The sequence below is a fragment of the Lottia gigantea genome (genome assembly GCF_000327385.1).
Source record: "Lottia gigantea unplaced genomic scaffold LOTGIsca_53, whole genome shotgun sequence".
In the NCBI taxonomy this organism is placed as follows: Eukaryota; Metazoa; Mollusca; class Gastropoda; family Lottiidae; genus Lottia; species Lottia gigantea.
This window is the reverse complement of record NW_008709815.1, coordinates 982678-1054766: the sequence shown is the minus strand read 5'-3', so window position 1 is coordinate 1054766 and position 72089 is coordinate 982678. Positions and strand designations below refer to the sequence as shown.

The 72089-nt window shown below is 33.6% G+C and overlaps 8 protein-coding genes across 8 annotated transcripts; 4 read left to right on the top strand and 4 right to left on the bottom strand.

Annotated features, from left to right (window-relative positions):
* Nucleotides 1–394: 394 nt before the first annotated feature.
* Nucleotides 395–574, bottom strand: LOTGIDRAFT_80483 (hypothetical protein; the record flags this gene model as incomplete). Its single annotated transcript, XM_009062696.1, has 1 exon — nt 395–574. A coding segment is annotated over one exon (180 nt), but the record flags the coding sequence as incomplete, so codon positions are not given.
* Nucleotides 575–9206: 8632 nt separating this feature from the next.
* Nucleotides 9207–12735, bottom strand: LOTGIDRAFT_93771 (hypothetical protein; the record flags this gene model as incomplete). The annotated part of the gene is made up of 9 exons (XM_009062792.1): nt 9207–9368; nt 9559–9782; nt 10077–10153; nt 10402–10461; nt 10823–10894; nt 11004–11286; nt 11634–11714; nt 11943–12125; nt 12681–12735. Coding segments are annotated over 9 exons (1197 nt in total), but the record flags the coding sequence as incomplete, so codon positions are not given.
* A 4602-nt stretch (nt 12736–17337) lies between these two features.
* Nucleotides 17338–42225, top strand: LOTGIDRAFT_126447 (hypothetical protein; the record flags this gene model as incomplete). Its single annotated transcript, XM_009062791.1, has 9 exons — nt 17338–17449; nt 38762–39028; nt 39571–39853; nt 40189–40260; nt 40472–40531; nt 40745–40821; nt 41197–41310; nt 41749–41870; nt 42058–42225. Coding segments are annotated over 9 exons (1275 nt in total), but the record flags the coding sequence as incomplete, so codon positions are not given.
* A 641-nt stretch (nt 42226–42866) lies between these two features.
* Nucleotides 42867–47704, bottom strand: LOTGIDRAFT_234643 (hypothetical protein). The gene is made up of 8 exons (XM_009062790.1): nt 47545–47704; nt 46910–47024; nt 46483–46541; nt 46067–46265; nt 45250–45671; nt 44727–44802; nt 44217–44291; nt 42867–43754 (listed from the first exon to the last, which is right to left on the bottom strand). The coding sequence occupies exons 1-8, from the start codon at nt 47677–47679 to the stop codon at nt 43318–43320; spliced, it is 1518 nt and encodes a 505-aa protein (XP_009061038.1). The 5' UTR covers nt 47680–47704; the 3' UTR covers nt 42867–43317.
* Nucleotides 47705–47860: 156 nt separating this feature from the next.
* On the top strand, nt 47861–51824 carry LOTGIDRAFT_219426 (hypothetical protein; the record flags this gene model as incomplete). The annotated part of the gene is made up of 8 exons (XM_009062789.1): nt 47861–48079; nt 48481–48559; nt 48865–48980; nt 49185–49274; nt 49653–49743; nt 49966–50127; nt 50392–50515; nt 50930–51824. The coding sequence occupies 8 exons, from the start codon at nt 47861–47863 to the stop codon at nt 51147–51149; spliced, it is 1101 nt and encodes a 366-aa protein (XP_009061037.1). The 3' UTR covers nt 51150–51824.
* Nucleotides 51825–53373: 1549 nt separating this feature from the next.
* LOTGIDRAFT_76584 (hypothetical protein) lies at nt 53374–53829 on the bottom strand (the record flags this gene model as incomplete). The annotated part of the gene is made up of 1 exon (XM_009062694.1): nt 53374–53829. A coding segment is annotated over one exon (456 nt), but the record flags the coding sequence as incomplete, so codon positions are not given.
* Nucleotides 53830–54662: 833 nt separating this feature from the next.
* Nucleotides 54663–60113, top strand: LOTGIDRAFT_126234 (hypothetical protein; the record flags this gene model as incomplete). Its single annotated transcript, XM_009062788.1, has 12 exons — nt 54663–54752; nt 55240–55357; nt 55493–55607; nt 55802–55844; nt 56018–56126; nt 56493–56614; nt 56934–57058; nt 57304–57424; nt 57641–57742; nt 57926–58035; nt 59584–59686; nt 59967–60113. 12 exons carry the CDS (start codon nt 54663–54665, stop codon nt 60111–60113), a joined length of 1305 nt encoding a protein of 434 aa, XP_009061036.1.
* Nucleotides 60114–61000: 887 nt separating this feature from the next.
* LOTGIDRAFT_165765 (hypothetical protein) lies at nt 61001–62183 on the top strand (the record flags this gene model as incomplete). The annotated part of the gene is made up of 2 exons (XM_009062787.1): nt 61001–61041; nt 61748–62183. 2 exons carry the CDS (start codon nt 61001–61003, stop codon nt 62181–62183), a joined length of 477 nt encoding a protein of 158 aa, XP_009061035.1.
* Nucleotides 62184–72089: the final 9906 nt, after the last annotated feature.

Here is a 72089-nt window from a genome sequence, read left to right as displayed (position 1 = left end):
TTAGTCTGCATACATGTGACATTTATCATTTTGTTTGAATTACGTTAATTTTGTATGTCAATTCATAACTGTTACGTGTCGAAAATTGATTTCGTTTACTACTTACTGTTTAAAGCAGACGAAAAAGAAACTAAAATCTGGTTTTGATTATTTTATTCACTGAAAATAGAGCAATAACAAATTGTAACAATATCAATAACAAATAAAAAATAACAAAGACTAATCATAACAAAGAAACAGAAATAAAAAGTATAATCATCCACAAATTTGCAAGATGTCCGGGCGTGCCTGAATGGAAATCATCCATATGTCTTCGTCGGTTAGGAACATTGGAAGGATACACGAAATATCGTTGGTGCTTCGGTCTGGATTTATAACAGTCGGTTTGAGATATGGGAATGCAATGGAATAAGCCATCATAACAGCGGCATATATTACAATCTGATTCCATCCAGGCACCGTGCATAATTCTACCACAAGATCTATTTTGCGACAGATGCTGACAAAATGTACCATAAAAATCACTTGGACACTGACAGAAACTTCTGAGTAATAATTTTCCACCGTTTTTACATTCAATGTCTGCATATTCCGTCACATCGGCTTCAATTCTGTATAACTCTTCCAGAGGTAAATCAGTTAAGTCTGAAATAGTGCCCAAGCTACCAAGATGGCCGACGTCTCCAACCGAGTTCTCGGTGTCATCGTTTTCAGGAAATAATGGAATCGCATTATAAGTACCATGATGTTTTGCCTTAGCTGACTCTACAGAACTTCTAAACCATCTTGGAGGCTCGTGCTTAGTACAAGATACTGTTACAGCTGAAGCTAAGATGACAAATACAATTCTTCTACTATTGATAGGCATATTGAAAATAATTGGTTGTTGTGGTATAGATTGTGGAAATGATATGATCTTACAAATATGTGGCTCATATTTATATATCAAAATGAGGATTGGCATAAGAATGCTCAGTCGTGACATAATTGAGTCAATTGGCATGACTTGAAATGTGTCAAGTCGAGTCAAATATGACATTCTAATATAATTAAGTTGCTTGATCTCGTATTAATTAATTAATTACTTAATTAATCAAAATATTACTAATTAGGATTAAAATAAATCTTTCACCCTTTGGAAAATTTATCTGTAATTTTTAATTTAAACTCTATTATGTTCATTATTTATGTCATGTACTAATTTTGAAAATTGTATATTATTAAAAATTTATCTTATTTATCTATATTGTACAAATTACATCTATTGTAATGTATTCATATACCATATGGTTTCTGAATAAGATTTACTTACTGACTTGCCTTCTGAATTGTTTACAATCTCCTTATCAAGGTAGTTTGGTCGTGGATTCGTCCAATAAACCCAGAAAAATCATAAAGTTCTAATTTTCGGTACAGAAAACGGCCTCTATGAAGACTGTAACCCTTAAAGTATTGCGTTGTTTTAATATCAAAAGTATAATTTATGGTTAGTATCATTGAAGGTTTATTTTAAATCTTACTCTTGCAGCCGTTTGGCACCAATGAAATCTTCCATAAATCTTTTACGTTTTGGAATCTCGATTTTGCCTTTTCTCATTATAATGCTCATATTATTATTTGTGGTTTTATCACACCAAAGACAAAATCGCTATACGACTGAATGTAACGGAACAAAACTTCCGCTTGATATTTTTTTATGTGCCTTTATTATGTTATTGCGAATTGGCTCATTAATCTGTACATACGTTCTACACATGCTCGACGCTGGATATGATTATTGTAAGCAGGGCTGAAATGACGCGGAATATTTTTATACCATTAATTTGGTTTATCGTGTCTGAAGCTATCTAAAAAACGTTATCATGTAAGGGACAAGAGACACAAGTACAAACGCTTGAATTATCACAAGTATAGAAAGTAATATACCAAAGTACTCCCCTTCAAAGAACTTCATTCTCAATTGTAAACGTTATGAGTTATTGCCTGTTGTAAACAAATATCTAGCTTGACTTTACGAAACGAATACGACTTCAGAACTAAAAATGCTTCACGTAAAAAAAAACTTAAGCTACAGATTACGTCCGAAGTTGGACCAGACCTCTATACACGGTTGATTCATCTACATTATTAACTGAATTTGGAGTAGAAAAGTAAGATATGATAACTTCACCTGAAATAAATCCATTATGATATGATTTTAGTTTTCATTTTGACATTTCCTATAATGGATCTGACATGGGTCAACTATCAAAGTAAGATAATATACCTGAAGCCAGTTATAAACATAATGGGTTTTGTCAGGAAAGTTTTGTGTAGAAGATATGCCCTAGGTTATGATCACCTAAGCTGAATGATGTTTAAAGACTCAAACTATGACAGAAACCATTTGTCACCATATATTTCATATAGTTGTTCATCTGATATCTGGAGCAACTTATTGATCAGAAATAATAATACTCTATCATACTCTATGTTAGTCCTTTAGCAGCATCGTAAAAATGTTGATTGGAGAAATGGGGTCGTTAACCAATTTCAACCTCCTTTTGTGTAACCATGCCAAATGTTACACAATTGGAAACTTTTGACAACCCCATCTTGAGGTAATCTCAGGTTAACAGATTAAATGATTCACAGAATTTCATTTGTAAATGAATGTAAACAATGTAAAACTCGGTTAAAGTATCTTCTCATTCGGAGTTTGCAATAACACACTAAAGATTAACCTATTTCCAAGAATTAAACGCTATGAAGGAAAACAACCGATTTAATCTACATCCTAGGTTCCAGAACAGAAGTCAATCAAATTTTACAAGGTGATAAAACAGTCTAACCAAACCATGTTACGGCCATTTAATGTAACTGTTGAAAACTAGTCCAATAAAGTAAGTTTGCCTCTATAGATTTACGGTCGTTTTGTTAACTCAAGTGAAAAATGATAATATGGAAACACACCATAAAGTATATCTGTCCATACAAGTAAATTTTCTTACGAGTACCAATAAAATACCAGATGATGCTAGAACTCAATATTGTTTATTGTGTTTGGAAAGGGATACATTTTCAGATTTTATTGCTTTTGTTTATTGTTAATCTCGCTTAAAATTAAGAATTAATGGAGTCACAAAAAGAATAGTTAACAGCCCATAGAGTTGCTGAAAATTGCTAATTAGATGAACTGGAATGCCTAGCCTATATTTCACTCAGACAAAAATCTCTAGAAGGATCAATTATTGACAGATTTTGACGAAACTTGGTATGAATGTTTGTTATCACCCAAGGATGATCCCCATTGAAAATCAGAAAAATATTTAGTATGAGTTATTGTTTCTATTCACTGAAGGTTGAATATTGCATACTGGTAATTGTTACTGTACTACCAAATATTTCTATTTAAAATCAAAGATGACAGTGGGCGTATATTATCTTGCTTGGCAAGCTATCTTGTTTCTTCTACAATATATTGATTTCTTGGCACATATATTACATAATTTAAAATAATGAGATGCACATCTTGAAGGGGACAAAATAATATAAACATAAGCAAATCTTAAAATTAAAATGAGGCAATGTTTCTGGCTCCTCAAAGCATACTGGGCATGTATTGCTCTCTATTTTACCTATCTTTGTATACTTAAAATAATGAAAAAAGCGTGTTTGACTTAGCAAAAAAGAAATTTTAAAAAAAGCTTCGACAGGAAGTCGAACCCGGTATCTCAAAGCTGCAACGCAAGTGCGCATTTTTTTTTATCTTGTAAATATTTATTAAACATAAATAGTATACAATAAAATATATTTTCATATAATAGGATATATGAAATGTTAATATCACAGATTTCATATGAATAAAATCATAATATAAATGAATATCACAGAAATAGACTCCATAATGGAGTTAAACAATTAAAATATGAGAATAATTTATATAATACTTGTTTAATATACGAGAATAGAATTACATTGTTATTCAATACAGTGTAACTCAATTATGATACAAATAAAGATATAATACAATATATTGTAACTCTTCAGGTTGTATAAACAATAAAGCAGTATAGACTAGATGACGTAGTTTTGAAAAAAGACTTATAATGATTGAATAGCAAAATAGAAAAAAAAACTGAATAATAGAGGTTAAAACCACTGGGCCACCGAGACCTTGTGTTAAAGAAAAATATGAAAAATCAATTAGGGTTAGCTCAGGAAGGGCTTTAAGCTGGTTCCAAACTAAAGTTTCCGCATATCAAATGAAAGTGCACTTCGTTGCGCATCTTCTCAACACAAAATGGTCCGGAAAAAAGCATAACACAGGGGTTTAAATGGGCCCGAAGCAAGTTATACCCCAGTGGTTCCAAGGGGTTAATGTGTCTGATTTGGTTTTAGCTAGTTTTCAGCCATTCTAGAGTTCACAGACCTCTTTTGTATACTTACAATGATACAGCAGACGGTGTTCGACTTAGCAAAAAAAAAAAAAATTTTAAAAGGTTTCGATAGGGACTCGAACCTGGGACCTCAAAGTTGCCGGTCAAGTGCGCAAACCACCGGGCTATCGAGACCTGAGGTTAGTGAGGGTTAACCCTAGGGTTAAGGCTGGGCTAACCCTAGTTTTGAAAAACCAATTAGGGTTAGCTCAGGAAAGGGTTAAAGCTTGTTCCCAGCTATGGTTTCCGCATATGAAATGAAAGAGCACTTCGTTGCGCATCTTCTCAACACAAAATGGTCTGGAAAAAAGCATAACACAGGGGTTTAAATGGGCCCGAAACAAGTTATACCCCAGTGGTTCCGAAGGGGTTAATGTGTCCGATTTGGTTTCAGCTAGTTTTCAGCCATTCTAGAGTTCACAGACCTCTTTTGTATACTTGCAATGATACAGCAGACGGTGTTCGACTTAGCAAAAAATTTTTTTTTAAAAAGCTTCGATAGGGACTCGAACCTGGGACCTCAAAGTTGCCGGGCAAGTGCGCGAACCACCGGGCTATCGAGACCTAGGGTTAGCGAGGTTTAACCCTAGGGTTAAGGCATGGTTAACCCTAGTTTTGAAAAACCAATTAGGGTTAGCTCAGGAAAGGGTTAAAGCTTGTTCCCAGCTATGGTTTCCGCATATGAAATGAAAGAGCACTTCGTTGCGCATCTGCTCAACACAAAATGGTCTGGAAAAAAGCATAACACAGGGGTTTAAATGGGCCCGAAGCAAGTTATACCCCAGTGGCTCCAAGGGGTTAATATGTCCGATTTGGTTTCAGCTAGTTTTCAGCCATTCTAGAGTTCACAGACCTCTTTTGTATACTTACAATGATACAGCAGACAGTGTTTGACTTAGCAAAAAAAATATTTTTTTAAAAAGCTTCGATAGGGACTCGAACCTGGGACCTCAAAGTTAACGGGCAAGTGCGCGAACCACTGGACTATCGAGACCTGGGGTTAGTGAGGGTTAACCCTAGAGTTAAGGCTGGGCTAACCCTAGTTTTGAAAAACCAATTAGGGTTAGCTCAGGAAAGGGTTAAAGCTTGTTCCCAGCTATGGTTTCCGCATATTAAAAGAAAGAGTACTTCATTGCGCATCTTCTCAACACAAAATGGTCTGGAAAAAAGCATAACACAGGGGTTTAAATGGGCCCGAAACAAGTTATACCCCAGTGGTTCCGAAGGGGTTAATGTGTCCGATTTGGTTTCAGCTAGTTTTCAGCCATTCTAGAGTTCACAGACCTCTTTTGTATACTTACAATGATACAGCAGACGGTGTTCGACTTAGCAAAAAATTTTTTTTTAAAAAAAGCTTCGATAGGGACTCGAACCTGGGACCTCAAAGTTGCCGGGCAAGTGCGCGAACCACCGGGCTATCGAGACCTGGGGTTAGCGAGGGTTAACCCTAGGGTTAAGGCTGGGTTAACCCTAGTTTTGAAAAACCAATTAGGGTTAGCTCAGGAAAGGGTTAAAGCTTGTTCCCAGCTATGGTTTCCGCATATGAAATGAAAGAGCATTTCGTTGCGCATCTTCTCAACACAAAATGGTCCGGAAAAAAGCATAACACAGGGGTTTAAATGGGTCCGAAACAAGTTATACCCCAGTGGTTCCGAAGGGGTTAATGTGTCCTATTTGGTTTCAGCTAGTTTTTTGTAGAGTTCACTTACATATACTTACAATGATACAGGGACTCGAACCTGGGACCTCAAAGTTGCCGGGGAAGTGCGCTTTTTTTTTTATCTTTGGAAGATTTATTAACATAATTATAGTGATGTACACAATACAGTATTTATAGCAATTAAATACATTGAAATATACTTTTAAAAGATATTACATATTATTATATGTAGATTATTAAATGAAATATTATGTACAAATTTAAAAACTTGTATTTGTACAATGAAAGATAAAAAAAAAAAATAAAAGTAGTTATATTACGAAATGTATCTAAATACCAGAGCTTTAGATTTCGAAACCGAAATCAATCTAAAGTTTAGGTGAAGATACTTTCAAAACAAAATCTTTAACATGAAAATATGTAGTGCTCAGATAGAGCATTTTAACTTAGACATGTATATATATATATCTATAAATGTAATTAAAAATCTGAACTAATCGAACCATCTATTTCCAGTGGGATTAGACATGATGGTAACACAAAGTCTTTTATAAAATTTCTTTTTGTTTTTCCATAGAAATACTTAATGAAATTTAAACTTTGGCGTAACTTGTATTTATATAATTTTATCCACATTGGATCTGGGATTGTTTGTTACAATATGCCTTCTATGAAAAATTGTCTTACGGGCTACACTTAGAATTATGTTACATAGTCTAAATGGTTGACCCTTAATTCTTGTCTGTAAGCCTAGACAAATATATAATTGTAATTCATCGTCTGTTACAGTTCTAGATAGAATATCCGACAACAAAAGTTTCAAAAGATAAAGGAGGAGGGAGAGATCTAGACAGGAAAATAACAAATGATTTAGATCCTCTGATTCCTCATTACATATCTGACAGATATCATCATTAATTTTACCAATCATTAATAGTTTAGATCTTGTCCATATAATATTATGCAGGATTTTATAATCGAGGTCAATTTGTTTAGCATCTTTAAGAGATTCATGTGTATTTTTGCAGACTATTGGCCAATTAACACTCTTAAGAATAGTATTCCACTTTAAAAAACCAGTCGGTTCTGTGCACTTATTCTTAATCAGTATACCATGTAAGGTCTTAGATGTGAAATTGTCAAATTGAGTTCCTCACGATTGATTATACAGCAGGGCTCTGGAGCAGATTTGGCAGTATACTCTTCCGTTTCAATAATATGTAACCAATCATGAGGGATAGCAGATTTGATCATTTCCAGCATTTTTACAATATAATCGAGTGTACATTCCGATTCTATAAAATCGTCTACTATAACACCTATAGGTAAAAAGCCTGGGATAACATAATAAATAATGTCATAGTTTGTATTAATTCCATATTTACTAAAATATTTACACTTTGACTTCATGTCTTTTTAATGGATTATCAAACAAGGGCTGTAGTGATACATCATACATATTATCTGAGGGAGATCGGCTACCGTTCGATAACAAGTCCCAAGAATTGAACATAAGCTGGTAGAAGGGAGGGAACTCTTTTATAATGTTCTTACTAGCAATCGCTTTAAGTAGGTCTGTAGCTTTGATCGTAGCATGCTTTAGTGTAAAATAGTTCAATATTGACTTCCATATTGAATGAAACGACGAATCACAAACTTTCCTCAATATTTTCAAACCAAATTCACAGGATTTCATTTTGATGTCTGGTAATCATAAACCACTCCAGGTAAGTGCGCAGACCACTGGGTAGCCAAGACCAGACCACTGAAAGAGCACTTCGTTGCGCATCTTCTCAACACAAAATGGTCCGGATAAAAGAATAACACAGGGGTTTAAATGAGACCGTTACCAAAGTGGGCCCAAAGGGGTTAATAAAAGTGGACTATTTGGTTTTAGCTCTGGTCAGCTATCACAGACCACTTTGGTATACTCAAAATGGTAGAAGAGACGCTGTTAGACCCGGGAACCCAAAGTTGCCAGGCAAGTGCGCAGCCCACTGTACCACAATGATACAGCAGACAGTGTTTGATTGAGAATTTTTTTTTTAAAAAGCTTCGATAGGGACTCGAACCTGGAACCAAAAAGTTGCCGGGCAATAGAGTTTGAGAATAAATTTTATTAACATTTTATAAATATCATAGTTCTAGACCTATCATAAAAAATGAATAAAATAAGTAAGTGCAATGAAAGTGCTCATTAACGTTATATTTTTACAGAATACATGACATGTAATTTTTGTGATATAATATATACCACAGTCTCTTCTCTCTCTTTCTAACAAAAAGTACATATTAATAAACTATATTAGAAATATTAAAATCATGCTCAAAATTAAAAATATATGGCTCTATAATTGAGCACTATATTAACAGTCTTGATATTTTATTATTAAATAAATAAATTAAAATGCATGAAATAATAACAAAGCCTCAATAAAAATCACTTAAAGCAAACCACACTCTTTGTACATTCTCATTGGTTTTTCAAAATGTGGCATCAGAATATGCCTGAATATCTCAGATATTCCATTTACTTCTGGAATTACCAGTAGACAGAACTTGATTACAGCTACCCGGATTACTTTCAGAATCAAAGTGTTTGATAAATTTCCAGAATGTTATCACCACTCTAATACCGATATTATGTTGTCATTCATTGGATTATAATGTGTTGTCCAAATTAAGTTCTAATTGACGGATTGTAAGGTAAATACATTCTTTTATATTTACATAGCAGAACAAGTTTTCTCAGGAGCAAGCCTAATTTCGTCATTTCCACGAAATGATCGTTTTCGGAGCTTGGGACTAGATTTTGTTGAAGACGTGGATGAAACAATGCTTTCACCATCCGTATCAACAAGCGTCAAATTGTTCTGCTGTTTGGAGAGAGACTCAGACTCTGCGCTTTTACTCTTAGAATTTTCCCTTCCATGATGATGGGGGCTTTCTAACGGATGGACTACATTCTTAGTTATCAGACGAGATTTTCTATAGAGGCACAAACAGGACGTATCGTCCACTAAAACTTCATCTTTTGTGTTTCTCTTGGCCTTTGGACGATCTGACGCTATCTTGTTGTGGACTGACGCCTTCAACTCTTCTAAATTATAACCTGGTGGTAAACACATGTGTTCTGAGACGTCTGCTCCTAAAAGTTCATCCTCGACATCTACTCGGAGACCAATAACGAAATCCAGCAGTTTAAGATTGATATATGAGATAATAGCTGACCAGCCTATGATTGAAGCAATTGCTAAGCACTGAATTCCCAACAGCTCAAACCCACCGCCCTGAAAGAGATCAATCAAAAATATCAATATTGATATCAGAAAACAATACCTAGTAAAAAGTCCTGAAGCTTCATATGTTTTCTGGACAGACTTTGTTCCCGACAACGCAGGAATGATGCATTGTAGAGCCATTAATGATGAACTATTCTGGGCACCACTGAAAAGTTTCTTTACCCCAAAAATAACTTACCAGAAATAAACCCGTGTAAGCTGAGAACATTTGAATATTGTCAAATCTGGCAAATAGACCACAACATAGAAGTCCCCAGATGGAACAGAAGAAGTGAACTGATGTAGCACCGACTGGATCGTCAATTTTCAATTTGACGAGGAGAGCCTCCCCACTGGCTTCCACGATAGCCCCTATTGATCCAATTATGATTGCTGACCAACAGTAAGTTACAGCACAAATACCTAAAATAGATTCCACATGGAGTATTAAAAGGAATCGCGGTCAAACAAGCTCGATCATTTGCTTCACTTACTGTAGATGAGGTTCTTAATTCATTGAGAATCTGACAATGCTATTGAAGCAGATACTCTCAATTAACAATTAATTGAAACTTTCAGGTTACCATTGCGCTGGCCCTACACATTTCATCATTGTGCCAAAACGTTGCTCTCATTCTTAAACATAATTTTGTAACACCTTCTTATCTGATTTTTATTTGGAATGGGTGTAGCCATGATATGTTCTATTTATCATACCTGTGATAGACACCAGAGATCCCAAAATTCCATTTGTTATGATCCTAACATTAACTTTCTTGTTATGGAACAAATAGCTGAAATATATCATCAAAGAACATTGATCCAGTAAACAGCAACAGGTAAAACAGGAGTTCAGGTTAAAAATTTATGTCCATATCGCCATGTCCGAACTGCTTCAATCAGGCCAAAAGAGGCATATGGTCTAGACACACCGGAATTAGATACTGGCGGGTCCAATGATGTCTCCATCTATTTCATTGGTAAAGAAACATTTCTTTCAAGCATGCAACTATCAACAGAGAAACATGGAATTATCTCTCACCTGATAATGAATGATGTTATTCCTCCACCACATGATGCCATGATTGTTGTTGCTGCTGCCCTGTTCAATAGAGTCAAAAAGGTTAAACCAAGCTGCAGTGCTGTATAGAGTTATAACATAAACAACCAGTTTCGTGACATGGAAGGAAATCTTGCAGTACAACGCCAATAATTTGCCTACTTTTTCTAGATTTTCAGTTATCGAGGATCTTTGATATGCTTATAGTCTGTAGCATACGGACAGTAGCCTGGTAAAAGCATATGATTTCATCGAAAGAAGAACACTAAATGGGAAAGAAAAAATGCTCACAAATGTATGGCTAGCTAAATTTATCTTTGTATGAAAGTTGATTTCAGGATGATTTGGAAATATTCCTATATATATATAGAACATTTAGGTTATTTATAGCGATATAACTTACTTAGCTGCCAATTTCCATTTGCCACCAGAAATACCAAATGTACTACCACAGTTAAATCCTAACCATCCCCACCTTAAATAAAGAAAATTATGAAGAAATAGAAAGAACCCATGCAAATGAAAATTGTGTTACTCCGTTATCTTTTTGAGTCTCTTACGACCATTGGGTACATGGTACTTACCACAGAATGAACAAGCCAAGAAGGCTGTTGACTGGACTGGAACTCTTTAATTGCTGCTTGGAATCAAAACGACCATAACGTGGTTTCAACATGACAGCTGCAATGAGAGCTGTAACTCCTCCAACAAGATGAACAGGACCAACACCGGCTACATCCACGACATGTAGCTGTTTCAACCAGCCATTATCTGCCCATACCCAATGTGCTGGGAAAGAATACACCAATGTGTTTGTGAGACAGAATATGATGTAAGCATGTAGTTTGGTTCTCTCTGCCATTGCGCCTGAAGTGGAAAAGAACAGAGGATGGGAGATAACCGCGATCGCTCTTTTCAGAGCTGCGAAGGTCCAAGAACTTGCTAATATGAAGGTTTGGGATTCGATTCCTAATATGGATATAAAAAATACAACCCAGCTTGATCATCTCAGCGATTTCGTAATGAAATGTTTTGAGTAATATCTTTAGCAGTAAAGGGACGATTTTGGGTGAAATGTAAAGCTTTGCTTTCTAGGTTAATGTTGGAAGGGGTCCATAAGGATTTCTGCCAAATATATGCTATATGTGGATTGTATTTGGAGTTCAGTTCTTTGTCATATTGTTATTATTAAACATGCAAAATGTATCACAAACCAGAAACAATTGTGGTAGCCGTCGTTGCGAATGATGCTTGAAATGTAAACTTTGAAAATTCTGTTCCCATTGTATCGTCATCTGAAAAATAAATTACCGTATGGTTTCTTCTAAAAAGTTAAATCATCTTTATGTTAATCCAACATAACGTTTTGTATATTGCACGAGCATGGACACACGATTGATTTTCGAATTTTAGGGCCCAAATGTAGCGACAGAAATTCTGACCGTGCTGCAATGTAAATGTCCTTAACATAAGTAGTTCAGATCACCCGTATTCGACTGTTAACCATGTAAAGTAAAGGTCACCTGGGTCTAGAAAGAAGCTGCCCCACCCGGTGAACCCATTACTGCCTTTACTGGTACCGAAACTTATACCATAACCAAATGCCCAATACAATAAACCACCGAATATAACATCTATAGCGTTCTTCATCATAATGTTTACTTCATTTCTTCTGGTAGCCATACCACTTTCTAGAAGCCCAAAACCTACAATAATGTTAAGAGATTGGGATTATATAAGCGTTGATATTTTCACATATCTTCTTATTAGAAGTATTCAAAATGTAAAAGTTGGTTTTTGAAAAGAGAAATAAAAGTATCCTCTATCTACAAGGTGAGCTTTGGCCAAACCTTGGCTTGGTCGACTACAATAATGAAGCAGCGAGTCGAAGAGGATAGCAGTAATCAGCGAATCGAATAGGATAGCAGTAATCAGCGAATCGAATAGGATAGCAGTAATCAGCGAATCGAATAGGATAGCAGTAATCAGCGAGTCGAAGAGGATAGCAGTAATCAGCGAATCGAAGAGGATAGCAGTAATCAGCGAATCGAATAGGATAGCAGTAATCAGCGAATCGAATAGGATAGCAGTAATCTCATTTCTCTGAAGAGTCAAGTGGGCCTGTTTAGAAAACAATGTGTGTAATCGAAAGGATTAAAAATAAATTGAGAACCCAACGGGGTAGGGATAAGACGTGCACCCACAAGTCCTGACATTCACCTCGAAACCATACCCAACTACATTTTTGTCGAATGCCTTACCTGATTGCATAGTAAATATGATAAAGGCACTGGTGAGGATCCAAGTAGCATCATCCCATGGAGAGTGTGGTGAGTTTGTCGTTGTGGGAATGTAGGTCGTGGTCTCTGTTGAATTCATTTTGAACTGATTATCAAATCTGTAAAAGAAATATTCCAAGATTTTATCATTTAATACTGTTAACTGCTTATACTTTTACCTCACAATGTCAAGCTAATATTACGAACTTCATCTTATACCCCAACTGCAATAGCCACCTTTCTTCTATTATGAAGTGCAGCGATTTGATTACAAACTCCCGATACAAGAAAGGTAGTTAATGATATCAAGGTATCATAAGTGTACACATCTTTGACATTGTGAAGATGATACCTATTCTGATTACAAAGGTCATTTTTTCCTACTAATAGCATTGCCTGTTCATCTGCAGCGTCTTTTGTAGTTGAAGTGCATATTTTGGACATTTGGTTTCACTGCACGATAATTTGCTATTGTTAAACTGATTACTGATTCATTGCTGATGGCGATTATTTTCTTTATGAATTCTTCTTCGAAGTAGAAGGTTCTATTATGACGTCTATAGTAAATAAGTAAACTAACGATCCGAAATCTTACCTCTTACGATCTATAAACAAAATAATATAATGTATTCCCTTAGGACTGGCATTTAGTGCATCATCTTATTCTCTTGTCATGCTGTGTCAATTGGTTCAAAATGTCTAAAATCAATAATATCTCAAATGAAAAAATAAGATATCTTAAAGGATGTTTGTCTGAAAACGTAATTATAAACAAACTCGTGCACATTAAAGTTGCTAATACATCAAAGAACACATTTCAGAGTTTACGGAACTATATTATTATCTAAATTGGTACTTGATGATTTAACCTAACGTTAGCTATCAGTCAGTGTCAGCTGATTGTGAAATTCTGTAAGTTAAGCACTTAATAGAAAATCTAGCCATTGCCGATTGGATGAAAGTGTAGGTTAGATACTTTTCTATAATTTACTGTGAATATTGGGGCTTTCAAGGTGTCATGTTTAGCAGACCGTATCCAGACTGTTCGTAGCTCCGAGACGGGTATTTAGAGATTTCAGGTTCCGTTTTGTAAATGACATGCTTGACCGGTTCGGAAAAGCAAAGTTATCTTTTGAATATCAAATAGTAAAATTAAAAAAAGTACAGTTCTTGCAAGAACATTTCTCAACTGTTCCTTTTTTTAGGATTCTGAAAGCAGTGGAGTATTTAGGGTGTGGGCCATTCAGCACCTCCTTCCTCGGACCTGTGAAGATCTTATTTTGAAATGAAAATCAAGCCCTTTAAATGCTCAATACCTCTTCGGGCCGCGCCTCGGAGAGACAGCTGTCATTTTTAGCAGCTGCTCAAAGCATTTTGGAATTTTCTATGTACGACTGATTTAAAAAAAACTGACTAAAACTGATATTTTTCAGCCATTTTCATTATTTCCTTGACCAGACAATGGAGTAAAGGTTCCTTTAACTGCTGTTTATCTAGAAACAACATAACAATAGTTCTTATCGTTAAGCCTTGTTATTTAACTGTATTGTTTGAAATATAAATTAACGTTTGTGGGCATCAAACATCGAGAATTTCCTAACAAATATTATAGTAAATTAAATAAATTGGGTACTACAATTTGTTTAAAAATTAAAAGTATAGAAATTTTTTTGCCATCACAATTATTATTTTGCAATCTCTTTTGGAATCAAATACTGCGTATTACACCTTGTGACTTAATGACGTAATGTTTGTCAAAGATTTCAACATAATTATTTCAGCACAGATGAAGTTGTCAATGTTTTGCCACTGTTTTTCTTTCTGAATGGACTAAAAAAAACTCACAAGACCAAAAACACATCGCCTTTTTCGATCTAAAAAGCTTGTCCTCACCTGTTGTTCCTAAAACCAACGTCCTTAGTCATAAACATAATTCTTTTTAAAACGTTTGATGGAAACGGATTACTCACCCGAACTCCTAGCCAACTACAATATGCTTAGAGCGAATTTCAAGATATTCTGCCAGACAGTTGAAATTTCAACTCGACGCTCTGATGACTCTTTTCTCATTTGAGATTCAAAGACTTGGTGAATTTTTTATGAGTTCGTCTTACGCTATAGAACATGCTCAACAGCCATAACATACAGAATCATTCTTAAATATTGGATGCTCCAGAGGTTTGTTTTGACACGTATCTTGGGAATAATACAGAATCAATAATATTTACAAAGATGATGTTTATATTTCTTAATAATTATTGATTTCATCATTACAACTTCTCGTAATCAAAAGAGCAACCATCTTTTAGTTTTTTCGTCGATCATACAGGGAAACTTATCTGAAATCTGCAGAGTCAGTGTATTTTCGACGGCTTTTGCCATCTCAATCCAAAATGTTAACACATTTCAGTAGCCTATAATACCAATCAGAAGAGTGTTAGAAGGCAATCACATAATTGCACCAAACGGAAGTAAATATCCCTCGGTTCAATAATGACGTTCTCTATTATTATGATTGTCATGAAATAATTCTCATGATAATTAATAAAAAATAAATAATCCCGAGCCTACTTTCGCGCCACAATTTACTTCCGGTTGGAATTTTATACACCCCCTCCATTATTCGACCAAATCATAAGCGATAGATAGATTGAAACCATTGAATTCAGGGGGATAGTCTGTGATATTCAACCTTCAACCATACCTTCCTTATTGGATTTCAGATGTGTGGTTGAAATTAAATCTCAATTCAGTTATACGGGGCAGTTTTAGTCTGATTTAGTACTCGTGATTCTAGAAAACTATAGATAACATTCAAGATCCCTTGAACAATTCTAATTGTACTTAATTTTAAGTAGATTCAGAAGACTGGAAAATTTAAGATTGATAAGTTACTGTTATCTATTGCTACTTGATAAGATATATTGCAAAATTGTTTTGTAATGGTTGCTTCCCTTGGAGTGCTTTAACATAGGTCGCTTTCGTCCTAAGGCTAACCTTAAGTCATTACATTTAATAATAATCATTACAAATCCTAGAAATCTTTAAACAGACTCAGGATATGGTTAACTCTTTGGGGGAAAGGGAACGTTTCATATTATTTTTTCCATTACATGTAATGAATATATCTTTTCAATTGGAAATTGGCGCATACTACCGTCTACCATGTCTGTCTGTTAGTTGGCCACCTGTGGACATCGGCGAATGAGATATTACAGATTGTACAATTGGGCATGTAAATGTAGAATGATTACATCTTGAATGGACAATGTTTGAAATTAAAGGTAAAGGGAAAGACGCGGCAATAAGGGGGAGGGGGGGGGGTGATTTGTGTCTTGAATACACGAAAATAGTCTTCATAAGTACTAATAGAAATGTACTCATAATTCATTTAAAAATATCCCAAACAAGGAATTTCTTTTTTTATTTCCATAGATGTCTTTTCGACATATGGCAGTGTCTCATGGAAAGACGACTAGTTTTTTGTAACTTTCAAACGTGGATTAATCTGAACACACGTGGATTTGAAGGCTCAAATTCGACTGAGCTGTGAACACCATTACTGCTTGACTTGATTACAAAAAATTCCCGTTTCTGGTGTAGGCCTATGATTGGTCAAAACAATGGCGCCTCTGTCCCTTTAATGATATTAGTATCAATAGTTTTACCTTTGAATGGATTTGTCGTTATCGATCAGTGTTACTGATAGTTTTTCATCTGGTATTATTGGATCTCAATCTGATTATATCATTTTATCTAAATATTTTGTCATTTATTTTATGCAGAGTGTCTATTTGTTTTGCGCAACTTAAACTAGTATTTGTGTTTGACTTTATAATGGTTCAATATTTTTAATTGAAACAATTTGGCATTTGTTTAGTTAAATTCATGCATTAGTATTCCAACACAAATCAAAAACATAGCATCTTTACGTTATGTTTACGTAAACTTTTAAAATAGTTTTGAAATTCTTAAAATTTACGACAAGCTATTTTAGCTAAAGGCCATGGTTTGCGATTTTTGGGGGTGATTTGGGTCGTGAATATCATAATAGTTTTTAAAAGTACTTCAAACTAGAAATAGAACTTACTATTTATATATAATCCCTAATGAGCCAACGACTTATTATTCATACACTCTACATCCTCAAATAGCTCGCATGTAACATAAAATTAACGTTTTCATAAAACCATCAACACCTTTCATTGTTAATTCCACTGCTTTACTTTATTGCACTGTAATCCTATATTACGCATCTCTTTAAATTCAAATACCTTCCATTAAAAACCTGTCAACAGCTTTCAGTGCAATTACCATGTGTCACGAGGAAATAGAGAGAAGAATAGGAAATTTTAGCTTTCAATATGTCAATTGCATTTAATATACTCAGGAAATAGAGAAATCAAACGTGAAATAGATTACTACTGACCTGCACTGTATTCTCAGTAACATTATATGAATAATATCGATTTTGAATCATTGTATAAAGTACTTAGTTCACAATTTTATCTTGATCTTCGTGTAACGATTTTGAAAAAATATTTCGTAATTTGAATGATTGGCTGTGATTCAATACATATAATATTGATTGTTACTAAATGTTTCTAATCACGATCCTCAACAGACAACTGCGAACATTATGGATGAGGGCAATTTTACTTACCATGGGAGCAGAAATTTGAAAATAAGAAGCCACGACGATGCCACCTGGATTTTGACAAGCGCTTTCATCATTTTTACCATGCAATCAGGTCAGTTATTTTTTCGCTGTACTTTGTGAAAGAAAGGTTTCTTTCTATTCAGAAGTTACCTTGTTCTATTTTTCTGAAAATATTTGTCGTGAGGTTTCTTCTGGTTCCGTTTTGATTATGAAAATTATATGAAGATTAATGTTTATAATACCTATTTTGTATTCATGGTCTCCGTCTTTGTTTTTGCGGTCGGACCTTTTGAGTTACTGCCCTTTATCCAAGACGCGTATTAAGTTTGACCAAACACCATAGATTTGATTCGCTTTTCATGTTGTATTTCTATGATTTCAAGAGTAATTGAAATTTGTTGTTTTTGTTTGAAATTTCAACATTATTGCTCTTGACTTCTTTTGAATACGTACAATATTGACCTTTAGTGACCTACGGACGATAGCTGTTAGCCTACAATTTTAATCAACTCTAAACCGCATGTCTGATATGCAGAGCCTGTACATTTCTGGACCACCAGCTGATACATTTCTAAAATTATTATAAATGATAAAATCAATTCCTTTACAACTATAAATGCCAATCTAATCATTTGCAAATTTTTTGTCAATATTGTGAAGCTTTTTTTACACAATAATTAAACAGTGAAAAGTGAACAGCACTACAGAAGAAAAGTGATCGTATTAATATGAATATTTCATTGCCAGACTAAGATCTGTTTAAATATTTGAACATTCGATAACATTATTATTCTTCAAGATATGTTTTTACAGACTGCGCTGATATTAAGGCTTCAAATGTTAAGCGGATTGCTCAGTAATAAAGGGTATATTTGTACCTTCCCTTGACAGTAATCTCAGAAGCGTTACACCACTCTGAAACATATCAGGGTATTTAATGGCTGCCACCTTTACCGTTACGATATAGGCCTACAGATTGTGACATGATTACATTTTCAAATATGCAATTGTTAAAAATCACAATGTATTCGGTTAACATCAAACCATAAAATGAGAATCAGTATTTCTTCTCAATGGCTTTTACCTATGGACTTTATTTTCATCGCAAGGTTACAATCACGTGACAAAGTAAAGAGGTTGCACCAGAAGACAAAATAATTTGTTAATTCAATACCGAGGTAGATCCAGCTTTAAAGAATCGGATAAAATTCCAGTCAATGACAAAATTATTGTTCGAAAAGAATGATTGTACGAAATGAAAAGTCATTTTCATGGGAAATTCTGGAAGGGAAACAATTGATTTTCGAGACTCAAAATGGAATCGCTGCATGACATCAAGAACAACTGAATATATACAATGGGTATAGCATAAAAATATAATCGAAGTTTACATACTACTTACTGCTGATAGGAAAACACTAAATGCCAAGAACAAGGCGATATGGCTTTGTTTTTGAGCTAAAACGCCCATATATGAGTTGTTATTGTTCAAACATTTTACATACTACAAAAACAAACATCAAAGTAATGGTCTGGAACTAACTGCTGTATAATGAATAAGACAATGGGTAATGAGGTGGATTAATTCGAAATTTTGTGACTAATGAAATGTTTAGTCATTATCGTTCTTCTTAATTAGAAGTTGATGAAATGGTAATTAGTAAGAAGTGAAGTCATCTGGATGGCTCTTGTTGTTAAAAAATTTCCAAAAATATCTAAACCCCTCAATGAATCCTTTAATAAACAGGCCCTTTGCCTGTAATGCCTCCTTGTTTAAATTCACATATTGTAATGCCACATAGTTGTAGCTCACATACTGTAATGCCTCATTATTTTAGCTCACAAACTGTAACGCCACAGAATTGAAATTCACATACCGTAATGCTTCATAGTTTTATCCCACATATTGTAATGCCACATAATTTAAATTAACATACCGTAATGCCTCATAGTGTAAGTCCGCATACTGTAATGCCTCATAATTTAAATTCACATACCGTAATGCCTCATAGTTTTAGCTCACATACTGTAATGCTCATAGTTTAAATTCACATACCGTAATGCCTCATAGTTTTAGCTCACATACTGTACTGCCTCATAATTTAAATTCACATACTGTAATGCCTCATAGTTTTAGCACACATACTGTAATGCCACATACTTTAAATTCACATATTGTAATGCCTCAAAATTTAAATTCACATCCTGTAATGCCACATAGTTTTAGTACACATATTGTAATGCCACATACTTTAAATTCACCAACTGTAATGCCTCATAATTTAAATTCACATACTGTAATGCCTCACAGTTTTAGCTCACATACTGTAATGCCACATAGTTTAAGTCCAATTAAGTCCTAATTTAAATTCACATACCGTAATGGCATAAGTCTGCATACTGTAATTCACACACTTTATTGCTGCATTTCTCAAAGTATATTTTCTGTCGTCGTTTAATTTCACATACTTTACTGCCTCATTGCCTTATTCCAATTAGAGTGATGCCTCATTGTTAAATTTCACATACTATACTGCCTCATTGCCTAATTCCAATTAGAGTGATGCCTCATTGTTAAATTTCACATACTATACTGCCTCATTGCCTAATTCCAATTACAGTGATGCCTCATTGTTAACCTTCACATACTATAATACCTCATTGCATAATAATTTTCACTTTTGCTTATAGTTAGATAGATTGAGATAAAATCCTGATCTGGAATAAAACTTGCTTTGAATATACAGAAATACGGGCGAAGTTGCCAAATTTATTCCAAAAAATACTGTTTTCGCGGCATTTGACGTATGATAAAATATGAAGTTTATTTCTGGCTTAAAATATAAATAGACATTTAATGGAATAAATGGATAATTTAATAGCAGAATGCTTGGGGAGGTTCGACGTTGATTAAAAATGTTGCTGGTTCAATGTGACATTGTAATGTAGTTGACGGGCAACACAAGTTATAAATAACACTCTACAAAACTGTTTCCTCTTCCTCTAATAGAACAAACAATTCTTTTACGAATACGGTATTACTCTGAGGTCCGCGCTATTAATAGGCGAGTTATTAAGTCTAAAATATATGATGTATGTGTTTCTAAGAAACTTCAGGTTAGGGGGCAGAGAAGGGGCCACACAATTTCCAAGGGGGTTCACAGGTCATTCTTTCACTATGTAAAAAATTTGAAAGTGGGGGGGTGAAGTGACCTTCACCATCCCTAAGATATAATACGAACATGATGCTTATTGTCAATTTAGACTATAAACCATGAGAATTTATCCTGATTTATTTATCAATCAAATAAAATACCAAGGCTTATTGCAATATTCGTAGATAAAGTGCTTCTTTCAAGCTGACATTATGCCATTAGCATTTCCCATGTCCACACGGCTCATTTAACTCGTTTAATTAATTAAATCCCATTAACGAATCTGGGGGCTTTCAGGATTGTAAACATGTTATGAGTTGGAGATATCAGAGTTGTCTGTAATTAAATACTTGAGATCAGTGTCCAGCACCCTCAGCACCTTTTTCAACTCACAGCCCCGAAAGCAAGTTTTTCGGGCAAAAATTTCATAACTAGGTAAGAAATTCGGGCAATCTCAGATATTTCGCACCCCCTCAGACGTAAACCAGGTTTCGCCACTGACAATGCCGTTTAAATATTTAGATAGAGGTATATAACTTTGTTTTAACATTATATAGCATATCATATACCGTTAAAATAACATTTAAAAAAACTCTATACCTCTGTGTATTTTTTACCCTCTTTCTCCGTTTATCTATCCAACGAAACCAACATCAAAATTTTAAAAGATAACATGGAAGTATGTAATGAGTTAACGAATGTTATGTCTCTCATTAAGCAACATCAAGATCAACATTTTAGCCAAATTGAAAAATTTACGAATACTTTAAGCAAATCTTTAAAATGGGTTTGAACTGAACATTTTAATCGCAATTATAGCATTCAACTCTCCCAAGATAATCAAAACAAGATAGAATATCTCTTGTTTTCTTTAATCTTTAGAATTGTGAAAACAAAACAATGAAAATCTATTGGATTAAACATAACAGATATTTCTACTGTTGTGTTAACAAAAGAAATTGTAATAAAACATAATAATTTCCCCATGTTAAAGTTATGTAACGAATTTATTGATCCATATATATTCTATAGAAACATTTACAGATTCAAAAGATTCAAAAATATTTATTACATTAAAGATGGGTGCGCTTATTTTCATTTAAAAATGAAAATACTAATTCTTATATGAATAGAAAATAGAGGTCACACATGTCCATATTTAATTCATAATTAGCTAAATTATTAGAGAATTACAAGCAGAATTCCAATGAGTGACCGATCAAGAAAGGTCAAAAAGTATTTTTTGTTTATACATACATGAACATTTATGATTGGTTTAAACTCTTAATTATATGCAATAAGAACATAATGATATGATTAAGAATACATGATAATTCATTATAAACACCAATTAATGAAATAGTTTGCTTAAATCGACACTAAAAATAAGGAAACCCATCTTTAGATGTAACCTAAAACGCCATTGATGCGACGATTATCATTATCAAACGAAATGATATCAATTAATATTGTAGCAATATCAAAGAGTTTTGTTTTTTTTTTATTCTGGAATGGTTTATTAATGTGTTACATGTCTATACGAATAAAATGGATTTTAATATGATCACGGGAAATACGTGATAATGGAAATATTAATGAACTATAAAAAAAATTGAAAAAAAAAATAGAAAAAAAAATTGAAAAAAAAATTGAAAAAAAAATAGCAAAAAAAGACTTAAAGATGTGTGAATTTTGACTCATTTTAGCGAATGTTTTGTTACCTATTGGTGTCGTGATCTAGCGATAAGGATCTAGTCCAGTGCTTCTCAACCTTTATGATCCAATTCCACACATGAGAAAATATTTCTCCGCCATTCACCCCTAGCATTGTAAAACATTAAATAACTCAAAACTAAAACTGAAACATGCTATAGTAAGGTATTGTTTCAAACGTAAAGGTCACGGATTTACATAAAAAAAAACAATAGAGATGTCCAATGAGAACCTTGTGTGTTCGGTGTCGTTGAACATGAAAATGATGCTCACGTCCAGGTTACATCTTTTTCTTTTCCAAGATGTCCTGCAACGGTGCTCTATGCACACCCACTAGAGAGAAGGCGTCTCGAAGTTGACTCGATGATTGTAGAGTGCATAAATATTAAAGATTTGTGTTTGTATATACATGTATAACATGTACTCTAAGTTTATTTTAGAACAATGGCGCCATTTTCTTTTATCTGTGATGGTTTCCAAACATTTCTATTTCAAAACTCTGTTGATATAAGTTTTATTTTAGAAATGGTTTACTTTATGCTTTTTATTCTCACGCTTGTCCCATTGTTTCTGAAAAAGCAGAAGAATTCTCAATAATAGAAACCAAATTCAAAAACAACTTTCTACACAATAGTCGTACTTGTTTTATTATCATTATATTTTTTTAATTGACTTTTTCATTGTTACATTCCATAAATGCAGCCCATTTGGTATTAAAAAAAAACATCCCAAAATAAAATATAAATGAACAAGTAAAGGGGTGCTTTCGCAGTATTTAATTCAATTGAAAAGGTGTTTTTCGGCAAAGGGGTACAACTCGTACACACAGTACTAGTCTAATCAGCCTGCGACCAGTGAATTATACTTTGTCTGGACCTTGAAGCGTGCGCTACTATTAAGAAATTCCATAGGATAAGGCATGGCCGTAAATATGCATATGGACGGCCAAAGTCAGGTAGAACACATATACGTGAGCTCTCATCTTCATTGATGTGGTTCGGGTATCACAATGACTGGTAAGACCTTGAACTAAGAAATAGATCACCCACTGAAATTACAATGACCTAATTAGGAATTCCTTTATTAGTAATAAGTACTGTTTATATGTGATAGTTGTATAACAGTTTAAAGGGAATATTAAGTCTGAAGGCCATCTATATATATAAACTTATATATTTGATTATAAATCAAAATCAAGAATGAAATTCAGTTCAACAGATACAGTACTTTTATAACGGTGGAAACATGACTTAATGAAAGAAAAGCTTTAATTCATTGGTTGATTCACACTGAGTCTTTTATATTGAACACTATTTTAGATATTTGTAATGGGTGGCAACAAACAAAGCCATTACGAACCATTTTTTTTAAACAATTCTTTTGAAAATTTTGACCCTGGACTTAACCTTAACAGAAAAATAATCAGAAATGATCGAAACACGACAAGAGCAGATGCATGAAAGAATGTCAAGGTCAAGAAAAATTCGTGATTTTAAGCTTATAAAAATTTTTTAATAATGAAATTTGTAAAATATCGTCCTTTAAGCATTAAAGTATTTTGTTATGTATTATTTTAATTGACTGTATATCACTGGTAACAAAGAAAACAATAGAATGTATAAAAAATCACTCAACGCAAAATTTACTTATCTGTCATACATCTCGTGGCTCCAGGGATATTTAATGTTTTAGTAGTTTACTATATTACTATAGCTATTTTATCAACATTTGACATCTGAAAACACACGTATATTTTCTCTTACATTTCGCTCTGGACATTGAACTCCTAATGGAAACTCGTTCGTAACGTCATGATTACGACTAATTGCCAAAGCCAGACCGTTTGCACGTTTTCTCGAATGCTGCAGTGGTTCATTCTGTAGGTATGCAAGTTGAGGTCGTAGGTCGAAAAAGCATCATGTGCGACGAGTTGGTCTGTCATTTTTATTTTAATGCGACTACCAACGCCACTTGAACGCATACTTTATACCGAGACGAGCCTTACAGAGCTTCAATTACACCATTCTTAAAACACATGTCGTCTAAACCTTTATTCTTTTCTGGTATCTGGCAGGCTGACCAAAAGTCGTCGAAACTTACATTCTATGCGTGGGCCATTTGATACACTTCAGTCCTAACTTTCGACCTACTGGACACTAACTCCATACGCCACGGTCCCCGGAGGCTTATTTACACTGTGATTAATGAAACAATAATAAAGTGTTATAATAAAAGCAATATGACCTAGAAAAGTGATTGTTCCAGGCTGGAGGAAAAATTTAAATACCACCGCCTACGACAGTTTAACATTAGATATTACTCTCAAGTTATATTTTATCGCTATATAATGATTATGATTCTGACAGCACACTTAACATGACATTTTCATAATCATAAAATACAGAACAGTAACTGCTAGTCCGAAACATCTGCCTCTATTCCAGCCTATGATATTTTGACATTTATCGTCTGGAGTAGAGTCAGAAAAACTAGGACCTTTTGATGGGGTTTTTGAAAACCTCCGAAGATTAGATTTTTCTAACATAATATTAAATTACCTTTACAATTACTGTAAATTAGTCTCACAATAACATTAATGTTACATGTCCGACGAGGAATCAGTTTCGTCAAAAAATGACCAAAATCATAATTGGTGTACGGCGGTTATGATGCTATGACTGAACGACAAAAATATGCATCTTTCCAAATATATCTTGGTTTGACCCACCCGTTCAAATAAATAAGTTTAAAAAACCTATAAATTCCCACAAAACCATGCCTAGTTTTTCTGTCTCTGCACCAGCCAACAACATTCAAATATCTATCAAGGGTTGGTAAAGAGCCAGATGTTTCGGTCTAAATGACTGCGTGATCCATTATAATATAACTTCAATATTAGTTTCACTGGAAGCTAAAAAGCGAAAGAATTAATTCGCCAGACTGTTCTTTTATTTAATCGAAAATTTGATTCACATCTTCGGATCGGATATCGTCAATTTTAGGGCCAGACATTAATGTCACTTTTTATGGGAGTTCTTCTTTCGCTTGTATTGGTCAGGATAGCCTTTTACTGGTAAACCAGTTCCGACCTTACCCGAACATCACGTCGAAGGAACTTGGTAAGGACAAATTTGTCGGACTAGCTTTTTATTTGCTTGGCGTAACTACACACCATGACTTGATACCTTAATTGTCTTGTGATTGTCTTTAAAGTCGGGGACGCTATGGAAGGGCAGAAAACGCTTGGGTTGGAGGTTGGAATGTCAAATCTGATTTGTGATGCAAATTGAAATGAGTTATCAAAATTATGGCTTATATATTGGTTCCCTATTTTCATTGATGAAAATAAAAATGCTAATATTTATATGAATAGAAAGTAGAGGTGTCTAATGACTTGAAAAAATACCAGTTTGTCTCACATGTCCATAATCAATTCATAATTAGCTAAATTAGAAGAGAATTACCAGCAGAATTCCAATGAGTGACTGATCAAGAAAGGTCAAAAATCCAGACTGCATATACATGGACATTTATGATTGGTTAAAACGCTTAATTATATGCAATAAAAACATCATGATATGATTAAGAATACATGATAATTCATTAGAAACACCAATTCATCAAATAGTTTGCTTAATTTGATACTAAAAACTAAGGAAACCCATCTTTAATCAAATTGGTCCTATCCACCCTTCCTTTAAGATGTGCCATTCAAACTGTTTTCATTGTTATTTTTTATGAACTATATAGTATTTTTAGAAAAATATAATTAATTATTTATATCATTTGTTTTTTTTTTCTATGATTTATTCTTTAATTAATAAATATAATAAGTTTTCGATTCATTTCGATTTCTGTCTATACATCATTCCAATTATTTGATTCTAAAATTTTATTTACGAATCCATTTTTCTATTATCAGATTATTAATTTAAGGATGTTGATAAAGACTAAGAAAGGAAATTATGTGAAAAGCGTCTATAGATGGCCAGACAAAGGAGAACCTAAGAAGCAAATAAGAAACAATAAGAAAAGGTCATAGAACAGAAACAGTTTCTACTAAAATCACTAATAAAAGAATAGTTGAAATTTTTCCATTTGAATGATATACAAATTGGCAGAATGTTTAACTATTGCAAACAAAATATTCTACTAACAGCAGGTCCTGTCAGAACTGATATATATGTCTCTTTATGAACCATTTAAAAATTTAGAACAACATAAAGTCGTGGTTCACACCTGCTGAAAATGATAGTTGACTTCTATCGTCTTTTGGGTTTTGTGATGTTCGAACAGTCATTCACCAATCCAATAGACATTGCTCAAAAATTAACATATGCGGTGGGTATTACCCTGTGCTTACTATACGGTACAGTTATTAATGGTTTTCAACTTTTGAATGGTTTGTATGTTCAGTGAGATAACATGAAGTTCAATGTAGGGTCCATGATATTATACTCAATCACAAGCAATTCGTTTTCGATGTGTTTTAGAGTTTTTTGATTGGTAATCTGTATTAAATGTGATGAAGATCAGAAAATCTTCCATTGACTTACAGCAAATAACGTGACGGTTGAGCTGGGCTGAGATAAATTAGGTCCAGACTCGAGTCCATGCCCGTGACCAGACCTGGTTGTTTAGAGGGGCAAGTAATATATCTAGAGGGGCCATGGTGTATTGATCGGTTATCAGAATTTTTTTTTTGGGGGGGGGGGGATCCATTTTTTCGGAAGGGGGTGGCCCCTACCCCTATCCCCCTGTAGTTCGGGTGTTCCCGTGACAATTCTGCAGCGGCAGGGTCCTTATTAATCTTCATGATGTTTCAAGAATTTTAGTGCTGGACAAGATAAAATTGGATGCAATAGAGTCAGTCGCCATGTAACACAAGTCTGATTAATCGGTCTTATGCTGTGCAAACAGTGAACCGCAAATAAAGATATCACCATGCCAAGGAAATACAAGTTTAAACAAATGCAGATGGTTAATATAGCTTATAACCTACTTTTTACAAGGGCCCTATGTTTGATGTATGCTCAGCTTGTGCTGGACTTCATACTAAGAATTTTATTCACTATTTCTATATTTGTCCTTTCTATGTGTATCTAAGTATATCAAAATGTCGTCATTTAACATTCAATCGCGGATAATTCTGGACACACATGGATTTGAAGGCTCAAATTTCAACGGTAAGTTGTGAACACCTATTACCACTGGTCAAAAAAAAATGGCGTACCTGTCCCTGTAAGAATGACTTATTACCAAGCAATCAACGCAATCAAATATCAAGTATGCTTCAATTCTGTACATGTAATAAGACACAATTTTTGATATGGAATATCCGATCCATGGCAACCTCAGCAAGTTAATCGACTAAAGCTTTAAACAGAGCTATTCATCTAAAACACCTTCGTCACTTCCTGTTCTGTGTAATGATAAACCACAAAGGTTATTGAATTCCATAGGAAGTGAAAGTTCCTGTGCATTGAGATATTTTTGTTAAGCTTTTTGTGTTCACATTTCTTTACATCTATCGTATTTTTCTGATACTCTGCGAATCGTGGGGCCTTGGCAGCATGAGAAATAACGCAAACAAAATAATGTACAGTATACTCTGCGTAATCCGACATACACTGAAACCAAAAAAAAATGTCGGATTAGCGACAGCGTCGGAGTTCACAGTCATTTTGAATCACTGCGCCGACAAAATAAGTCAAATTTCAAAAAAAGGTTATGATAAATTAACATTTTAACAAAACCTTCAATTCACATCAAAATGTATTTCTTAGCCTCAAAATGCTGTTTTAAGGTTTTGTTGAAATATCATATCTTTTTTTTTATTCGACTTATGTCGAGGAAGTGATTCAAAATGGTTGTGTTATTTCAATGTAAGAACCATACGTAGAAGTTGTCTATGGTTGGAAGATATATTTCAAATAATTGGTCAACTGCGTGTTCATTGGTTAAGGTATTTTAGAAATGTGGAAGTGAAAAGATTCTGCAATCCAGATTGAACTAATAAAGAGATTAAGAAATCAATAGACATCTGTAATAATGAGGTGATGGCCTGCGGAATCCAAGATTTCCTCCACAGTATGCTTGTCATATAAGATTTGTGTCATTAACTATAAACGATGATGTGGACAAGTTAATACTTTGTATTTGTGCTACGAGTTTAATTGTAAAGACTGATTGGTTTATTCGTTGGAGTATTTCGAAATAAGCTTCGTTGTAAACATCTTTAGAATGTGATTTATGAATGAGCTCCCTTGGGATGTATGTATAGTGCTTTTAGTTGAAACATTTTCTTAATTATTCAATTAATAAATGTTTTTTTCTTATGGAAGTTTGATTCTTTTCTATTATCGTTGGGTATTTTGGAGAACATTGGGATGTCGTTGTACATTAAAATGTGTTTTTCATATACACAATAGAATAAATACTTTATTGCGAAATTCCAATTGCGCAATATTTGAACCTGCTATAAGGGTGCCTCAGTCAAACTAGACATTTGAACCTGTCATTGTATGTAATAGTGTCTCAGTAAAACTAGACATTTGAACCTGAACCTGTCATTGTATGTAATAGTGTCTCAGTCAAACTAGACATTTGAACCTGTCGTTGTATGTAATGGTGTCTCAGTCAAACTAGACATTTGAACCTGTCGTTGTATGTAATGGTATCTCAGTCAAACTAGACATTTGAACCTGTCATTTTATGTAACAATGCCACAGTAAAACTTGACATTTGAACCTGTCAGTTAACCTCCTTGGTGTATACAAGAGTGTTAAAATAAAACCGAACAGTTGAACCTGTCATTGTATACAAGAGTTTTAAAGTATACCGGAGTGTTAAAGTAAAACTAGACAGTTGAACCTGTAATTGTAAACAAGAGTGTTAAAGTAAAACTAGACATTTGAATCTGTAATTGTAAACAAGAGTGTTAAAGTAAAACTAGACATTTGAATCCGTCTTTGTTTACAAGAGTGTTGAAGTAAAACTAGACATTTGAACCTGGAAAATGATACAAGAGCTTAAAGTAAAACTGAACATTTGAACCTGTCATTGTATACAAAACTGTTCACGTAAAACTTGATATTCCCTGTAAATGGAGAAAATGTAGAAGATATATAATATATTATAACGATAAATATTATCTAGTAGAATTGATCAGTATAATGTAATTATAGTTCAAGGATTCGTTTGAAGCACTATTAACTGATTGTCTGTTCTGTTCATTAATTTTGTGCCAGTGACATTCAACTTTGAGTTTTTTAATTGTTCATGAGATTTTTATTAGTCTCATTGTGATACAGTGTGTGTAGCCATAAAAAGTGTGATAATTTCAACCTCAGTAATTTACCTGACTAAATGATTTATGACTAATGTGACACGCATCAAAGTCCAAATCGATAATTTTGCGGAAGCCTGCGTTGTAATGATACAAATAAAAATAAATGGTATTATGAATTTAGATTTGAATTTCTGCTACTTCCTGTTTCAGTAATGTGTGATATTGTCTGACATGTGATTTTAAACGGATTGAAACTCTAATCATCTACCCCTAGGTGTAAATTAAAAGTGAGAAATTATCTGGATCAAGGACAAAATTTATTTCCCATGTGTGACAGACGTGAAGGAAGGACGTGCACTTTAATTAAAAGGATACTATCAAGAAGCTGCCAATTATTCGGTTAAAATTCACGATCCTTACCACCCGAGTAAAATACTCAAAATTGCCACTGAAAGATTTGGAGGAACCATTTGATTTGATGTATGAAACATTAAGGATGTATTTGCACTTACAAGTTACATTAATCGGAAACCATCGAGAAACTGGCAACTAATAGGTGAAACCCCAACATTACGAGTACGATTCTGTAGAGTGGGTAGAAAAACTCTTTTCCCATAGAGTGCATTGTTTGGTACCGGAAGATTTGGAGGAACAATTTGGTTCGATGTATGAAACGCTAGGGATGTATATGCACTTACATTAATCGGAAACTATCGCTGCCAACTATTTGGTGAGTTTCCGAACTCTATTACCTCAGGTAAGATGCTGAGGAGTTGAAAGTAAAACAATTGTGGAGCAATTTGGTTTAATGTATGAAATAAAAAAACAGAGTGCTTGCTACTGTCCACACGTGTGCTGGCTAATTCCAAATCCTCCTGGAATTGCGTGTGTGTGTTATTTTTTCACTATCTCTATTCATAATTATCAACATTATATTAAATGAAATTATTAGACAATACTAACCAAATCTAAAAGAAATGGCTGTCTTCGTAAATAACCAGGATACAAAGACATACTTTCCCAATGCAATGGACTATGCGTTACGAAAATATAATTTAAATATCTAATAGGAATTATTTTCAATACCTCAATACCCTTATTATTCAAATCAGTGTTTACTAAAGCTCATCATGTTTAACGATTCTAAATTCATGAGATATTTTATGATTAGAACCATTCATATGGTACAGAACTAATGATTGCTTAGATGCCTCGTTAAGAGGACCGTCGAGATGGTTTTATGTAATGAAACGGGATTCAGTGGTCGCCAATTCTGGGAATGTTCCACGGATGATCCATCGGCTGACTCAATATGGATTCTTACCAGTACTTTTATTATTTTCACCATGCAGTCAGGTAGGTGTTATTTTTGAGTGGTAATATATTTTTCGGTGTGGTTTACATTGATAATTGTTCGAAGACTGGAGACGGGAGACCGGGGTATACTCTATGTAAAAATAAATATGCACTTGTATGCATTTCTTTTAGGAGGTAAACGGTTAAATTATAGATAAATAGGCCTAATTTATGCCCCCAAAAATATTATTATAATTAAGCCATTATCTGTCAATAGTAATATTTGATTCATCAAAGTACACTCAAAGATGTAATCAGAAGAGCTCAATGCAGCTTTTTTTCTGGATTAATTTTGTAATCGAATGTGCTTAGTTGATTCAAGCACGTAGTTTCACGTACGCCCTTGATCTACCAGTATTGCTTGTAAATCTCCTCATGTACATTATTTGCATTATTTTTTGTCACTCGAGGAAACCTAATGCATAGGTATTGAAACTTTGTCGTTGGTTATAACTTGAATCTTGTTATAGCAGTGGTTACCAACAATAACAATTATTGTTGTTACCAATTGTTGCAGATACAAGGTTTCAATATATACCAGTGAACAAACCACAAAAGTGTTTAATATACCGCGTCCTCGTCATGCATTAATTCTAGCTTTTATTCTGAGATTTTTATTACTAGACGCTTTGTTTTATTAAATTTTTTGTTTTTTCTAATTTCTTTTCACTTTGAAATCTTCTAGGTTATATTATCGGAGTTATATCTAAGCATTATAGCGTATCTAAATACCCGTATTCTAGTGAAATCCCCATCGTCGAAATTCTATATACGACCTGCAGATCATTCCATAACGGGTCAGACGAAATTTTGATAGCAGGTCAATTAAAGGACCATCATGCAGTTTGACCAATCATACTTTGGTTTCAGAAACGTTTTTTCTTTATCTAAAGCTAAGCTAACCGCTAATAGTGTTTACAGTTCACCGTCGAAATTCGAGCAAATCCATGTGTGTCCAGAATCATTCGCGTTTGAAAGTTCAAATGACGACTCGTCTTTTGTTGAATTTTTCGCCACACTATATAGAAAAAACATATATAGAGATAAGAAGTTGAATTTTTATTTTGAGGTATATTTGAAGAAATTATGTGATTTCGTACATTTTTACTACTTCTGAAGGCTATTTACATATAGACCCAAATCAACCTCCGAAAATGGTGAACATGGCCTTTAAAATATTTAATTCATAACACATACCTGTCTATATTTATTATCTGATTGAAATCCAGCTTATAAGCCAGGTTTATTAATTCTAATACATGTAAATGATTAGATTATGATTAGATTATGATAATTAATATCCTGCTAATTTCCAGCTATTATCAGCTAAAGGTTCTGGCTCATCTGTTTATATCGGTTAATTCTGTTAAATGTACCGTAATTTGTAATATTAATACTATTATGATGGTCAAAATATTACTGTGGGTAGATTCAATTCAATTATAAAATTCGTGGTTATGTTTTGTTTGCACAGATTACTACTTTTGACTTTATTTCTACGAAGTCATGGCTTGAGAGATTATTTCGCAGAAAAAAAGAAAGAAAATAAATTTTTAATTGATATTTCAACAATTCTAATGCTAATTGTCAAGTTCCTGTGATTTTTACATTGTGAATATAGACATATCGAGAAGTAGAAATATTTGACTCACAGACATAAAAAAAAAAACCATTTGCCTGTTATCAGAAAACACACTGTCTTAGCTAATAAGTGTTCACGCGAAAACACATAGTGCTGCAAAATCAGTGAACTTCTTGCTAAATTTCATCTGGGGTTGCTGCATATTAGATTATAGCGTTTGCATGTTGATTGTGAAGTTGTTAAGTGTCGTTATCAAACAATTAATGATTACAATCAGACTGGGAGGTTTTCTATAATTCATTTTATATATGATGGAAAAATGCAAATGTACAGCCATTGACATTAGATTGATGGGATTCAAACATACGGTACATTCACCATATCTCGTTCATCTTTACAGAACATGTCTAATGCACTTTACATTTTTAATGACAACATAATTCAACACCAATTTACCAAACGCAGTGAAAAGAGCACTTGTTTCAGGGCTGTTAACGCCTTACAATATATTACTTTGAAATCTGCATGGTCTTAGATATTTATTTTACGATTTTCAAATCGAGTGAAGGGACAGCCTGTATTTAAGGGAGTTTTCTCAGAACAACGGAGGCATTTATATGTAGAAATGATTTCTGTGTGTCTCATCTAAAGGAGACAATTTCGAGAAAATCGGAAGTCGGATTTAACGGATGTTGCATAAAGTCTCCTTTTTATACCCAACGGATATCCGCAGATGTACCATCGATTTTATTTTTATTTTTTTTTAAGTGGTTGCCGTAAATTTTTGTCGAAATCGTTGCTCCAGTCATTGTTTAAGAAAATTGTCATGGCAAATATTATAGCATGGCAAATGTAATATTTTTCGTGGGTAGAGCATTTTTTGACATTTATATATTTTGGGGTACTGACAATAATCCAAGTATCTGTACAAAACTACGCACAGAACTTTGTTAAAAGAATCAGATCACGAACTTTGTTGACCATCATGTAAGAGGCGTGGCTTAAACCGATTTACTTTTCTTCACTGGAAACACGTGCAGTTACGACGTTAACAGAGTAAACGAAAGCAGCGTTCGAATTTCATTCCATTTCCATTGAAATATCGAAAAGTAGGACGTAAAACTCCATTCATTTCATTTTTTCCATCGAAATATCTTTCCAACGCCATTATGAATAATGGTGGGCTATTTGTGATTCAGCTGATTCAAAGTTACACTTGTACTTATCGGATTATCTAGAACTTGCATCCAATCAAAAAAACGTACATGTGATTAGATGGCCCAGATGAAATATTTATGACTTTTTTGATTGATTTTGTCTGGTGTAGTGATTTAAATGGCGGTCGTTTTTTGTTACTTCCATGTAAGAACGACATCATGTCTAAGTATCTGGAACGTTATGAACTGCGTGATATGTAACTCTTTCAGCTGGTTAAATAGATATTTAGTCATCTATGATTATAATAACAACAAACTAGTAAAGATTATTAACACCCAATAACTATCGACGTTTGGTTCCATTGAAGATTTAATGGAATGTACTAAATGATATCAAAGCAGGTTTTCTCTAGTAGGACATTATGTATTGAACAGTATGAGGTATTCTTTGGAAATCTCAGTTGGTTTTCAGCTCAGTGATTTATACAACTTTTAGGAAATCTGTAACCCTATAGAACTATTCGTATTTAAAAAAAAATATTTGTTGACCATGTTTTTGGAATCTTAAGTGAAAGTGTTTCGATCTTAAGTTACCCGTCGGCAAAACTTGATATTTTCATTGAATATGGTACATTAATAGGATACTGTAAAAAATCAAATGACAAATCAATTGAAAAGGACTTAATTCAGAACATTTGATGGCATAGCCTAGTGGTGAATACATGCAAAATATGAATATAAGTAACTGCCTTAATGGCACGGGTGCTCTACAAGTTAGCAAATGCCAGGACTATTCTTCTGATTCCACATGGATCTTGTCCAGTACTTTTATTGTTTTCACTATGCAGTCAGGTAGGTATGGAATTTCCATTGAATGCGTTTTTTTGAAAGTTGTTTTAATAACGTATTTCTATAAGAAAAATGCATTAAGTAACATTCTATTTATATAAGTTATAAGAATATTAGATTTCTTAAGTTTTTAATTGTTAACAACATTACTTTTAATGTAATCTTTTCCTGGACGTCATCCTCTGGTTAAATTGTATAGATATGCCTAATTAAGATTAATCAATTTTCTCTCTTCATTTTGTATGCACTCGTTTGACTGGTTTTTACCACATATTTCTCATTTGACTTCAGGCAGACATGAAACGTTTGACGTTAATCATGTTATTTAACGATGCTCCCCATTCAAGCCTTATTGATTTGTGTCGTTCGTTTTAAAAAATATTTTTTACTTGTACTTCCGAACCGACACATATTCACAACAAAACAAGTATATAGCCTACATGCTTAACCAAATTTACTTTTTATTTTTGCAACGGCTTACTGACGTTCAAATGCTCTATTGTCTAATCGAGCTTATTGTTTATCGGAATTGTTTATATTTCACCAAGCAATATTTTGGTTCTGATAGTACCCGGCCAAGAATTATGGTTCCGATAGTACCCGATCATTTTTTGTTGATTGGCTTCATAACGAAAATTTTCTTAATGATCGACACGATTTCCGGGCGCAAGTATGCGATAGTACTAGCAAGTAAGTATATGTTGACACAGGCAGCAACGAACAGCAGGAAGCCGTAAGTAAACGGTTTTCGGACGATTTAACCAAAAGCTCCAGATTATGGACGAGGCAAGGTGATCTTCAAACGACCAAGATGGTCATGGTCCGACAGTTTGGTTCAAGTTTGTCAAGGGCGCATCTGATTTTCAGTAATTTGGGAAAATTAGGTGCTCCAGTTAATGAAAACTATAGTCAATAAAGATTAGAGAAATGTGTCTCTTATCTTATCGGAATGGTGTAAATAAAAGTGTCTTTGCGTTTATATAACGTAAATCTTGAAAAAAGATATGAGTTTTTGTTTGGTGTCTTAAAACTATTAAACGGATTTAAGCAAAATAAGCGCCAAGTTGTAGAGAAATATCTACCATATTTAATCTAATAACTGTTAATGTCAATGACCAAAGCCAGATCAAAATGTTTACTTTAAATTCCGTTTTTCAATCACCCCCCGCCCCTTTTTTCAGTTTGTTCAAGGAGATACATAAAAATAAATAGCATTGATTTAAGTCGTCCTCTCGCAGTCGCCTAATTGAAGTGGTTTCAGTCGGCCATCGAGTTGGTTTAAGTTTACTCGTCGACATGGTTTACTCATCCAGTTGGTTGCAACTGATCACCAAGCTTGTTACAGTTAACTCTTCGAGTTGGTTGTAGTTTGTTCATCAACCTTTTAGCAGCCGTTTTATTAAGTCTGTGGCAGACGAAATCAATACAGTCGATTTATCGCCAATCTAATACAAATGTAATTGTTTAAAATTGAAACAATTTCGTTTTTCTCATTTTTTCAATGATTGTAATCTAGTAGTCCCGTTCTAATAACGTCATTTTAACCAATCAAAGCTTGTCAACGTTTCTGGAAGACAAAGTTGTTGGATAGCAAAACTCAGAGAGACTGTCATATCACATACATTACTTTTGTATTAGATTGGCGTATCAGGTGCGCTGCAGAAGCCAAAATATCATATTATTTCAGTTGCAAGGTCATGAACAACCTCCTTTGCATGTTAAATTTCTACATATCCTATTTGAACAAATTAGTGAAATTTTTTTATCATATCATTGGCTTGTCTTGAAATGTCTCCGAAATACACTATTTTAATTTCCGGGTTTATGATTAATAAAGTTTTCAAGTATAATTATTATGCTAATTAGACCGGATATGACGTCTATAAATGGATTCTTTAATGATATATGTTATTGCTGATAGCGTGCTGCGTAATAATCATAGTTGGTTAATAACCATGATTGGTTATTATAATTCGAGACCTATATCAGGCTGGTCATTCAATGTGAAATTGGATTATGTCACACGCGGCGTAAACCTTGACTTAGATTCACGAAGCTTCCGAGTACAGTTATAATCAGAAGAGATTTAACACGTAGTTTGCTCTAAAGATTGTCCTCATTGCACTCAGTGTGGCTTAAGTCATCTCTATCACAAGCAAATAAAAGCAAAGATACAATATCTTGTCCAAGTTCTATCCCTGCTAGTTAATTTTGTTTAATATTTCATAAGTTAAGCGGAGGCTTCAAAGGCAGTGTGTTCAAGTTTGGCAGCTCAGCTCATATCATCTGAAATATTACGGAGGTTGAGTTGAAAAGGAACACTGTCTGAAACTTTTAACCGCCTTAGTTTTTGAAACTACTGATTCTTGGAAATATCCCCTTCCCGCATCACGTCTAACGAGTTTTGCTTCAGAAGCGGAAGCTCTGCACCAACAAAAAAAAAATCATCAGCAATAGTTATGGCACATGTATAAGATCATTTCCTTGAACTGGGCAGCTAATGTAGAATTTTAAACGGAACAACAGTTAACCTAGTTCGTGTTAAAGAAAGATTATTCACATTTATCAATGTAAGTTGGCAGTTAATTTCCATCTAAAATACCATCTAATGTTATAATCGATAACACTTTCTTAACAAATTTTTTCTAGCGGAAATTTGTGATAAAGTAGATAGGTGACAATAACTTTTCAAATAATAAAATTACGCACGGTATTTTTCTTAGATGTTGAAACATTTCGATGTAATTGATTTAAATCGATAACTTTACTGTGCTAGAATTCTGTTGCATGTGTTGTTTACGGGGTGGGACCCAAATCATCCGAATGAAGAAATACGAAGTTTAAGTTTCTCAGTGAAAGAGATAGCAGCAAGCTGTCGACAATTTATTGACGATAAAATTTCTAGCAATATTATTTACTAGACAGCGTCTTGAAATTTATAGACGTAAAAAACTTTAAAGTGGTATTTTTTGTCTATTAACCCATATCGTAGCCTATCATTTCATGATTTCGTTTCTGTTTTATCGTGATACATATCGTAGGCTATCGTTTCATGATTTCGTTTCTGTTTTATCGCGATACATATCGTAGCCTATCATTTCATGATTTCCTACTCTTTTATCGTGATACATATTGTAGGTTATCGTTTCATGATTTCGTTTCTGTTTTATCGCGATACATATCTTAGCCTATCGTTTCATGATTTCCTACTCTTTTATCGCGATACATATCGTAACCTATGGTTTCATGATTTCGTATCTCTTTTATCACGATACATATCGTAGTCTATCGTTTTATGATTTCGTATCTCTTTATTGCGATACATATCGTAGACTATCGTTTCATGATTTCGTATCCCCTTTATCGCGATACATATCGTAGTCTATCGTTTTATGATTTCGTATCTCTTTATGGCGATACATATCGTAGACGATCGTTTCATGATTTCGTACCCCTTTTATTTCGATACGTATCGTATGCTATCGTTTCATGATTTCGTATGTCTTTTATCGCAATACATATCGAAGGCTATCTTTTCATGATTGACAATACTCAGCACTACGTAGATTCCCATTGCTCAAGTTGACGACAAGATCTGTGATGTTTAAATCGTTGGTGCGCCTATCTCGATATTGCTAGGTACCATCTATGCTTATTCCACATGCTACAAGTATTTTTCACGTTATAGTTTGATCGTACACGATTTTTCCGTAACCAGAATTTTATTTTCACTCACTGATAATTATGTCTTTATAGATATTGCTGGTAGTCTTGTATTTCAGCTAACATGATGTAGCTGTAATTGAAAATGTTCCTCCAATTATCCGATTCTTTTGATCACAGACTTTCATGCAAAGGATATGACATGAAAATGGCAAATTATAAGAAAGTTTCGAACATTATTATTTAAAGTTGTTTCTTGAAAATATTGCAGATCTTAAATTTCTTGGAATCAGTTATATTCTCATTCTCCTAAAATTAGCTGAAGCATTCCTGGGTATGATGACAGGAATAAAAACTAGTCGCAAGGGAGGTGATGTAAAAGCAAGAATTATAACGTACGTCATCATATTTCTATTGCTGGATACACTGTAAAAAATCCCCTATAAAAATAACGCGTAAATATCTAGCAGCGCGGTTACCCAATTAATACCAACAATGGGCCCTATTTCATGTCTGTTCGTGTATCTGTAAAATTGACAGGACTTCTCCTAACATTTATTGGTTTCTTAATAACTCTTACAGAAATTATCTTTATACAAAGGCAATACTGAAAAAGGGAAAATGTTCTCTGTTGTAGGTTTTGGATTGTTGGAGAGTGGATCGGTATCAGCTAAAAATGAAGTTAACATTATGGTAAAAAATGCCGTGGATGTTATTTGTGGTGGATTGACCTATTGGATGTTTGGTTATGGTTTTAGCTTTGGTGATGATGAACCTTACACAAACCCTTTCTGTGGTTGGGGAAAATTCTTTGTCAAAGCCAGCGAAGAGGAGCTGGGATGGGTCTATTCTAAATTTTTCTTCCAAGCTTCTTTTGCAACGACTGCAACTACCATTGTATCGGGTATGTAAGGTCTATTTTTTAGGGGTTTTCTGTGCAACTGTTCTAATGTTCTAAGTTTTTTGAATTATGGTGCATACACTAATATCTAGCTTCCGGAATTTTTCCCAGGGATATGTAATGGCACTCCTCTTTCTAATCAATTTCGTACGCTTTAATCTAGAACCCAATGTTATTATCTGTAAAATTAGAGTAAATGTAAATATTGTTGTAAAATTTGAAGACTGAAGATTTGGAGATAATAATGATTATTGGATTAAATTATCCTTATATAATCTTAAGATTACAATCTTAAACAAATATGGATGAAATATTAATTAAATTACGAAAACTAGAATGTAGCATCCTTAAAGGGATATACGCGTCTAAACACATGCATATAGGACTAGCTGTTCAGCTATACAATGCTTTCTTCAATGTTTAAACGGGGACACTGTCAATTTGCACCATTGGATTTTTCTTTTTTAAAAATTGTCTGAGAAAGAATCCACTCTGACCTTTATTTTGTTTGAAATAGTTATGATTCTATACCTTTCATCTCTCAGGCGCAATGGCAGAAAGAACCAAGCTAGAATCGTATATAGTATTTTCCATGCTCAATACATTCGTCTATTGTTTTCCGGCACATTGGATATGGGGACCTAAAGGTTGGTTGCAGGAAATGGGTGTTATTGACATTGCTGGAGCGGGACCTGTCCATATGGTCGGTGGTTTATCCGGCCTGGTAGCAACGATGGTTCTCAAGCCACGTCATAACCGATATAAAAAGAAAAAGATGCCTCAGATGGGATCGCCTACAAATGCCTTATTGGGAATGTTCATGCTTTGGTAGGTATATTGGTTCTGTTAGTTCCAGGATATAATGATCTATTGCTACTATATGATAAATTTGATCAACTTGATGAATCGGCAATTTTCTGTGGTTTCCTCTTTGGTAATTGTCTATGATGGTTGTCTATGATCATAAATAAATGAATGTCAAGAGTCCTCTTGCTCAAACTTTAAGGCACAAAGAATCGTTTCATTCATAACCAAGGTAGATTAAGCTTTACGAAAACTGCAAAGGTTTACCAAAAGCAAATCCTAAAAATGATTATAAGCAAAAAGAGAACAAGAACATGGATTTTTCACCATCATCTTGTACACATCCAATTTGTTTTTAGGTGGGGATGGTTAGGATTTAATTGTGGCAGCACATTTGGTATTTCTGGTCTAAAATGGAAACTTGCAGCAAGGTGAGATTTTTGAGGTTTTAAGGAATTTAAGTGTTGGTATAGTGATATATATATATGTGGACTTCAACTAGTCTCTATGGTAGTTGAACCACTGGGTTTTAGATTTAAAACCTAACATTTGTAGTTAGGAGGACTAAATTAGGCTAATGACGCGTAATAGCTTATTCAGCGAAATGAGGGTGTTTTTAAATAACAGATTTTGATATTTCAGATCAGCAGTGTCAACTATATCAGCTTCTACTGCAGGAGGAGTAGTTGGCCTTTTATCAAGGTAAGTCTTATCCTTACGTGCGTACATCTCTTGTCTATTTTGCTTTACTCAATCGACCTTGAGACATAGTGGATAATCAATTTTGACTGTTGATCCACAGGTCCCGCCAGCATCACAGCGTGTCTCATATGATTGCAGTTTCTGTCCACAGTTGGCTGTATTTCTTATTAAACCTCTGTGGTTATTTCATTGACACTCTATTATATCTTTCAGTTATATAGTAAAGAAAAGAACGTTTGATGTTGCCTATCTTATAAATGGTGTTCTGGGATCTTTGGTAGGAATAACAGGTAAGGGTGTCATACAAGGTGCACCTACATACAGACAGACCATTGAAGAAGGCTGTTGTTTCTATTTATTAAACCCCAAATACAATTGCTATGATAGCTCTGCAGTAGACGGTCTTATAGAAAGCATTGTAAAGAAATTGCACGCATGTAGAATTTGCGTTCATCTTTTGCTTCTTTCAAAATTAACAGAAAAGTAAATTATTGCTGTATAACAGAACAGAATGAAAGACTATGATGACATCAAAATCCCATACACATGCATTTACATAATCTGATTAAAATATAAGATATAGATGTGTCGACTCCTGTTTTTTTCTGCAAGGTACTTAGAAGTCAATCACGATCTCAGAACATTATTTAACTTTGTGCTTTCAGCGACATGTGCGATGGTTCATCCATGGGAAGGATTAGTGATTGGTCTAATTGGAGGTTCGGTGACAATAACTGGTGTAGCATTACTTGATAGATTTCACATTGATGATCCTGTTGGTAAGCGAGTTCCTTAAATTTGCTTCTTTGATACAATTTGGAGGTTCAGTCGCGGTTTACTGTGCGGGATTATGGAAACAGTCTAAAAATAGAAGAAACGAATAGTCGGGAGATCCTTCACTTCTTCTGTATTTTTTTCTTGTATTTATAATTCAACGCACTTGGTCCCATACTTCGTTTATTTGCATTTAAATACATGTAGTCGCAGAAAAAGATACGGTTGGGTTTCTAAAACGAAAATTCTTAATCAGCATTTATTGATCACGGTGGTAACTGCTCCATGTTGACATCACTGACTTTATCTATGTTCTGTGTGGTCTGAGTCTTGCAGTTGCGGTTAGGATCGTTAGTACTTGGTTTATTGATTTTACTTAGCTGCTACCGTTCATACAGCTTTTCAGGTGCCAAAATGCCACAATCCAATTAATTGTATTGCAGGTTGTGTTGGAACTCATGCTCTTGGGGGAGCTTGGAGTATGTTGGCTGCTGGGTTGTTTGCCAGAAGAGACACTTTTGCAAAAGAACTTCATCTTGATGCTGTTCAAAATGGACTTTTGAATGTAAGTTTCGAATGTTTCCGATATTAATGATAGTGGAAGTTCTCCTTGTCGACAAAATCATGAAGACGATTAAAGGTCAAAAGAATATACACTTTAATGCTGCTTTATCAACACGACGTCAAAACGCCATAGCTCAAACGTCATTTTTATTCGTCAAAGCCTATAACGCTCAATTTGATTTTTTCAGGGAGGTGGTTTTTACCAACTTGGTGTTCAAACATTAGCTGTTGTGACTTTAACAGTGTGGACATTATTTACATCATTCTTTTTCCTTAAAATTATCGATCTCGTGATGGGATTACGGGTCCCTTTAGAAGAAGAAATTCTGGGTGCCGATATCGTGGAACATGGTATTGGAAACTGCTATTACGATAAGGCAACCAAAAAACTAGTAGATTTCGATGACGAAGACATCATATCTGAAAACGTTCGTTCACGTCGACATTCGCACGTCTTCGGCAAACATACAGATGCGGTTTCAAGTTTAGCCGCAATGACTTTAGCTCATGTTACTGGTGAGCAACTTCATACAGATGTTTTAAAAGACGAGAAAGCAGCTCCTCCTGGTTCCAAGTTGCTCCGATTTTTCAGAAAATTCGGTAAGAAACGAAAGCGACCTGAAAATGGTATTGATCAAATTGCTGCTCAAAACCGAAATTCCACGAACGGTCACGTACCTAACGGAATTTCGAATGGAGTTTGTAATGGTGGATTCGAAATTAGATCTCGACTTCCGTCCGTTTCATCTGTGAATTCGATTTATCCCGCCCGAAGCGAACATTCCTTTAAAAGTGATCATTATATTGAACCACCAAGTATAGTCAGTAGAGATGGTGTTATTCCTAATCAAGTTGTAGACAATACAGGTGGTTTTGTGATTATACCTACCGATAGTGTTGCACAAATGACTTATATTTGAAATCAGTATAATTGTAAAGCGTGAATACGCAATGTTATTATAAAATCCTGCCTTTATAATGTCCTTTAAAACAAATTGTGATACATTTTTATTGTTGAAAGTTTATGTGAAATAAAATATTGATATTTGTGCGTAACAAAAATTTTGAATGCAAGAATTAAATAGAAATAACTCAATATCTTTATTTCTTTAGTATTAATTTAGAAAAATGAAAATAATTATAGGAAATATAAAGATGTTTAATTCTTTATGTGTTTCGATATTAGCATCGATTTGCACCATTCCAATTTCCAGTCGGACGTGTGTGGTTTCTGCTATTCCACTAAAACTACCTCGGGAATAAAACCACGTCAAAACCCATATTCGTGATACGATGTTTGCGATGGTACGCTTAGTTATAGTGGAATTGCAGGAAACCACAGACGTCTGATTGGACATTGAATTAGTGCAAATAGATGCTAACAGTGTTCCCGTTACATAAGTTCAAACAACCTCATTTAATGGGAACGTGAAATGAAGGAATGGTTTTCAATACAATGCGCTATAGGGTCTTTGAACACTTGTTTTGATATCCGGACTTCTACATCTGTCCCGTTCTACTGCTGTACGACTACGGTAATGGCTATTGTGAACAGGTCTGAACGCACCTGGTACCCATGGACACACAACAAATGCTTCCTCTTCTTTCTGTGGTGAATATGATCTATAAACTTCTCTAAAATGTTCAAATAATTTCTTAGAACCTCTGTGATTTGCATAGAGCTCTTCCCAATGTTCGCACGCAGTTCTGACAAAACCTTTTCTTAAATTGGCATAGTAGTCATCAACAGCTTTCTTGACTCTTTCGCGAATATCGGGGAGATCTTCTATGGTTAAACGTTTACTACTTATTTTAAGGACTGGTAATGGTACTCTATCCCTCTCTGTTCTAGGTATTATCCAACCATTATGTTTTCTTCTACTAACTATAAAGCAATATGGACACGATAGGATCAGCAACAAAAATAAAACTCATGGAAGATAAATACGGATTTTACTAATACTGAAAATTACGCGTTTTCACTCGAAGCTCAATGTTGTAGGGAAAAGTCTCAATTTATGTGTTACCAACTTGTGGGCAATATTTTAGCAATCTTAATTTCTTTTCTGAAACATCTGACGCTCAAATCGTCTACTATCTGCCCACAGAGTTAATTTCAAATAAGGCATTAATAACTCCCAGGAGTAGAATGTAACATGGCGATCGCGGGACTATATTTGCAGTATCTATCTCAAAGTTACAATGTTTCAATGGACGCGTAGAGAAAAACACATCTATAGCTTTATTATATGGATTGAGTTGATAAACAAATATTAGAGTGACATCAACTGTAAGAAGGGTGACCTTGAATTGAGTTTTACAAATACTTTATGTGCTTTCGAGTTACCTTTTTTCGTGGAATCTGCTCTGTGACTTACAGCAGACTTTAACCGGTCTCCACTTTTAGACAGCTTCTGGGAATCTGCAACAATTGAAATAATTTTCATTTGTGGTCAAATTTGTTTAAATGAAAATCTGGATGCGTGGTTTCGTCTTCTCTAAATGGCGACTCTACTAGTCATCCATGATCTGACAATTTTTTTTTATCTCTTTTTCCTTAGACAATGCATTAGTTTCGGTCATAGATTATATAGATGAAAAAATCAAAAGATTGAAAATCATCCATGTGTTTCAAGACCATTCATGGTCATTTCCTTCTAAAATCAACCGATATCGAATCTCGAAACCGTTCACCTTAATCTAAGAGATTACAAGGTTTAACGGATAATATCGTCTTTAACTCGATTTTGTTCTATATTTTTTTAGTGGCTCATGAAAGCTCATGATTGGTACAAATAGAACCTTTTCCAATCTCTTTAAGTTTTCAAACCTTTACTCTCATTCCAAATTTTCTTACCCTCTTTTTTTAATTTCATCACATCACATATTTTTGGCATTTTTGAAACTCTAGTTTGAGAGTTTTTAATGGCATCCTGTAAAACAAAACATGAAAGTGATTTTTACATCCTGTTGTTTTTTGATAAAGAATTGTCAAATAGTCATATGAAATTACGCGCCTGGTCTTGTTACTAGAATCTGATGGTTTTTATTTACTCACAACACGTAGTTACGGTTACGTCAATTAATGAATTACGAGATTGTTTGGCAATTCTTGCTGCAGTCTGCTACATAGCCTGCTCTCCATTTCCATATGCATAGATATGGAACCTCAATACAAATAGATCAAAATCATCTTAATATTAGATTGATCAGCATGGAGACAGTTTGATGGAAGCGCACCCGAAGAACATCAGAGGGTTTGGCAGTCTGTACCACACAGTCAATTATGGGTCTTCAGCTGGTCTTGCATGGCCTAAATCTTATGTAATTGATGTCAGTTTGTTTTTCACTTCTTGATTCATCTCTGAAATCTTACTTACTGTTACAGCTATCTGTATATCTCTATCCAGATCTTTCTGAGATTTAACAATCCTCAATGGATCGAAGTATAATTTGTTTGATGGTTTGTCTATTTCTTGCAAAACATCGGATGCTTTCAAACCGATAGTCTTGCGAACGGTTTTGGTCTTTGAATCGCCACACGATATGACAAAATTCAATGGTTTAGCATACGGTGATTTGATACTCCTTGCTGCTCTCTGCATTTTCTTTAGTTTCAATCTGAGTTGTTTATCAGTGAGCCCAATGAGACGAACACCGGCTGTATAATGACTCAAGACATGAGGCTGTTCAACCTTCTTGGCGTGCAGCTCGGAAAGGTCCGACTTTCTGTTAAATTTCCTCAAAGCAGAGAAGAACAATCGCTGACGTTTCGTATATTTTGGAGATTGGTTTGATTTGCCTGAAACACAAATTCACTTAATAATCTACGTGACTGGTATTGCCGATAGCATCTGTTCAACGTACGTATAAATCACGTTAACTCTGATAAATATACATGTTAGAATGATATAATGGCATATAAAATATATTCGAGCAAACGATTTGGATAGGTGAATAGACATCACTCTTGCAGGTAGGCCTACATTATTTTGTGAGCAAATTTAATTGCACACGAGTTCAACGTAAGAAATGTACTTTGAGTTTGAGATGAACCTCATTGGCTCTCATTAAATATTTAGATATATATGTACCTCTTTGCAACGGTGTACATTACATAGCAAATTTTCAAATTATCAGAATTTTTAGAAGCATAAAAACATTGAAGAAAGCATCGTATAGATAATTTACACTCACTGTCACTTTCATCATCCATAGCGGTAATATGCATTAAGAATTCATCGAAATCAATCTCGCCATTGCCATCTTTATCTAGAACTTTGAGTACGTCCTCTACCTCTTCTCTAGTAATTTCACTATCCACTCTCTTCAAACCCTCATAGAGAGTATCAGCATTTAATAATCCGGTATGAGCAGAATCTAACATATCAAATACCTAAAAACCAGGAAAAAACAAAATGTGTTAAAAGCTTTTAAAGGAAATATTATATTTTCAACATTTATCGGTTTTACCATTTAAAAGCTCATTTTGAGCCAACCATGCAAAAGTTCTTAAAAAGAGATTTAGAAATGAATTTCGTACAAAAAAATTCTATTATTATCAAAAAAAAAAAAGTATGAAATAAAAGATATGAAATTGGTGGACTAGGTACCTCTTTAAAAGCGCTTGTATGATCATCACTGAGCTCTTCATACCACTCTTCTGATATCTCTAGATTAAAAAGAGAGATATATGACTGTACCGGTACTTTACCAAATACTCACACCCCAATATAAACCATATTGCTCTTCCTGATGATGCCTTCACATCAGAAACACCTATCGAAAAGAGACCTCTTATGACCAAAGATCTTTAACAATCTTTTTGTGCTTATCGATTTCAACACTTCCTAGTTCATATACTATTTAGAATGGAAATCCTACTACCTGTTCGTCCGATATTGATGATAAGCGATCGTAGACGAACTGTATGTCAGTGTGTTTTAATAGACAGTGATGCCGCTAAATGGTATTGATCTCTATCAGCTGGTAAACCCTAGGATTTAGGTTTGCCCCCATTAGTAAAATTTGTCGTCTTACCACTGGCCTGATTTGACTCGACTTCACTACTATGATGTTTATCATCAGGAAATGACACTGATGCTGAGGTTTTCTCTCCTCTCTCTGATATTGTTCCATTTGTGACACTTGATGACTGAAATGGTATAAACTTACTAAAAATGATGGCTTACGTCTACTGAGTATGTATACGAAAAAACAATAAGCTTATCCCTCGGATATTTCTAACCTGCACCCCCAGGAATTTCCGAAAGAAATGGTTTTAGATATCATAAAAAATGATTAATTTGACTTATAGACCGGTAGGAACTAATCATACTAAAATAAGGGGCGCAACTCGTGCAGTCATGACTCGGTCAGTACATCAACCAGTGAAGTAGACTTTCTATTTGTAATCTATACATCTGAAACATCAATGTTTAAACAGATGAAGACAACGGGAGCTCGGTTCCTAAAAAAGCATAACTGTAATGTGTGCGGAAACATTATGGAATATAGCCAAATCAAGAAGAGTATGTATTTCTGCAAAGACTTACTTTCGTAATTTTCTTCTGTCCTTGAAGAAAACAGACAGCCGTATGTCAAACCGAAGGGCATGTATTCAATGTTTTAATTATCCGATTTCATATTCTGAAATTTGTAGGCGATTCACTTACCAAATTACGTTTATTCTGGGTTAATTTTAAAAGCAAATCCATTGCATCACTCTCTCTTCTATGGGGGTGATATTTTTCATCAGGTGTCCCACTCCGCTCTGGCTCCTTTTCTTTTGATTTATTTCTCTTCTTCATATCAGTAATGCTTCTGAGAATAAATAACTTCGACCTGTCAACTAGAGAACATGTGCATTTGTTTATATTGTGACGTAATTCGATAAATAAGGTCAAAGGTTGCAGTTAACGCATGCGTGTCTGTCAAATACAGCATGCTTCCGGTAGCTCAAGCACAGTAATCTTCGAAGTGTAAAGGACGATGTTGCTGAGCTTAATTCTCTACTTGCAGGCTTTGAGGTGGTTTGCACCTGCTGCACTCCTCCTTGGATCTTCTCCGGCATTCTTTTCTGTATGGGCATCATGGCGCCTTCTGTCGTCTGTAATGCCAAGGCGTGTTTTTCGAGCCGGTGATGACACTATGTATTCGACTTATCAACGATTTGTTTTGTTTTTCTTTGAGCACTATGCTGGAATACAGGTGCATAACCTAACCTACATTATTATGATTCAACGATTAATTCAAAATTGGGCAAATTTACTGGTAGTTTAGCCTTGCAAGTCATTAGTTTGTCATAACATGTATTTAGTGTGAATAAAACCTGATTGCATTCATATCTGACACTTTCAGGTAAAATTTAAAGGAAAAATAAAGATTGGTCCAAATATCAATAATTTGATATGATTATACTCCTGTCTTGGTCGTCTGGTTCTCAAGATCAAATCCAATGCAAATGCAGTTGATCTACTAGTAAATAATATGCAAAAAGCAAATTCTATCTGCACATTTCTTGAATTGTAAACATAAAGTTATCTATTGTAAAGCAAATATCTTTTGCCTCCTTTTACTTCTTAATTAAGTTTTTTTAAATTTGATTTTAGATTTATTTATATGGAGATGTTGATAAAATTTTAGAAAAGAAAGAGAAAGTATTCTACATATCTAACCATCAATGTACAGGTATGTTGATAAGGTATTGAGAAGTGTTTTAATAGATGGTCATACAGCCTGACAGAGAAAAAATAATGTTGGTCACCTTTATAAAAAAGAATTTATGCCTTACTCTTCCATACTTTATTGAAATAAAGCAAAACTAAGCAAAATTCACTTGACAAATCGCAAAGTGCATCATTCATGAGGTAAGAATGGGTTTTTTTTATCTTATGACAAGCACTGGCTTTTACCTCAGTCTACCACCATTGGTGATTGATATAGTAATTCCAATTATTCAGCATTAAAAACATATTTATTTGTTTATATTTTAGTTGATTGGGTTGTGAGTAATATGCTAGCTATAAGACAAGGTAGTTTGGGCCATGTCAGATATATTTTGAAAGATGGCTTAAAATACTTTCCTTTATATGGTTTTTACTTTGCACAGGTAAATATATTTTACCAAAGTTGTTTGATGTGATGAACCTCTGGAAGAAAAATCTGAGCCATGATAAAAAAAGGGTAACAGAATTTATCATGTCAATTTCAGTTTGGAGATATTTGTTTTGTAGTATTGTGATTGAGTAACATTACCATTGTTGCCCAATCCAGTGAGTACTGAGTAGTAAAGACTATTCATATATCTCTTCAGCATGGTTGTGTTTATGTTAAAAGAAGTGGAAAGTTTGAAGAAAGTAGAACGTCTAAGAAGTTAATACAATTAGCTAAGGATAATGTAAATGTAAGTGGTATTTTTATCTCAGTAAAGTGAAAAGAGGTTAATGATTCAATAAATTTGAAAAAACACTGTTGTTTGATTATTTGAGAATCAAAGTTAACAAGTGATCTCTGCATTTAATATTTGGCTTTTTTTTTCACAATTACCGGCATTCAAATAAAATTTATCATATGTACCATGAGGTATTTAATTCTGAAGGCGAGTAGAAGTGGCAACAATACACATGTATATATGCCTCGGCAGCTGTATAAAGGTTGTAGAGAGTTGATGCTGTGAGTGATTTTAACTGTTGAAATGTCACTCTAGTAGTTCAACAAAACATGTCATGTTAGTGTACATAACGAGATTTTGTTGCGATCGACCAATGCTTGATCATTTCAGACATGGATGGTTGTTTTCCCTGAGGGAACAAGATACAATCCAGAACTTCCAGACATGATCAGTAAGAGTCAAAACTTTGCTAAAGAAGAAGGTAGGTATTGATGTGACCATAAAGCATGGTGTTTCATAGGACTAACTTGGAGTTGCATACAATAGAAACATAAAAAATAGTTTACACAATAAAACTTGCAGTCATTTACAGCACAACTGCTCCAGAGGTGAAGTGGTGAAGAGCTATTTTCAATCATGTTGTCTTGAGCCTGTTGTCAATAATTTAAGATATTAAATGATTTAAAAATATTAATTTTTGCAGGTTTTGAAGTATTAAATAATGTGTTAGCACCAAGACATAAAGCTGTATATATAGGATTAAGTCATCTGAGAGAATCATTAGATGCTGTATATGATATTACCATAGGATATAATCATACCATGAATAAAGATGGGGAGAGACTTCCTGCTCCTAGTATGCCAGGTAAGATTGTATAATAAAGCTAAATAGTGAATAGTCTCCATTACATTGTGATTTCTAGAATGTGGGCCAATGCCACTGTTCTGTCGTTGAGCCTGTGTGCCTGTTATCATACAATTATAGCCAATTTGCATGTTCATGATAAATTCCACACAATTCTTGTACGATGTGACAGTCAGAAACTATTGTGGTTCACTCTGTCTCTAATTGATATTTTTGATAATTTGATTTTGAGTTGTTACAATATCCTATTTCTTTTATTTCCAGATTTTCTCAGTGGTCAGACATCAGAAATTCATATACATATAAAACGTTATGATATAGAAGATGTACCAGAAGATATTAATGGATTAAGACTGTGGTTACATCAACGTTTTGTTGAAAAAGAGAAGTGAGTATAAGAGATTTCCAAAGCATTGTTTTAATTATATGATATTTGAAAAGTTAACATCATAGGATTATTTGTTTAGCAGATAGCTTTAAGGGATTGTAAAGAGTTTTTCTAAATATTTTATGTGTATTGGGAACACTGATAGCATCAATTTGCACCATTACAATTTTCAATCAGACATCTGTGGTTCCTGCAATTCCATTATAATTAAGTGTTTGATGATGTCACTTATAGCAAAGGGCCTTATGTGATAAAGCATAGTTTGCTTCATATTAGTGACATTTAACACAAGTTGAGGATGATATGCATATGACTTACAAATGGAGAGACTTATCTTAATTTTTAACCACTTCTGTTTTTTTCTTGGAATATTAACACAGTAGAATATAAAGTAAAATCTTTCCTATTTTTCAGATTGATGACATACTTTTATAAGAACAAAGAAAACCCAGAGACTTTTCCTGGTGTTGGCGTTTTATCAGAGACATCATTTTTATCAACCATTCCCTCACTGTTTTTATGTACAGGAATGGTTGTTGCTGCATTAGCCACAGAAAAAGGCAGATCCTGTTATTGGAAATTAGGCCTTTTCTATACCCTCTCTTTAAATGCTTGGATGAGGTTTCGATATTGAACCTGCTAAACCACCAAACGCTTATATCACATGCTTTGAGTAGGACATAATCTTTGTCCAAAAAACTTGCGAATCAAAATGTTTATGATGAAGGTGTAGTAAGCTATGCATGTTTGTTTATGATGGAGTGCTCTATTAAATTACTTAAGTCAGTCAACTAAGTTTTATATCAGTAATGGCTTTGATTGAAAAATTATCTTATTTAATAGGAAAAATTAGTCTATATGAATATCTATGCATTTACAGATGACAAAAGTACACACACAATGAACCCGTATCTCAATAACCACGTATTCAAAGCTAAACATAATGTGACGGGCAACATAAAACCACCCTTAGTTAAGGAAATGAACTATTCCAATCATATATGTACACCTTCTGACTTTTAGAGAGTATGCTTGTGAGGAAGAGTTCAATAGAGAAATAAGGGATGTCAAGGCAAATGACTGGTTCATGATTTTTTTGTAGATGACATTTTATATGTATAGTTTGGTTTTGCAGTAACTTTAGACAGTTTAACCATGTACTAAGAAATTGATGTGAACTTGAAATGCTTGTTATTGTATGATTTGATACTGAGTTGTTATGAATCTTTTATAAATTAATGTAGATAATAATATATATCTAGTTGTTGATTTATTTGAGAGTACTTGAATAAATGTTTATACAAAAAGTATCTGAACCTTTTTTATTTTCTGCTTATGTGATCACAATATCTACTTGCAATGTTGGGTGTTTAAAACAGATGACTTCAATATGAGGTTTAGGTATAGTCAAAAACATTCATGCATATACTAGCCCTCATACATAACAGATCAACTTTTGGCAGGCTGTTTTCCTTTTATGTTAAATGACTCATATGTCTGAAATTCAAATTTAGCTTGTGCAAGTGTATAGCTGTTTAACACATACATTCAGGGCCCTTATAAAAAAACAAATAATTCATTTACAATATAATTCTGAATATCTCACAGTAAGCTGTTTAAATATTTACAAATTCATGAATTATATACAACTTTACAATACTGAAGCTTGCAATATTTAGATAAAGCTTAACCAAAGCAAGCAAATCGAAAATTTGATTCCATCTTTTCCTTCTATACATATATACACATATTTCTTTAAGGGACACTGATGGCATCAATTTGCAACATTCCAATTTTCAGTAGGACACCATTGAAGTCCCAAAATATGCTTTATCACTAAGGCCTTCATGATTTGTGACATCATCAAACACTTAGTTGTAGTGGAGTGTTAAAAATGATGCTTTCAGTGTTCCTGATACACGTACATCATTTAGAAAATCTTATTAAGAACTCTATAAGACCACAGCCACCCTTCATGACTAGTCCAACAATTCATTTCCTTATTTATTAGAAAAGACTCAATGTAGGCCACATAACAATATGTTAGATAATGGTACATATGTGTTGTGTATACTATAAGAACAAATATTGTTAAACAAATACTGCAAAGATATAAGCCACTGAAGGAGACGCTTCGTAAAGTGATTTCATTGTCATGTTTTGGAGATACAATTAGCAGTATATTACATCAAAAAAACACATTACAAATATTTGCCGTATGCACTTGTATTATACAGCATGATCATTAATATAAGCTTCAGGTAATGGTAATTTAGCCAGATAAAAAATCCCATTTGACTCGCAGCATGATCACAGAGTTCAAATCTTTCAAATTTCCAATTTTTACAGATCACAATTAACAATTTCAATAGATTGCTTTAAATATCAACATTGTCAGGAGAATCACAGTTTTGGGTAAAATTATTATGATTTTCTTCTGTAGGTGTTGAAGCATCATCCTCAACTTGATTATAAATATCATTTTCCAACTCTTGTAAACGAGAATGAACAGCATTCAATCGTGTTGTATCTCGACCATTGCTGATCCTCTGAAATTCCTCAGCTAGCGTGTGAAGTGGTGGACTACTGGATGTTCGGGAACTGTCTCCTAAATGAAGTCTTTCAAGATGAATGGATAAATCTCTCTCTGTTGTTGAACTATTAGGAGGACTTTCAGAAGGTGTTTGTGGGGTTTGGGGAGTGTTTGACGGTGTTGGTGGGGAAAGTGAGGTATCATACCCACCCCCTGTTCTATCAATTCTTACAATAGGAATAGGAACTTGTTGACCACCAGGTAAAGATAATACTGGAGCTTCATTTCCATCACCACCTGGTCTATCAGATTCTTCAGAACTTGGGTTTCCAATCTTCAACCCAGCTATACCTTTTTTATTTGGCATTGTGACTAGATCTCGCTTAATTCTACGCTTCTTTGTTCGATCATTTCGTCGACACTGGATCATATTTTCAAAGTCTATAATATACATAAATCCAGCTATTAAAAGTTCAAAAGCTTTGTCTTTCTTTTTGAAATGAGTTTCAATATCGATACTGGTTCTATCATCATATTGCCACCAACCATTGGCACCTTCATAGAACCATTGATAAGCATCATCAAACAAGACAGTATGTTCCAAATCTTCTTTACGTAACAGAGTAGGATGTAAGAAGAAATCTGGAGGTATAATCTGTCTACACAGAGCACATTTACGGCTTCTGTTGGCCACACCTTTTACACAAAGGAAACAGAAGATATGTCGACAGGGTAACTGTACTGGATGTATACAGGGTTGAAGGCAAACTGGACAATCTGGATTGTTTAATGAATCTTAAAATATAAAATAAACAAATAATATAACAATTATTAGATTAATAAATTTTTATACCCAGTAATAGATCCACTTAGATACCAAAGTATCATTCAATTAAGGAACAATAATCTGAAACAAGATATTTTGTAGTCTAGGAAAAATTTATCAGGGCAAGCCAGGAAAATTGAAGAAAGATGAGGCCACTAGAAATTTAAGTTATCTTTTGACTTTGTTTAAGTTGTTCAATATTATTTTAGTACCATTTTGACCTTTTCTGGGGGCCATTTTGACCGTTTGGATCATTTTGGTTAGATGCCAAGTTAACAATAACCCATAGAAATACCTTCTTGATCCTTTTTTTGCTTGTTTTGTTTATCAACAACAGTGACATCATCATCATCACTGCTTTCATCCAAAACTTCTTCCGCTCGTTTGGCTCCATTTGAAACCTTGTCACTTTTTGGCTTAGAAGATGAAGCCACCATTCCATTTTTGACCTCCTTATCCATTTTAATATAAAATAATTTCTTGTTTCCGAAATTTCAGAAATTTTTAAAGGAAGCCATCTTGCTTCGATCTAGTTGAAGCTATACTATTTAGTTGCGAATTTATCTTATTTTTCTTTCTAAACGATCAGCTGATATTGAATAATAATAAAATGTAATAAAAGAATAGCCAAAACAAATTAAAATATAGGCATAAGTGATAATAAGTGGATTTAGATAATACATTATCCTTTTTTGTTTCGTATAATTTTCTCGTATTTCCAGACATTTACTGATAATAGCAATTTTCTCTGATAGATGAATCTGGACAAACAAGACAAAACCAGGAAAATGGCGGAGTACGATTTGACCACGCGTTTGGGGGAATATTTAGATCGCCATTTGGTGTTTCCTTTACTGGAATTTTTGTCAGTAAAAGAGGTAATATAAAAGACAACCTACGTGTTGTATTTTGTGCTGGTTTGAATTATTATTCCATATAATGTGAAAGTCTTAAAGCGCTAATATGACGATTATTTTTCCATTAGATTAGGCTTATTATTATTATTATTATTGCATGCCATATCCTTCCATATGTCAATCTTCCTAATCAAATATTGATATATTATAATTGTTTACTTGTACATTCTCTTGGTCTTATTATTTTGAAACATTATTGTCAGGAGTATTGACAGATGTCATAAGATCTGGTGTCAAAATTCAACAACCCAGTGAAGAAATTGACAAATATCATGCAAACAACAACTCATGATTGGAGAAGTAGCCCAGGCCTATTCATTATATGTTATGCCTTTTAGATCTATATCTTTGTTTTTTCAACTTACATGGAATTTATTAGCAGAATTAAGATTTTATTTCTGTTTTTGTTATCGTAACTTGATTGTGCTCATGATTATTTTGTTTCTAGCTGTACGATGACAAAGAGATGTTGAAAGGCAAACTTGATCTTTTAAGTAACACTAATATGGTGGATTTTGCCATGGATGTTCACCAGAACTTGTATCCAGATCAACAAGTTCCACCAGGTAGCTTATTAATACTATTAATTAGTTTCTTGTTTTTGATTTCGAATTTTCTTAAAAGTTTATAATGCGTTATAAGTTTTATTGATGCTCCAAAAGGGATTAGAACTTGACACAAACAATGTTTTTTTCTTATAGTATTAAAAGATAAGCGTGGTAAAGTTGTAAATGAATTAAAAACATTACAAGCTGAAACAGATGTTATTACTAAAATATTTGAAGATCCTGAAGTTACAAGAACCATTCAAAACAGGTAAAGAATAATGTTCCTTTGATACTAACGGATGCTGATGTGGAGGTATGTTCTCTGTCAGAGTGTATGTCATATTCTTGTGAATCTATAAACTAAAGGCAATATTGGCTAACAATAGTTTTTTGTTAGATTTCAAGGCAGTGTCTCACGGGGAAGAAATTTTCTTTTTACACCTTACTAATTTTTTTTTTCAGAGATGGTAGACAATTATGTGACTTTTTATACCAAGAAAAGGGTGTAAGTGTAATATAAATTAATATTTGCATTAAACCTGCTGATATGAACATCTTGAAGACTGTCCTTGTTGTAGATTCAGATACTTAATAACAAATAGCAATTGTTGTCTGTCTTTATTTACTCATTGAGGTTCAGAATAGAAGTTTATATGTGAACTATTTTTTTATTTTCAGTTTAAGCCTGAGATGGTAGAAACATTATATAATTATGCTAAATTTCAATATGAATGTGGTAATTATTCTGGAGCTGCTGAGTACCTTTATTTTGTTAGAGCTCTTGTAAGTTTTCCTATCCAGGTTAAGGTCCATATGCGATAAAGCACATTTCGTAATAAGTGACATCAGCAAACACTTTAGTTCTATTGGAGGCGGAAGGCTGATCGAAAATTGGAAATTTAGAAAACCTCTTTACAATCCTTTCATTGAATTGCCTCTGTAGATGCTTTCTATGTATTACTCTGTTCTGATAGCTAGAGCTCCAAATTCTCAAGGATGGTATAAATTGAAAATACTTAAAACTGAAAATGAGTCAAGACATTTGAATAGAAATAAAAACCATTTAATTTTCTTATTTCAACAAAACATTTAGAATCAAACTTTCAAACTTGTTAGTGTGTTATAGTCAATTTCAATGTCCCATTTCAGTTAGCACCAAATGATAAGAATTTTATGAATGCTTTATGGGGAAAGTTAGCATCAGAAATATTGATGCAGAATTGGGATGTAGCATTAGAAGATTTGAACAGATTAAAAGATATCATAGATCATAATGTAAGTACTGGAGTAGTAATAATGACAGTTGTCTAGTGTTTAGGAGATGTTATATATCAGTGAAAATCTAAGATATGAGGGCTCCACCGATATGATACAAAAGAATGTGGAAGTTAAATAGCTCAGTCGTTGTTTGCTAAGTGATTCGGTGCTTTGAGTTTAAATCCTCCTTAAGACAAGAAAAATTCTGATGCCACTTTCAGTGTTTCAGAGAATCAGCCACTAATACAAAATGATACAGAGAAGCAATTTTCAATTGTCACTCTTGCAAAATAGTTCTACAAAGACTTCTTTTTCACTTACAACATTTTGTTTGCAGACTTTTGCTGGAGACTTACAGTTATTACAACAGAGAACTTGGTTGATACATTGGAGTTTATTTGTCTTTTTTAATCATGCTAAAGGAAGAGATACAATAATAGAAATGTTTCTATATGAACAGAGGTAGGTCTTCTATTTGTGATTTTTACATGTTCCTAAGGGTGCTTGCCTACCTATAGGGATTAGGTTTTGACACAACCAGGATTTTTGAGATAGCCCTGTTCAACGGTTTTATACGTGTCAGTGGGGTAATTTCCCATCTGAAGGCAAAGAGTAAATTAATTTGAATTCCTAAATGGCAGGTACTGGCATAGATATATAAATTGTTGGTAAAATGGTCACATGACTTGCAATTTGGTACATTTCAGTTATTTAAATGCCATACAGACAATGTGTCCCCATATATTACGGTATTTAACTACAGCAGTAGTTACTAATAAAGGTAGATGGAGACAATGCATGAAGGATTTAGTCAAAATAATTCAACACGTAAGTATGAACTATTTTATACATGTGGTTAACTGTGGTCTGATTGCAAACATGAGAAAGGATAGTTATCTTTCCTTTGGTTATGTGTTGGTTTTGAATTTATATCAGAAGAAATAACATGTGATGTAATTTTCCTTCAATAAAACTTGAATAAATATGATTAATTATACACCAATTTGATGCCATTTCACATCATAATTAACTTTGCATTTTCAGGAATCCTACACATATAAAGATCCCATTACAGAATTTATTGAATGTCTGTATGTACATTTTGATTTTGATGGTGCACAGAAAAAACTTAGAGACTGTGAAACTGTAAGTATCTCTGTACATCTAGTCTTCTACTTTACATGGTTGCAATGCCAGATTGTGATTAGACTAAGATTAAGTCGACAAATGCTTCACATCTTGGTCGAAATGATTTAAAATCAACAGTGTACACTATACACATGCAGTTCTTAGTTTACCTGCAAAGTTATCTCTCTATTTTCTTTTCAGGTTTTAAGTAATGATTTCTTCTTGGTGGCCTGTTTAGATGATTTTATAGAAAACGCCCGGTTGTTAATTTTTGAAACGTTTTGTAGAATACATGAGTGTATTAGTATTGGGTAAGTGTATTTAAGAAATGTTAGGATAGTACAAGAAGTCAGTAGAAACCGATCATCTCTAAAATACATGTGAAGTGTCAATACTTTCAATGTAATAATAATATCAGCATATTGTAAAAGAATTTTATCTTAGGTTGACTTCTATAACAAAGGCTTAAAATCACAGTCATTGTTAAATAGCTGAGGTTTAAAAATTGTATTTGAAAGGATTCATTAAGAGAACTTGATAAGAAATTACATATTCATTAATCAATTAGCTGTTTTTTGGAGAATTTTTCTCCTGAACAGCTCAACACAACAAAAATGAAGTAATTATATTTTTGACAACCAAGACTACAATTATATGACAGTGACTTATGTAAACTTTGAAAACAGGGCGTTATTTACTACTTATTTATTTAGATAAAAAATAACAGACTCTGTATTGTTATGACATAAAATTGCCTATCAATGGTACATCTTGGCAGCAGTTGAAACAAATCGGGGCTTTAATTATACTTCCTAAATTTATTGGCAATATATTCTACAAATAATTTCATTATATTTTCAAACAACTAGAATTATGACAGATGAATTAATTGCTTTTCTTCTTGATGTTTAGATAATTTCATCAGTTTCATTGTCTATCTGCTGGCTGCACAAGGCTGTATTTGCCAGATTAATGCATGAAAATCTTTATTGCCTAAGTTGTTCCCATTTTGAGCATATGCAATAACTTTTTAAATTTTTATTTTGAAATTTTATTTAAACTATGTTAAGGATTGATACTTTTGAAAAATTAAACAAAGCAATTTGAAGCACAAAAATACAACAAATTGTGGCAGGCATTTTTGAAATAATTAAATTACATTATTTTCGGTAGACATAGACATAATACTTCAATGTTGATTTGTAGAAATTAATCAGAAAAACATTCACTTGAAATATTGGAACTGTTCAAAATTTTGACTAATTGCAGTCATTAATTAAGTCTAAAACTCGTTAATATTGTCCCACCCACGGAATGACTACAAATGATGAAATATTGTACAGGATTCGAGTCACTGGTTACACAGAAATAAAACCTGATTTACTACTTAATGATAAACACAGACCTAGTCTGGCAACACTGTCTATTCTGGCACTATGCCAACCATATTGAAACCAGCAGAAGTCTGTTTCTCTAGCTCAGCCTTTTTATATGTTTCTTTGGGCCCCACAAGAAGATGTAATTGGCCCCATCATATAATTATTAGACTAAGGTCAATGATATTAGTGGCAGGTGTCAGTTGGTTGTATTAAACTAATTATATTATAAGATACATGATTATCTAGATTTTAATATAGCTTTGCTGTATGGAAGTGATAACCAAATAAACCAAATTAAAACCAACAATAAATGGAAACATATCAACAAAATACATCTCTTTTAACAAGGGTTCTGGCTCGTTTTGGGTTTGAAGCCAGTATGTTTCACTATGTATGGTTGTATGGAAGTCTGTTGGACAAAGACACGTGTATTTCCATAATAGCCATCTCTTTCCATATTTTGATAAATTCTTTTTTCAGAATGTTAGCTGAGAAATTAAACATGTCACCAGATGATGCTGAGAAATGGATTGTTAATTTAATCCGGAATGCCAGATTAGATGCTAAAATAGATTCTAAATTGGTAAGTTATTTTTGTTCTGCATTTTTATATTGTTTTTATTATCAAAAACAGACTGGTTGTGAATTGGGTGTGTAGATTTATGCACAAGATCTTGGCCAAGTTAAAATTTAAGTATGAGTCAACAAATATTCACAGAGTTACAGCCCTTGATATACTGAAATTTATTAGATAAGTGAGTGTACCTTACATGACAATGCTTGTTTTGAGAATTGAAGGTCTGTTATACAGCGGAAATTCCCATTTTATTTTGTCAAATTAACAAATTTCTCATTATTTTCAGGGTCATGTTGTAATGGGAACTCAAGCTGTTTCACCATATCAACAAATTATTGAGAAAACTAAAAACCTTGCCTTCAGATCACAGGTTATAGCACAAAATGTGGAGAAAAAACTTGGTCATAGTAAACAAGATGTTGTAAGTATTTAAATCTTTAAAATATATACTTTCTATCAGGATGACAATAGAATTTCATTTTTTAAACTTGGCCAAAATGAGTCTAACTGGACTTAACTGGCGTAATTAATGAAAAAAGCTTAATATTTTCAAGTGTTTTCTCTTTAATTACTCAGTTTTAGGGATTTTCGATTGATAATATTATACCTAAGCACATGTCATACTGTCTGTTATAGCATTGGAAACTTTACTTTTCATTTGCATGGCTCATCGAGCAAATGGTGATCGTGGGTTATAATCTTGAAGGGCATTTGAAAGTCTCTTGACCTTGAATAAACCTGTTCTCATTATTCCAGTACACCCAGCTGTTAATGGGTACGGCTAATCCAGGAAATGGGATTGGCCAAGGATCCTAAATTGTTAGCCTGATAAAAGTTGTTGCCTCTCTTCGTAGCGAATATTCTTGCCATGCTAAATATAGGAGTCATATGTAATGTTGGGTTATCAATAGTTTTTGGATTCACCTATTACATTAAATTTCTTTTTATTTCAGAATCAATGGGGAATACAGGAGTAGTCAACTATATGTTACAGATTCTTTTTATTTCAAGACAGTTTCCAATCAACATGTATTATTTATCAAAATTAGGCCATATTAAAATTTGGAAGAGAGGTTTCTTTGAGTTTTTAATTGCTTTGTTTATGATGGAATGTTGTCATCACAAACTGCCCTTAAACACCTGTTCATCGCCGTCGAAATGCTCCAGAAACGCAAAGCTGCTATTACATGTGTATGCAAACTCAACGCATGCTCAATAAAAACAGATCAGAGCAAACCCTATCCAAATCCTTAGCAAATCCAAGTTTCTGCTTACACGTGTCCCCAAACTCCATACTCAACACCCCCGTTAGCGCGACAAATGGCTTTTGCGTTTACGGACGGCTATGGACTGCTGATTCGGTACAAACACTGACGATGTGCGTGACTAATAGGAAAACAAGTATTGCCGATGCGTCACAATGTGTGCCAAGTTTGGTTTATCGTGCATTTCGTATGCAGTTCGAAATGTACAATGTGTGACCAGGCCGCAAACGTTGCTTTGGAAAACCCTCGATACTTATCAAAACGCATACGGATGCGGACACAAAAATGGATTGCACAGCATTCTCACGAATACACAAAATGGGATTTTCATTACATATCTTATGTTTAGCTGTACTGGTTAAAAGTATATGATAAATTCCAAAAAGGTTTTTAACTGCACCTAATTAGCGGATGTATTGTGCGTGACCTAGCTATTTTTAAATTTATTATACCTACCTGTTAATCCTTAAATCATTTATTAATCTTCTCTTCTCCAGTGAAAAACTCTATTGATAAATATCAGGTTACATGAAATTAGTTGGGAAAGGTGTACGTCTATAAAAGATCAAAAAACCTCGTGAAAAATTTGACACTATTGTAAAATAAATCACAATTTCGAATTGGATTGAGACAATGTCGCACCATATTGAAAATTGACCACGCCTTCAGTTAGGGTTACGCCACATTATTTGAATTTATTTGAATTTCCGGCCCTCCGTAATGCTAGATTAAGACGTTGCTAGGCCAATGATATATCTCTATTTGTAGAAAATTGAAGATTGTCGCGGTCATGTACAATCAGGCATATTCCCAATAGTCATACACTCAATAGTCATACACTTAATAGTCATTCTAACAATCGTCATACACCTAATAGTCATACTAACAATCGTCATACACCTAATAGTCATACTAACAATAGTCGTACTAACAATCGTCATACACCTAATAGTCATACTGACAATCGTCATACACCTAATAGTCATACACCCAATAGTGATACTAACAATAGTCATACACCTAATAGTCATACTAACAATCGTCATACACCTAATAGTCATACTAACAATTGTCAAACTAACAATAGTCGTACTAACAATCGTCATACACCTAAAAGTCATACTAACAATAGTTATAAACCTAATAGTCATACACCCTATAGTGATACTAACAATAGTAATACACCCAATAGTCATACTAACTATAGTCATACTAACAAACTACTACACAAAGAGTGAATGATAAGCAGCTGCATATTATCCCACATTTTACCGTAGAATATAGTTAATGTCCTTGCACCCCTCACTTCACATTGTGAAACCTGTAAAATAAGACTAATTGATACATATAGAAAGTTCAGTAAGTGTAAAAATAAAAGTCAATTAAAGTATCAAGTTTATCACTGTAAGTAAATTATTCAATAATAACTTATTTCACTGTCATTTCAAATCACATCAAAATTTGTCACGGACCCCCCACTAAGCTAAGCAGCCCAATGTAACCTAAAAGCAAACCTTTCTCTTCTTTTTTTCTGGTAAATTTCACATCGCAGCTCATTGGGCGATTAATTTAAAAAAATGTTGAAAAGACTGACATCTTATCCGATTGCATCGGCAACCTTGAAAAGGTCAATCACTTTCCTCTCCTCTAGAACGTCTTTCTATCTTCCAGATCTTCTATATTTGATCTTCCTCTGATTCTTTTCATCTCTTCTATATTTTCATCCTCTCCTTTCAATCTTCTTTATATCCCCCGAATCTTCTCCATCTCTTCTCAACTTTCTTCCCTTCCTCTCATCTCAATCTTCTTCCTATCTCCTCAACCCCCGCTTTCCCTCCTCAACCTTCCTCCCCTCCTCTCATCTCAATCTTCTTCCTATCTCCTCAACCCTCGCTTTCCCTCCTCAACCTTCTTCCCCTCCTCTCATCTCAATCTTCTCTTTTTCACTTTACGTTTTTACTCCCCCTGTTCCCGTCTCAACCCCCCTGCACACCCCTCGTTATCACTTCTCAGGGTATCCACATGCACCTTCAGTACCCGACAGTGGGCCAAAAATTTCATTGCTAAAGATGATGTTAAATTTCATTAAAATACTCGGGCGTATTGAAATATTTAATAAAAATACGTCTGTTCAATTAACGCTCTGATGCATGTTTGATTTTCTTAACTTCACCGTTGATAAACACTCATTTGGGAAAATTTAATTAATTTTGAAAGGGATAAGGACTTGAAATCTAACTCTTAATAACATGATAGAATTAAATTGAAAATAAGAAAAGTTAAAATGTAAACATACAATTATTTTTGGTGACAACGAACAAACTTTTCATACAATAGATAAAGTAAATGTTGATTTGTTTACTAAGAAGAGATTTGATAGGCAAAGAAAATTGATATATATTCTAAACACAAAAACATTGTCGTCTGAATTGCCATACACTTTGGCGGCCATCTTGAATTTGGGTTGAAAGGAAGGAAATTGGTTAAAGTTTTTGAAAGAAGTGTGAAATATGTGTAAAGTTTGTTCAGTGCATTATGACAATAGAGCAATAAAGATGCAGACTGAACTGTTATTGTAAACTTGACGATAGTAAATTAATAGTTCTATATAAGTTTGATAAAAAGACGTGTTTTTGAGCAAACATTTTTATTTAGTGATAGATCTTTTGGGCGACTGTATTCACGCAAAAGTATGACTATGCCTTTAATGTTACTGTACAAAATGACAACATTCTTGTTCTTTGTCCGTTCTACTTAAAATACACACCTGGGACCCATTTCATTCAAAAAGAAAAAAACATTACATTTTCGATCAAATTTTTTCGAAGACTTTTGTGGAATGACATGTATTCGAAATTATACTTACTACAAAAACTTGGGTTGAGGAAAAGTTAGAGCTTTATGTTTAAGGTGAGAATAGACGGTGTACGATGTTCGGTGTGGTATACGGTGCGGAATGATCGATACAGTAGAAAACAGTTGAAGCGAATCGTGTCCGCGCCGTATCTGTTTTATTTTCTACTGTATCGATCATCCCGCACCGTACACCGCACCGGACACCGTACCCCGTCTATTCCATCGTCATTATATTTGCTTAAAGCTCATAGTTTTCAGTTGATATATTTAAGTGCTGACCATAATAGCAAGGCCGCTTAAATCGATGCGAAGGGCTTTTCACATAAATATACATAATTATGTAGCTCTTCAGTTTTCATTGACCACGAATCATAAAACTTGATGTTTACAAGGAAGTCTTTGAGGTACTTTTTCTCATTAGTAGTATTTAATAGTACTAAGTATTAATGGTGCGTTATAAAGTTTGGTAAAAATATACCAGTAACAATTTAATACTCCAATCAAAGTATGTTTTATATCGATATCAGATAACGTGTTTCCACGAATCAAGTATTTGAAGTATATAGCTGGCAGCGACCTTGAGTTATTCATTTTCTATTCTTATCTTTTAAAATTTCGAACTCGAATTAAATTTTAATTTCAGTTCCATGTCCTTTAAGTAGCTTTCAACTTTCAATCCCAGTAAATGACGTCAGTTAAACTGTTTATGAGTCTTTCAGAATATTTTCCAATTCGGGAGAATCTCAATCATAAAAGATCTCTAAAATTGAGATGTCGTCATTTTTACCGGTTTTTCAAGCTGAAATGAGTACTACCAGTACAGACCCAAGAAAACTAGCATCGTACTGTTGGACACAGTATTTCGCATACTTCGACTATACATTGCCAGATATATCACTTCCAAAAGTAGTTCATATCAAATAGTAAAAATTGTAATAAACCCTAACACGATGCTGCCATTTGTGTGCGTTTGTGTTTTTGTGTGAGCAGATTAATAGAGAAAAGACTTTTTTATCAGACGAAAGAGGATCAGATATAAGCACATTAAGGAGTTTGATAGGTCAACAAAACGTGGTATATACTTCGCTATAATTCTTATACGTGATGTTCAAGGTTCCCATCTGTACGTTACATGCTCACGAATCCAAACCTTTTTTATGTTCTCAATTTTATCAATGGATATTATTCAGGGTAACTTGATCTTCTTAGAATCTCACTCATCTTGGCAACTAAAAGGCCACAGATCTGTCTTATGAATTCTCAAGAAAAGACGAGTCGTCATATTAACTTCGAAACGCAGATGGGCACAGTGGCGGAGCCAAAGGAGGGGGAGGAGGCACAGAGGGATCACCCCCCCCCACCCCCCCTCTCCACCTTGTAGTCCACTTCGGACGTAAACCTGGCTCCGCCACTGGATGGAAACACACTTTGATTTAAAGGCTCAAATTTAGACGGTACGATCGTTCAAACAGATGGCAAACTTGTCCCCTGTACCATTAAGATCAGAATATGACTGGACTCGAAGGACACCTGTTCAATGCTTTAGATAGAAATGTGTTTAAATAGGTGTCCGAAGTAGTAATATATATTTTGGTCCGAAATAGTAATATATGTCCAAAGTGTGTATGTATATGTAATTGGAAAGAAAGAAATTATTATTGCTTTAGATTATACGAATGATACACGGTATTGACATTTTTGTAGAATTTTTCAGATTCAGGAGAATTACTTGAGAGATTATTTATATGTCTGTCTTCACAACTATATGTGTATGATACTAAATCATAATGAATATATTATTGAACATTATCGTAATTATCAAAAACAAATCAAAAATTTAATCTTAAATTTCTTTATTCAAATCAAATCATCTGAAACCATGTCAAATTTATATTTTTAACCATGCCAAATGGAGACACACACGGGAATATACCTACCTTTAAAAATATATCCATTAGCAAAGTTTGATCTTAATCTTTTAATGCATCTTAATTTTTTTTTTCAAATTAGAATTCGAAGGATTTCATCAATTGAAATTGTGGTCTCTGCCCTTTTCACATGCAGTAAATGTGTAAAATCGTGTCATGGGATCTTGATATTTCGTGTTGTAATTTTCTATCACATCTTCAAAATCTGAAAAGAAAGAAGGAATTTTTCTCAAGTATAACATCTTGGGTTCAAGAGCATTCTTACTCTTGACCTTATTCGCACCCATCAGCAGCTAGGTCTACAGGAATGTTGACAAAATTAGAATCAGATTAAATTTCGCGACAAATTCCTGCATATTTCACATTTATAATTAACAAATGGAATAAAAAAGAGGGGGTTTAAATATCGATCCTTGTCTCATCCCGCGACAAATTACATGGGCAATTGAATTTCAACTTCAGCACGATTATAGAATTACCTTTATTCTTAAATAGTTAATTAGGTCAGTATTAATTGGTCCATAGTATCATTATAAACCCATATGCCCATTAATGATCTAAATCTAAAACTGAATCATGCAAGTTGCATATCGAAATCAGATAGTCAAAAGAAAATTTAAATCAAATTCCGAAAATAAAACATTCTTTAAATACAGTTTGGGGCAATCAGATGAAATTTCGTCTAATCTTAAATGATCGCATTTTTATCTTCAAGTGAAATTGATTAAATTAGTCTGACGATTTCCTTTTACAAATTTCACACTTGACGAATGAAGAAAATTTGTTTTTGATGGGAGATGTAAGGTTGGGGGATTAACTAATGTTAGAAAAATATCTTATCTTGGAAAAACAGCCAAAGGGGATTAGGGAAGGAAAATAAAAGTTTGGGTAATAAAAGTTGGCTGGCGAGTGAATGAATTATTTTGTGTTGAAGTATTCAATGTGTAAAGGAGTGAATTTTGTTAGCTTTCAACATAATCATAACAGATGAAAAGCGTTTTGTTGCCCATTTTGAGTTTATTTCAAAGAAAATTTCATCGATTCTCTTTGTTCTGAAATATCGCCAACGAAGACATTTTTGAAATAAATTTGCGATTGAATGTGGAATATTTTGATATTTGTTAACCTTGTTCTTGTGGATTAGCTTTAAAGAAAAGTACAACATCAATTATCTAGTATCAAAATCAAAGATTTATGACAACAAAATAGAATAAAATAACTTTTGATCAAGTGGAAAAGGAAAGTTAGAAGTTGGATAATCGAATTATGAAATTTGGATGAATATAGATGTAAAATAGTAGTTTTGTAGTAAAAGATACTATAGGTAGATAGACACTATATAGTTTTATTGTTATACTAGTATAAGTTAAAGATATAAACACTAAAACGTCTCTAGATTTCTACCCAAAAGGTTTATCGTAAACAACTCTCTATCTTTACCTATACTATCACTTGCAAGCAACTTGAAAGACAAACTGTCTGAACACACACAAAGGGATTAAACCGGCCGAGTAGTTCACATGGATTTAAAGCTCATCTCATACATCTTTGGATTTACAATGGGATAATCTTAACTCGGATGTGACTTATTCGTTATTGATTGATAGATGATGAAAATTTTGAGTGTAGCTTTATTGGTCTTTAAACATGGTGGATTAAAATTGTGTGTGGGGGGTGGGCTGTGTCCTGGGGGAGAGGGGTAAAGATTAAAAAAAATGTACTATGGTTCCCATGTGGTTTCTGACATATTTCATCGTATTGTATTATTTAATGTGTAAAGTTGGGAGTATTGATGCGGATGATAGCCGAGCAAAGCGAAGTAAGTTTTTCACCATTTTGATAATCCGTCGTAATTAATATTAATTAGTAATTGAAATAATAGTTCTATTTCAGATGCCTCTTTTCACAGTTTCAGTTTTCTTTTTCTGACTGCTTTTAGTACTTTGAAATTGATTTTATTTTCATCAATTGAAATGGGTTGCGTTTTAATGAATAACAACAATTTCAAATATAACCACCAGCCACCCGTGCAATATTACTCTATTTTCAGTAATATTGATCAAGGTACTTCGCCAAAATAAATTTCCAGAGCCTATACAAGTTTTTGTAAGAACGTTTCGCATTCTTTCTCGTATAAATGGTGACAGTACTAAATCGATCTTTGATTTAAGATTATTATTTGTCTGCTATATAAAAGTTGGTAGAACGTTAGTTCTTAAATATCGATAAGTAATAAACTTTGGAAATATATCATTGGAAAAGCAACCTCGAGAAAATCCAATATGTTTTCTTGTGATTTATGCTTTGTCAATGTACCGAAGACATAATAATTTGAACTAAAATGAATAAAATTAATTGCCAACTGTAGCCAAACTACGTTTAGAATTCTAGTTTCCTAATCGATTAATGAATAAAAAAAACTTCATTAAAGACAAACGTAATGCTCTGAACAACTTAAGGAGTAACATGACTGCAGAGAGTGCGTTATCAAAATCTGATTTTATAAAAATCGCTTTTATGCGACACATCATTACAGAACCTAATAGTTATTGTTACATTCAGCACTGTAGAGAAATATATATTCAGAATGAAGTAAACGGTACGATCACAACGTTTTTGCAATACATTTTAGAAATTGACCTTCGCAAGAAACAAAACATGATGCGCCAATAGCTGTCGTTCACAAAGGGTAAAAGGACCACAAAATGTAAGCTATACCATGAAAATATGGTAAACTGCTGAATTAAGGTTTTCATACAGAGGATCATCTTAAATATAAACAAAGAAGTGAAGTTTATTTATTTATGAAAATATAGTATAGTATTTATGAACTTATGAATTAAAAGATTACAGTATGTTATGCACAGGACTCAAGTATACTAGTCTACATCGAAGACATGATATTGCACCTGTTTTGCTGGTATACGTATCAAACAAGAATATGAACTGTAAGCAATAAATTCCAGGCACAATGCTCGTCCTAATCAGGAAGTGAAAAGAAGGACACGAAACACCATTTTATTTCTCTCCCGAACGCTTAAAAGAAGCTCATAACAGAAAAGCAATGAGGTTTATCTAATATTATTCAAATATGCCATAATTGAATATGTTTTTAAAATCCCAGCTAATGTGCCTTGTGCGATACAATTGCTTTCATAAATAGTTCACTAATTTTGTGTTTTCAGTATACAGCTGAAAGATTTGTGTTCAATAATTTTGTGTTCAGTAATATCTCAATAACTTTTAGTTCAGTAAAAGATCAGTAATTTTGTTTTGTTCAGTTATAGTTTTGCAAAATAGTGAAATATTTGAGTATGAATTTGTAATTTTGTGTTCAGTAATGTAGTTCAATAAGTTTGTGTTCAGTAATAGTTCAATAAGTTTGTGTTCAGTAATAGTTCAATAAGTTTGTGTTCAGTAATAGTTCAATAAGTTTGTGTTCAGTAATAGTTCAATAAGTTTGTGTTCAGTAATAGTTCAATAAGTTTGTGTTCAGTAATAGTTCAATAATTTGTGTTCAATAATAGTTCAATAAGTTTGTGTTCAGTAATAGTTCAATAAGTTTGTGTTCAGTAATAGTTCAATAAGTTTATGTTCAGTAATAGTTCAATAAGTTTGTGTTCAGTAATAGTTCAATAAGTTTGTGTTCAGTAATAGTTCAATAAGTTTGTGTTCAGTAAGTGTTCAGTAATAGTTCAATAATTTTGTATTCGGTAATAGTTCAATAATTTTGTATTCGGTAATTTTTCAATAATTTTGTGTACAGTAATATTTCAATATATAAGTGTTTTATAATATTTCAGTAATTTCGTGCTCAGTAATAGTTCAGTTATTAGAGAATGGTTTTTTTTTTTGCTGGAAAGCTCAAAAGATGATGTCTTCAGTATTACTTCAATGATTTAGTGTTTAGTTATAATGAAATGGATTTTTGTTAGGTGGTAGTTCAAAGGTTTGAAACTCGATTTTGTGTTCTTATGATATTTCAAAGACAACGTGACCCTCAACACCAAGATTCTGTGTACGTTTTTAGTTTCATATTTTGTGAGCTCTATATTGGTATTTTACGAAATTATTCTAGCAGAATTGCTAGAGTATGAATATTACATGATGGTAAGTCTAAAAGATACAAACGTACCATGAATGTTAATTAGTATATTATCATCGTCTGTTGATAAGTACAGATAACAGTAATATCTCATATACTATACTATTTTTATATAACTAGACACTTTTATGTTTTTGTCTTTTATTCTCTATAATAAACACAACAATAAACTTCGTGTGGTCAATTGTCACACATAAAAACACTTCCGGCAAACTGATGACGTCATTTTCCACGAAAAACGAAATTTAAGTTTGAGAGGAAAATAAAGTACGATATTTTTCAAGTGTTCTGTAACAACAATAGTCTGTTGTCGACAAGAATTTGTCTACAACTTAGCTATAAATAGCATCAAAAAGTGCCCTGCTATCTGTGCATGCTTTTGGACTACATCCAAGGGGACAATGCACATGTACGATGATAGGTACTACTAATAAACATTTAATGTTAATTCAAAAATTGGAAAGGTTGCCATTGTTTAGTTTTTAGAATATTGAATAGTCACAATGAGTGTTCGGTTGGAATCTTGGAAAAGAACTTCTTTCATTGACAGGGATATGTTACTGTGCGGTCGTATTGCGAGGTTGTACTGTATCATTTGTGATGAATGAAGATTTGATAGATGTTATTAGACAGTAAGACTTATCTAATTAGGCCATCAGTAATTATCGACTTAGATAAATAAATATGTACATTATTTGATGATTTGATGGTGTCTATCATACTTTATGGCACTACATTGCAATTCCAATCCCCGAAGTATGTACTATGATATTACATCACTGGCATTGTCTCCACTTAAAGACACATTGCACCATTTTGGTGTGCTGGTTGAGTCTTGAATATAATATGTAAATAATCTAGTACTAAAATGTACAAAAATCACACAATTCCTTCAAAAATGACTCAAACTAGGAATTTCTTTTCATATTTCTATAGATGGCAGTGTCTCAATAAAAAAGACGACTCGACTTTTAACATTCAATCGCAAATAATTCTGGACACACATGGACTTGAAGGTTCAAGTTTCGACGGTGAGCTCTGAATACTATTACTGGTTGACTTAGCTTAAGAAATGTTTCGTTTCTGAGACTAAAGTATGATTGTGCACCTTTTAATACGATAAATGTGTCATAATGATCCAGATCAACACTTTCTGCCACTAACCAGACACTTTCTTCCAAAAACCAGACTCTTTGGTCAAAAAACCAGACACTTTCTTTCCACTAACCAGACACTTTCTTCCACTAACCAGACACTTTCTTCCACAAACCAGACACTTTCTTCCAACACACTATAGACACTTTCTTCCAAAAACAAAACATTTTCTTCCAAACCAGACACTTTCTTCAGTCATCTGTACCAACATAGGGCTGGGTATAAATGAAGAGTCATCGTCCACCACCTATAGCTAGGTCAACTGGAATATTGCGGAATGATTGCTTATGCAGAATCATTACAACAATTTAAAATCACCCATCTTTACTGACAAACTATATGTCTATCTATAATTTATATAAGCGATTCCAATGGGTCATGTCTGTTTTTTTGATCCAATTCTTAATCAATTAGTATTCTCTTTGACAGGTAATAATTAAGTATAGGAACGTTTTCCATAAAACTACCTATTATAAAAGTAAAAAAAGAAAATATTTTGAATATTATGCATACGTTAATATGAATTTTTGTATGTCGCTGAATTCTATTAAAATGTAAACTATTTTGGCCCAGGGCTATAGTCAACTAGGCTACTTTGTATTAATTGATTTCTACAATTGATAATATAATTTTTAAGTTATTTATTTGTATGTGTAACGCTTGAATAAAATTTGGATAAATAACAATAATGGTGACGACGACGATGATGCTGATGATGATGACGAAAATGATACCTCCGCATGCTAAATGATGATTAAACAATATGCTCAATATTACATTGAAATTTTTTCTACCGAACATCAATTGTGAACAAAAAAAAAATGATCTTATAGATTAATTATTATAACGATTATAATTATATACACGGATTGCTAAGGTTACAACCACAATTATATATAGGCCTATTATATCATATTAATGCAATGTCCATAATGCATAGGATTCCTGTTGATCATGATATCGATAACACTATCTTCAACCGATCAGCAATAATTCTTCACCGAGATCTTGATCATTATTGTATGATATTACTATAACAAATTGATTATCAACGTTATATTAATGAATATATAACCTTTATAACGGCAATAATGTGGAAA

What these genes read in the sequence shown, in the direction of transcription:
- LOTGIDRAFT_234643 (XM_009062790.1), bottom strand. Translation starts at nt 47,679, where the DNA reads ATGAAGAAGAGAAATAAATCAAAAGAAAAGGAGCCAGAGCGGAGTGGG. An exon ending in CCCAGAATAAACGTAATTTG is followed by an intron (nt 47,025 to 47,544) that starts GTAAGTGAATCG and finishes ATACCATTTCAG; the next exon opens with TCATCAAGTGTCACAAATGG. An exon ending in CGAGTCAAATCAGGCCAGTG is followed by an intron (nt 46,542 to 46,909) that starts GTAAGACGACAA and finishes TTTTTAATCTAG; the next exon opens with AGATATCAGAAGAGTGGTAT.